Source organism: Vipera berus (genome assembly GCF_964194415.1).
Source record: "Vipera berus genome assembly, chromosome: 2".
Taxonomy (NCBI): Eukaryota; Metazoa; Chordata; class Lepidosauria; order Squamata; family Viperidae; genus Vipera; species Vipera berus.
Window position 1 is genome coordinate 63,270,208 of NC_138203.1, and position 72,089 is coordinate 63,342,296.

At 39.9% G+C, this 72,089-nt stretch overlaps 1 protein-coding gene across 1 annotated transcript; it reads left to right on the forward strand.

Moving 5' to 3' along the window:
• Positions 1–5,003: 5,003 nt before the first annotated feature.
• Positions 5,004–58,185, forward strand: PTCH1 (patched 1; the record flags this gene model as incomplete). Its single annotated transcript, XM_081318871.1, has 21 exons — positions 5,004–5,149; positions 6,986–7,055; positions 7,335–7,426; positions 11,133–11,331; positions 13,171–13,295; positions 15,144–15,291; positions 17,433–17,564; positions 18,115–18,270; positions 19,864–19,962; positions 21,366–21,491; positions 33,728–33,846; positions 34,652–35,054; positions 36,347–36,656; positions 39,472–39,620; positions 42,507–42,681; positions 44,750–45,030; positions 46,436–46,573; positions 49,978–50,120; positions 53,736–53,835; positions 55,720–55,974; positions 57,655–58,185. Exons 1-21 carry the CDS (start codon positions 5,019–5,021, stop codon positions 58,183–58,185), a joined length of 3,882 nt encoding a protein of 1,293 aa, XP_081174997.1. The 5' UTR covers positions 5,004–5,018.
• Between the last annotated feature and the right edge of the window lie 13,904 nt (positions 58,186–72,089).

Sequence of the window (72,089 nt, forward strand, 5' to 3'; positions counted from 1 at the left end):
CGAAGTAGAAGAAAAAGGAAAAAAATGGTAAAATAAGTTTTAGGGTGGTTGGGTTTTTGTTTTTGTATGTTCTACACAGAAAATTACCTAAATGAGTTTGACATACCATCTTATGGCATTATTTTGTATTTGATACAACATGGAGCATAGTTGCACAAAAGTGCAACTTTTGCTTCAAAGAATTCATTTGCCATGGAAATTTGAGAGGGGAAAACACATTGTTATGCTATATCCAGGAAGACTGATAAATTTATAGCACTAAGCTAAATATGGGTTGTTTTACAACAGAGATGGGACGTCTCTATCGTAGATAAATAAAAATATGAGTAGAATTAGATACTAATCTATAGACTAGTTCCTTTCATTTTCAGAAACCAGTTTGACATTCCTTTAGTACTGAGGCAAACCTGCACAACATGTAAGCTCACAGGCTACCAGTGTTTTGGAAAAATAATCATTTCACTGCCACCAAACAATGCCATCCCTAGGAAAGATCTGCCGTTGTCATCTTGATTTTTACTGTCACTTCCACCCCAAAAGACACACTGAAGAGCACCTCCAAGCCTCACTAACACTGCCAACTCCATTGCTGCCACTGCTCTGCTAGCCGCCAAACAACTGATTGGCACACCAGCTATTCCTTGTGACCTGCAATTATTTTTAAAGTATTAATCTGGCCCTTTCTCTACAAGTGGTGGTGTCCCAGGGGTAGGCAACCTTGGCTCTTTTATGACTCGTGGACTTCAACTCCCAGAATTCCTGAGCCAGCTGTGCTGAGGGGAAGGGAGATGTTTCCAAGCTGAGCCATACTGGCTCAGGAACTCTGGGAGTTGAAGTCCACGAGTCATAAAAGAGCCAAGGTTGCCTACCCCTGTAAAAGGTATGATGTTGGTTTGGTACTTGAATAAGACATTTACAAAAGTAGTATTACGACTGCGACATTTTTCCTTCTTAATGATAAGGTTTGGGAACCTGTCTAAATTTTGGAGATGATGTCTGTGGAATGAATTTCTCCTGTGCCTCTTTCCCCCCCCCCCCCCCCACTTCTTACAACTTAGTGAAATGTTACTTTTCAACTGCTATCTGAATATACTGTTTTTGAAATACATTGAAGCTGTTAATGTATCTCAAAATAAGTTGCCAGATTTAATTTTATTCATAACTGATCAGTACTAAAAGATCTGCTGTCAACATAATTTCTTTAGACTTCTAAAAACTTTATTCCCATCTATTGATTTATTACTATCATTTTCTCTTTGGCTTTATGCAAGGTTGGAAAAGTCCACTTTTCTTCTTATAATGCTGCTGCTTTGAATTTGCCTTGTTAAGTGAGATTAATAGAGTTTGACAGCATCCTGAGTCAGGCAATCAGGTCCATTGATATTAAACAGTTGGCCACTTATAATGCTGTCCTTTGGCATGCATAGATTAGTCTTCTTAGTTGAAATAAGTTAGAAATTCTGATGAGTCCAGAAATAAAATAGTATATAAACTTGAGTATGGATGGCAGAGCATGTATTTTACATACAAAATGGTAACAAGTGTAATCTGAATCTACAGGTTGTTTATTCTACACATTGTAAAATAAAATCGGACATGATTTGCTGGGAAGTCCAATTTTTTTTGAAATGAGGTTTAAAATCAAACTTGACATTTCTGTAATATTTTGATTGATTTGCATAATGCAAATTTTGCATTCTGTCTTAATAAATGAAATTATGACACATTGACACATTACGTTTATCTATATGACCACATGTATACACATATAGTTTCTTTGTAATTTGGAATATTGTTTTCATTGAAAACAGTCATGAACTTCTACATTCATTTGAAATTCAATTAGAGCTTTTACAAGATTATAGTTTAACAATAATTTCACTAAATATTTCCTAATATCAAAATAATTAGTTGCAATTGCACAAATGAGAAGATTGAGTAATTCATGTTCTTATTTGCTGTGTCTAAAACATGAGCCCAGGCAGGGTATTTAGAGGCAGAAGTTGCAGTTGTTAGAAAAAAATACTTTTACAATTCATTGCATTGCAGTTTCTAATTCTTATCATTGCCTTTCGTTTTACAGGTAGTCCTTGACTTATAGCAATTCGTTTAGTGACCGTTCAAAGTTACAACAGCATTGAAAAAAGTGACTTATGACCATTTTTCATACTTACAACCGTTGCAGCATCCCCATGGTCCTGTGATTTACATTCAGATGCGTGACAACTAGCTTATATTTATGGCAGCTGCAGTGTCCTGGGGTCACTTCATTCCCTTTTGCAAACTTCTGACAAGCAAAGTCAATGGGGAAGCCAGATTCACTTAAGAACTGTGTTACTAAGTTGACAACTGCAGTGGTTCACTTAACAAATGTGAGAAGAAAAGTCCTAAAACGGGGCAAAACTCACTTATTTCTCACTTTGCAACATAAATATTGGGCTCAAATTGTGGTTGTAAGTTGAGGACTACCTGTATTTTTTTTTAACGGAAATTAATTCTGTAATTGTTCACAATTCTACATTTTTTATCTTGTTCTTTGGAAATAGCCTAAAAAGCTACTTCTTTCATACATTAACTTTTGGGGGGCCAGGATCATGCTGTTCACAATCATTTTTTCTTTGTCTTTCTCTTCCCCTCTTAATTTATATCATATGCCATAATACATCCCAAAAGGAGGTTCAATTCACCAGCTCCGCTCTAAGGCAGATGTGCTGCTGTGTCCCTCTGCCTAGTCTTGTATGTAGACTTTGAAAGTAGCTAGAATTCTAGAAGTAGTGCAAGGCTGAGTGCACTTCAGTCTGTGTAGCATGCAATCTACATGGCATACCAAAACTCTGGTCGCCCAGAATAAAGGAAAAAAATGCAATACTGAGAAAGATAACAGCAAGAGGATTGGTTGGGCTGAGGGCCTTGATAGTGTATCAGGAAACAAATTGAAAAGATAACTCACGTGTAAATTGATTCCTCATGAGCCCGGGGTGATTCCATGTTCCTCTCGGACAGGGGTAGGCAACCTCGGCTCTTTTATGACTCATGGACTTCAACTCCCAGAATTCCTGAGCCAGCATGGCTGGCTCAGGAATTCTGGGAGTTGAAGTCCATGAATCATAAAAGAGCCGAGGTTGCCTACCCCTGCTCTAGGAGATTGTGCATATGTGTTTGTACACGTTAGACAAATGTGCTTTAAATGTGTTGTAAGGATATAGCACTAAGAATCCTATCAAACACTATAGCATTAGCACTAGCAATAGCACTTAGACTTACAGTATATACCGCCCCATAGTGCTTTATAGCACTTTGGGTGGTTTACGATGTCAGCGTATTGCCCCCAGCAATCTGGGACCTTGGAAGAATGGAAGGCTGAGTCAACGTTCAGCTGGTCAGAATCAAAACTCTTAGCTGTGGGCAGAGTTTGCTTGCAATACTGCATTCTTACCACTGTGCCACCAGGCAGCCTTCAGCTGGTCAGAATCAAAACTCTTAGCTGCGGGCAGAGTTTGCTTGCAATACTGCATTCTTACCATTGTGCCACCGGGGCTCATCATTCCCACATTTGTTGGCAAATAAATTAAAACAGGAGACAGAATGTGAAACAAAATACATTCTAGCTCCTACATGGAACATTATACAGCAGTGTTTAAAGGAAAAACCATTTTAAAAATTCATGGTTAAAAATGCTCTTGAAATAATTAGTGTTCTGTCAGTTTGAACACATCTGTGAAAAACAGAGGTTTAATGAAGACTAATAGATGAAGTGCAGATAGTCCTTGACTTACCACCACAACTGGGACTGGAATTTTGATCACTAAGTGATGTGGTCATTTAGTGAGTCATTATGTGACCAGACCTGAATTTACTACTATTTTACTGCTGTTGTTAAGTGAATCATGCAGCCATTAAGTGAATCCAGTTTCCCCAATTGACTTTGTCAGAAAACAACTGGGAAGGTTGCAAACCACAATCAAGTGACTGCAAGATGCTGTAACTGTGTCTTGTAATCACATGACCACAGGGTTGGTGCAATAGTCATAAGGCACTTTTTCTCAGGCTGTCGTAACTTTGAACCATCATTAAATGAACAGTCATTAGTCGAGGACAATCTACAAGTCCCTACATGTTTACAAAAATATGAAAGAGAAGACCTATTTATATGTCTCCAAGACCTGAAATGTTATTTTGACAATGATCATGAAGCTGCAAGGCTTCAAAGCGCACTTAGTATGGCCATTGCTGAGAATTCTGGATATTGAAATCCATGCATTTGGAGGGCACCCAGGTTGGGAAGCTGTCTTCCTGAGTTTATTGCCATTTAATTTGTCATGAAATCCATATTCCGATATGCTAAAGTTCACCACGGAAACTCTAGACTCTCCTGGTAGTTTACTAAATGTAAGTTGACTGTCCTCTGAATCCGCACTTTTAAGTGACCTTCACTTAACAGTATTTTTACATTTTAAGTAGCAGCAGCAGGATATACTAATGTTCATTTACTCTTTTCCTCCTAGCTGCGTTTATTTCCTTTCTGCTTTTGCCAAATTATTTAGGAGAAGAGTGTAAATTGAAGCCATTTATCCTGAAATGTGCCATTGCAGCAGACTGTTTATACAAGTGTAAGAAATTGTAACGTAGAAATATTTTGGTCTGGTCTGAAAGGAAAAAAGGATTTATTTATTTATTTATTTATTTATTTAACAAACTGTGTACGTGTGGGATTTTTGATATGATACTGAAAATGCATGTGTTTAGCGGGAACTTTATTTTTTAAGTAAGGAAAATGTCTGTGGCTTTTTTTGCACTGTACACAAAATTAGCTCTCTTAAAGTTGCTTCAGCTCTTAATAGACAATAAACTATTCCATGCATATGGGAAAATTTATTGGTGAGCCTGCGAGCTTTTAGAATGTGTATAAAGAGTCCATTCTTGCTGGCTAATCCCAAGTTGTAAATATTTGTCTGTCAGTTGGTGGGCGAGTGAGTCGGGAGTTAAGTTACACACGGCAAAAGATTGGAGAAGAGGCCATGTTTAATCCTCAACTGATGATTCAGACACCACAAGAAGAGACTGCTAATGTACTAACAACAGAAGCGCTCAGACAGCACCTTGATTCTGCACTACAAGCCAGCAAGATACATGTATATATGTACAACAGGTAAGATGGAAAGAACAAAGCTCCTTCAAATCTCAGAGCAGTTGTGAGAATGGTTTGCTCCAACCTGGTCATTTTCTGCAGTAACGTTTGAATCAGAACTCATTCAGAAGAAATTCAGAGGCTCCCTAGAAATTTATTTTATTGTAAGAACAGCGTTTCCTTGAACATTTGCTTTTCAACATTTGCAAAGTTACTAGTTTTCCTGGAGAGCTAGTCCTCAACTCATGACCCCAGTTGAGCCCCAAATTTTTGTTGCTAAGCGAGACATTTGTTAAGTGACTTTGGCCCTGCTTTACAACCTTTTTTTTTATTCCCATTTATATCCCGTCCTTCTCCGAAAACTCAGGGCGGCTTACAAGCTTAGCAGTAGCCTTCATTCTATGTATATGCCTGCTTATTAGGGCTTTCACACACACCCCAAGCGGCATTATTACAAAGTCAGCTTAATTGCCCCCAACAATCTGGGTCCTCATTTTACCTACCTCAGAAGGATGGAAGGCTGAGTCAACCTTGAGCCTGGTGGGATGCGAACCTGCACTAATTGCAGGCAGCTGGTGTTACTTAAGGAGGCATTAGCCCACTGCTCCACCAAGGCTCTTTATTGCCACAGTTGTTAAAGTCAATTACTGCAGTTGTTAAGTTAGTAACACTGTTGTTAAATGAATCTGGAAAAGGTCGCAAAAGCTGATCACGTGACCCTGGGATACTGCAACCCTCATAAATACGAGTTGGTTGCCAAGTGTCTGCATTTTGATCACGTGATCATGGAGATACTGCAGCGGTCATAAGTGTGAAAAACAGTCATAAGTCACTTTTTCCAATGCCGATGTAACTTCGAACAGACAGTAAATGAACAGTTGTAAATCAAGAACTACTTGCAATATTTGCATGGTTCAGCCTTAATTTTTCAGTTCAGGACCAGTTAAAAAAACATCAACATGGTAACTTTCATATGGTTTCAGCTACCCTCTCGATTTTGTTGAGCCCCACTGCCTCTGACCCTGTTTCTTTTGGCAACTGGGACCTGGGGAAAATCTTGATTTAGCCACATCTCTAGATGTTCATCATAGTTTACAATGTTTGAAACCATTGTGCTTTCAGCTATTAAGTTAAAAAAATAATCTTTTCCTTTTGCCATAAAACATTCAAAATATGACTTCGGACTGTGTTGGGTTGCTGACATATCTAGTACAAACAGGTCCCAGTTGTGGGAGTCAGTAATATTAAACAATGGTTTAAGCTAGTATTAAAGCACAAATTTCAAGTTATCTTGAAGGGATCTTACAGTGAGTTTGTTTTGCAAAGTTCAAAACTGTTTTTGATCCAATGTAGATGAGCGTTCAGCATAAATTTACCCTGACATACGGGAAGGGTTCAACGCAGCAGGGAGTCCTTTGCATTCACCAAGTGGTAAAGAGAATGGGCATTTTCTCTATAGCACCGTTCTGCGGCCTAATACCCTCCAGATGTGCCAAAGTTCTGATGCTCTTTAGCAGACATGAGATGTAGCTCACATCTGGAGTTGTACCAGTTTGGCAAAGTCTGACCTACAATATTGCAAATTCAATTTCCATTAATCTTGCCTGGTGGTTTCTGAGAAATTTGAATTGCATGGTTAAAATCAGGAAGGATCCTCAATACAAGAGGCTAAAAGGACTAGCAGGCCATCAAAATCTAACTATTATTACTGTCATAAGGTGATTATACCCATAAAGGTGAACTAATTTAATTCGAACAGCAGCATCTCCTAAGAGTGACAAAAAAAACCCTTTGAAAATACAGGTAGTTCTCAACTTATGACCATTTGTTAATGTAATTTGCTCTTCATTTTTGCAGACAATGGAAATTGGAACATTTATGTCACAAATCAGGGGAACCCATCACAGAAACAGGTTACATGGACAAGGTAGAGACAATGTATTTATTACATTTTTACTTATTTATAACCTGCCTTTATTATTTTTACAAATAACTCAAAGGCAGTGAACTTTCTTCGTTATATTTTCTCCACAACAATCCTGTGAGGTGATTTGGGCTGAGAGAGAAGAACTGGCCCCTAGTCACCCTGCTGGCTTTCATGACTAAGACGGAATTTGAATTCATGGTCTCCTGCTTTCTAGTCTGGTGCCTTAACCACTAGATGTATAACAATAGTTTGAAGGGTTTTTTTCTGTTTCTTTTACAGATTATAGAACACCTTTATCCTTGTTTAATTATCACACCACTGGACTGCTTCTGGGAGGGTGCAAAGTTACAGTCTGGGACTGCATATCTACCGTGAGTAATGTGTGTTGATTTCTAATTTTTTTACCAGTTTAATGGGACTTCACTTAGCTAGTTTTTATTCTGATGTTGGACTGAACACAAAATGTGCTCAGACTCTCAATGATTTAATATGGATTGAGGTAGGGGCACGCATTGGAAGTTGGAGGTTGTAAGGCAAAAAAACCAAAAAAAACCACCTAAGATGGCAGCCACAATCATATAGCTGAAGTTACATTACTTTTTTACATGCATCTCACAATATATGTAAAAGGACAGGACATTGATTACACTTCTGCAGCTGCCATCTTGGTTTTTTGACAATTCCCCTCAACCCAGATCTGGTCCCTTGGATATCCTTGGCTTTAGGTATTTGAACTAGATTCATATTTCATTTGCAGTTAGAATTGATACTGACATAATCATTTCAGTATCAGCTTTCACTGAGAGTAAAACATTTTAAACAATGTGTTTTGAGGACCTTCAGTGAACTCGGTCATCGGAGTGTGTACTGAACATCTGAGAAATTACTATAACAGGTCCTGAGTTTTGCATGAGTTGAAGTGTATGTGACAGTGGTGTCCAACATTGGTATATGATCTTTTCTTTCGTGCACTCACTAAATAATGACAAAAAAATGGTCTTTGCCCTGTTACAAGAGAACCCCCAAATCAATTACTGTGTCTTCTGGCAACTTCCATCATATTTTCAAATGCTTCTGTTATGACAACAAGGACATTTGCTATAATTTGATACCTCTGATTTCTCTCTATGATGGAAAAAGATCTATAAGGAGAGCATTTGAGTGAACTTGGTTACAGCTCTTCACAGGAAAGCAAATCCTCCTTGCATAATGCAAAGATCCTGCAGAAGCCATGATTACATCAAAGTGTATTATAAAGTTATCATAACATAGTAGTGGTACAAATATGCAATTTGGGTATTTTTCATTATGCATGGAATGTTGCTCCCTTTTCCCATTCCCAGTGGGTACCTTTGCCAAAAGGGTCTAGGACAACTCGGTACAGCTAATTCACTGCTGCCAGCTTGCCACCACAAGTTGCCTCTGCCAACATGCCACCACTACCAGGTCACCACAGGACAACTCCACATAGTCAACTCATTGCAGTGACAACTCATGGCTAGAGAGAGAGCTGGGTGGTTGAGTGAATGGGTGGGTGGGCTAAGTGCAGAGTGGCAGCAGCGGCCAGGGGCTTACCATTTTCACACCCACCCACTGCCGCCACCACTACCACACTGAGCTCTGGGCTGAAGAGGCCAGAGATGATGGCAGTGGCTGGGGTGGGCAGCGGGGAGGTAGAGGTAGCCGGGGGACATCCCATTTTCACACACCCCGCCACTACCACACCAAGCTTCAGACCGAGGCTGATGACAGTGGTGGTGATGGTGGGTGTCTGTGAAAATGGGACGCCCCCGGCACCGCCATTGCTCTGCGTTCTGCCCACGTACTTGCTTACCACCTGACTTTCCCTCCAGCTGCCCATGGCAAGTTGTCCCCATGGCAAATTGGCCATGTGTAGTTGTCCTGCAACCCCTTGGCGGCAGTGAATTTGCAGAGGCGACTTGTCAGTGGCAAGCTGGAGGCAGTGAGCTGGTTGCATTGAGTTGCCATGGTGAGTAGTCCTGTTCCATTGCCAAAATAGGTTGCCTTTTGTTGATGAATTGCTATAAGCCAGGGATGCCCAACCTTGGCAGCTTTGACTTGTAGACTTCAATACTCGGAATTCATGGCTGGCTAGAAAATTCTGTGACTTGAAGTCCACAAGGTACGAAACCCCTGCTTTTAAGCTGTGGGGGAATATGGTAATGATTGCTGTGACATTTTCAGGGGATTGATTGAATGATTGATTCTTCCTCCAATTTTGTGGCTTCAATACCTTTATTTAAGAAGAACTGGAATATTAGTCTTATCAGAACATTTTCATTGCTTAAAACAACAGCAGAAATCCTATCGGTTAGTCACTGGTTTGTCACCAAATTTTGGGCAGAATCTCAGGACCACAGAAAGAGTCAGTAATTTGAATATTTATTTATTTTTGCTTTGGTTCTTTCAATGTTTATAAAAAAGGTAAAGGTAAAGGTTCCCCCGCACATGCGTGCTAGTCGTTTCCGACTCTAGGGGCCGGTGCTCATCTCCGTTTCAAAGCCGAAGAGCCAGCGCTTGTCCGAGGACGTCTCCGTGGTCATGTGGCCGGCATGACTGGACGCCAAAGGCGCACGGAACGCTGTTACCTTCCCACCGTAGTGGTCCCTAGTTTTCTACTTGCATTTTTACGTGCTTTCGAACTGCTAGGTTGGCAGAAGCTGGGACGAGTAACAGGCGCTCACTCTGTTACGCGGCACTCGGGATTCGACCCGCCAAACTGCCGACCTTCTGATCGACAAGCTCAGCGTCCTAACCCACTGAGCCACCGCGTCCCTTTTTCAATGTTTATACTATGCTGTAAACATGCTTATGAGAGAAAAGGCAAGGGTCCCAATTCATAGTTTTTTCCATTTCCCAAAGGCAACATTGTCACTGTTATATGATGGTTATTGGTGAATATATTTGAGGAAATAAAAGTACAATGAAAAGTATAATGGCAGCAGTTGGACTAACAATACTTGTAAAATAAAAACATGAGAATTGCTTCTTTCAATTAACCCTGTAATAGAAAACTTGAGCAAAAGCCAAGTTTTCTTTATTGGGCCTTTAAGTGGCATGAAGTCTCTCTTTTGGATATTGTTACTTTCAACATGTTCTATATTTTAAAAAGTTTAAATTCATTTAGGTTAATTGCATAGCTTATTTATATGGTACAGTTTTTGCCCTAGTTTGTCTGTCTCTGTAAAGGCAACATGCAATGGCTATTGCTTAACTTTCAGTGTGGACTTTTAAAAACGGGACAATGAAGGCACTTGCGTTTTCTGGTTGGGAGAGTCTGAATAATATCTTAAGCCTGGTTAAGCAGATACAGTGGTCTGAACCAGAGAAAAGTCAGGCAAAAGCCTTTATGGTCTGGCAACATCACAAAATCAAAAGTGGAAATGAAAAAAAAATAGCAGCAGAGGCTCAGGAGTTTATAAAAAAGCTTACCATGTCTGAAGGAGCACAATGCTTATAATTTTCTTTCTGTGTGTTTTTGATTAATATATGGCAAATATTTTAAAGAAAGACAGTTTTTAATATCACATGAACTTCTCTCTGATACTTGAACATTTCCTTTATTTATGACTGCTGAATTTCTTATTTTTTCTGAGTCATCAATTAGTTACTAAATTATTCATTTAAAATTTGTACTTAAAATACTAGTTTAGATACGAATTTTCTTGCTTATTTGATTATCTCAATTCAATAAATGAATAAACAGAGGCACAATGTAATAGTTGAGGTAAGAATAAAGATTTAACTGCAACCTCTAAAACCCCTCAAACTATTAGATTCAAGGGTCTCTGTTTACTAGCATTTACTTAGGCATGGATGTGATGCTCATGTGAAGAAGAAATTTTGTCGGTTAAAAACCAGCTTTAAGATAAGAATTTTCAGCAACTTTTTCTGTGACAAATCTTGTGGCAATGTTTTAAATATCATTATGCACATGTCAGTGAACTTTGTTTCCAAAAAATATGAATGTGAGTCGGGAGTGAGGAAGCAGTAAATAAATATTTACAAAAGTCTGGCAACTCTTGATATCTTTTCATTTCTCTCTTCACGGGACAGAGGAAAACCCCATTTGCAGTGGACCAACTTTGACCCCTTAGAATTCTTGGAAGAGCTGAAGAAGATAAACTCCCAAGTAGATACTTGGGAGGAGATGCTGAATAAGGCAGAAGTTGGCCATGGATATATGGATCGACCTTGCCTAAACCCTGATGATCCCGACTGTCCTATAACCGCCCCCAACAAAAATTCAACCAAAGTAAGTTAATTCTTCTTTTTTTCAGGCAAAGGAGAAAAATGTGTTGACAAAGCAGATTGTAATTTCATATCATAAAATGATTGTCAACAATGTGATGCAGTTTCAGGATAGCAGTATTTGATCCTCTTATACAGCGTTAAGTTCAAAATTCTGGAGTTGATAAAATGATGGTTGGTCACACCGACTTGAATTGTTCTGCTAACAGAAGAAAATAAGGCAATAATAAGGAAACTATGACCATTTGTATGGCTTACTTAGCAGGAGTTACAGACCAAGACACCTACTTATTCCTACTTTAACAAACAAGCTTCAAGGACTTAAGAACAAACAATAGCTTTGAAATGATATATATATATAATGTATTATATTATATTCTAAATTTTGTACTGCAGAGAAAGGGATATTGGAATATTAATGCACTTAGATTTGCAAAGCCACTAAATACTCATCAGTGTTAAATGATAGATGTGACTGAACAAATTGCTACCAATCAAGTTCTATATACAAATGCTGTAGTATCAAATAATGGAAACTTTTGTAGTTAACAAGTTTCCAAAAGAGCATCTTTTTTATTACAGAATACAAATACAAATATCTGTAATTGGTATATTTGCATTTTATTCCAGGTCATCTCAAGAAATTTATTCTAGTTTTTGAAATTCCCCCAAACATTGAGATTGAGGGAGTCTGAAGTATTGAGGGGTGTTGCTTTAGGATACCAAGCACTGTTTTTTTAATTCATTTTCTAAAACTCTTTCTGACATGATTCCATTGTTGTTGCTTTAAGCCACCCAGCATTATGGTATACAGTATAATATGAGTAGCTATGTTTTCTTCATAAAACAAATATTTTTTCTACCATTTAGATTTATATTAAAGAAATTAAACACTCAAACTGAAGTAGGGCCTTTTTTGTTTGTTGAGATATTTAATGGACTATGCTATACTTGTTTTTAAAACTGAATGTATTATTTTTGTGCAAACTTTATATTTAAAGCAAAATAGAAAAAGTCAAAATGTCCATAGTTTGGAGCTCCTTCAGTGGTAGAGAGGAAGTAGACAGGATTAGAGTGACTTCTCTATAAAGATTTTACTGTGATGCTGGAGTGAAGTTTCCTTTTTTCCTCTCTTGATTCTCTGCTTTTATTATTGTTGTTGTTGTCGCTTAATAAATTTTCCAGGGACAACTCAAGGCAGCTGAAGTTTATTTGCTGCCTAAGAAAAATAAATGGCTTCCTTTCATACAGACTTCAGGTACCCCAAATAATCATGTTGTTGTGCCACATGAATAAAAAAAATCCCTCAAATGCTGCAATAAAAGTACAAAACGGACTAAATCAACCTTTGCTAGCTTTTCATGACAACCAAAATCTACTCCCTAAGGCAAGGGTCTTCAAATTTGGCCCTTTTATGACTTGTGGACTTCAACTCCCAGAATTCCTCAGCCAGGCACGCTGTCTGAGGAATTCTGGGAGTTGAAGTCCTCAAGTCATAAAAGGGCCAAGTTTGAAGACCCCTGACCTAAGGCAACTAACTTCTTCTCTCTACTTAGAGGTGAAACCATCCTGAAAAAGATAAAAATATACAGCTACCAACCTGAGAGAAAATGCAAAGCTACATCTGCCAGAATCAATCCTGGAAGCATGAAAATACTTCCATAAGAACATTCTTAGTCTCTCCCCGCCCCTTTCAGAGTTTGCAACCAGAGCAGGATATTTGCAGGATTTATGCATATTAGAAAACTTACCTTCAGGGGTATCCAAAGTGGCATCAGTGATCCTCCAGAATTGTGAACTTTCCTGTCTTTGATTCTGTAACACTTTTTTTTTATATTTCCAGCCTCTTGATGTTGCCCTTGCTTTAAGCGGTGGATGCTATGGGCTGTCAAAAAAATACATGCATTGGCAAGAAGAACTGATTATTGGTGGCACTGTTAAAAATGGTACTGGGGGAAAACTTGTCAGGTAAGCACTCCTAATCCAGTAATTCCTGCCTGGGACATCCTGGTTTGGGTCTACACAGCTCTAGAGTGCACTATGGTTTGGGTGGTCTTGGCTTAAATTCTTGTGACAACTTAGCTGTTTTGTTCTATATGTCAGGGTTTACAGCCAGCTGTTCTTAGTCAACGGATCTTGCTTTAAACAAACCATGGCTTAATGTGAAGTGTCAATCCAACTATTGTTTTCTTTTGAGTGAAAAATTTACTGTCGGTAATGTGAGAATTCTTTTTTCTTCCATTCAGTCATATCCAGTTCTTGGAGATTGCCTGGAAAAATCCCTGCAGTATTCTTGGCAAGGTTTTTCAGACATAGTTTGCCATTGCGTTCTTTTCCTGACTGGCCAAAGGTCACCTAGCTGGCTTTGTGCCTAAGACAGGATTAGAACTCACCGTCACCTAGTTTTTTAGCCTGACACCTTAGTTAGATAAGATGAACTTTATTGTAATTTTTCTGTATACACAATGGCACACATTAAAATGAAATTCCGATGCCCATTCTTGAAAGGAAAAAAAAACACCACTCATCAAACAGTGTCATCAACCCAAGGATAACAATACTAATACACCAAACTGACTCTCAGTGAGAGTACTACTATTTATTATACCAATAAAATGCATTTTTGTTTATGAGATAGTGGGGATAAAGTTTAGTAAAAATATTAAAATTGAAGTCCTTCTTAGTGCATATAATGCAAAGGAAAAAAAACCCATGCAGCATATGATTTAAATTAGAGAGCAACAGTTTTCAGCAAAGTGTATCCCCCATTTGAGCTCTCGTAGTTTTACTCCTTTTCCACTTGTACGTGAAGAGTTCATGATACCTATGTAGCCCACGGTTATCTTTTGGTGACTAATGTTTGTATGATCCATTGGAGATTTTGGTCTCTGGAATAGGGTGGAGATGACTTTGTTACTTCTCCCCCGTGTCACATCACGTGCTATTACGAAGGATCCCCCCTCCCCCCTCCCCTTTTCTGGACCGAAGATGAGAATCCTTTTCAGTGATAGAAACTTCTGTTGGATCCTACTGCATATGGAAGGATCCCATTTGCTGCAACTGTGTTAATTTGTGTACTTTTTATGCTTCTTGGGGAAAAAAACTTCACTTTTAAGACTTCAATTTTCTTCAGATTGTTTGCCATCCAAACCATCTCCTTAATAGGTGTGAGTCCCCTATAGGTCCCGCTGCTTTGTGAATGGTGCCTTATTTAAATTATACAGAGAGATTAGACATAAGAAGACTGAATCAGATCAGCCCTTTAATAGAGAAACTGGACGGTAGCTCATAGGCTTTTTATATTCCAATGTCTCTGCATCCGCTTTACATCTATGATAGGATCAGCTTTTTATATCAAGATATAAGAAGATAAAGAGGTTTTACAACAGGAATGTCTGACCGTGACAACTTTAAAACCGGTGGACTTCAACTTCTAGAATTCCTCAGCCAGCAATGCTGGCTGGTTAAATTCTGGTAGTTAAAGTCCACAAGTTGCCAAGCTTGGACACCCCCAGTTTATAACTTAGATTTCTCCCTCCATTTTAAACAACACCAAAAATGATTCTCAGTTAAATAAAATGTGTAGAGCAATTATAAAAAGAAAATATTGAAGAAATGGCTTTCTGCTGGCCAGTTTCTGGCTTTCTGCTGCCCATAAGAACAGTCCTCCAAACCCAGCAAAGATCATTTCCATCCCGTAAGCAAAGATTGTGCATTTGGTGACACCTCGCAGTAAAACCAGTTTCCCCCCCCCCTTTTTGGAGGGGGAGACTGGTTGCCCCTTTCTCCTTCTAAGTCCCCCATTCTTTCTTGCAGTGCTCAGGCTTTACAGACCATGTTTCAGCTAATGACTCCAAAGCAAATGTATGAACACTTCAAGGGTTACGACTACGTTTCGCACATCAACTGGAATGAGGACAAGGCAGCTGCGATCCTGGAAGCATGGCAGAGGATGTATGTTGAGGTAAAATGGACATTTGCTTGGAGAATGGTTTCTTTCTAACTTTCATTGTAAACCATGCTAGCTCTTGTCATCGCAGTCCTTCAGGGATCTTCCGTGAGATAGTGCATCTTGTTAGGAGATAGCTAGAGGATGGAGATTCAACCCCTGTCATTCCCAGCCAGTATGCTGGCTAGAAAGAGGAAAGAGAGAGGCATGCTTAGGTCTGGCTGAGTAAGAACCTTTTTTTTTTTAAGAAGAAACAAATACATGAAAAAACCTGCCACCCACAGCAAGAATTGAGTGAAATATTGCTGGTTCTTCTGTGGTAAAATGAAAGAGAAATGTGTGTTTCTTAGAATGCATGGCTTTTAAAATTCATTGTCTTGAGCTGCTTTGGGCTGCCGAAGCTTAAGGAGAAAAAGTGAGCATTTGGTTAGGATGATTCTTACATGCGAACACACACACACACACACACACACACACACACACACACACACACACGCTCCCAGCAAAGGTGTCTGGAAAACATTAGCCCGCCACAGAATCTGTTCACAGCTGCAGTCCCCTTGGTGAGGTCATGTGACATTATCTGGCCTTTGTTTCCCAGGCATTGACCTCTGCTGAGCTGCTTGTGACCTCTTTGAAGTGTCCAGCCAATGAAAAAAGAGAGGGCTACTCTTAAGAATTTGTTGTTTTTAGATTGGGTATAACAACAAATCAGTTGTAGACTTCTGGATGGAATGCAGAAAAGGGTGCAGGAGGGGCCCGAGTGAGCTATGAACCTTCTTCAGTTTCACTATTTTAAATAAATTGACATTTCCCTCTTTTTCAAGGTATACGTTCCTATTTGATCTGTAAGCAGCCTGCTGTGGCTCTGCATTGGGTATGGCAATTATATTGACAAAGGGTCAAGGATGCAGCGGTAGTGTTAGTAGATGAGAACGCCTGTGGGTGATGTGGGTGAGTGAGAAGAGAGAGCAACAGATAAAGTGAGAGCAACAACTAAAAAGTTAGTGTCAATAGAAGTCTGCTTCAGAAATACAGGTTGTCCTTGAGTTACAGCCACAATTGAGCCCAAATTTATGTTGCTAAGTGAGACATTGGTTAAGTGAGTTTTGCCCCATTTTGCAACTTTTCTTGCCACATTGGTTAAGTGAATAATTGCATTTGCTAAGTTAGTAATATGGTTGTTAAGTGAATCTGTATTCCCCATTGACTTTGCTTGCCAGAAGGTTGCAAAAGCTAATCACGTGACCCCAGTGACACCGCAACCGTCGTAAATATTTATTTATTTATTAAATTTGTATACCACCCTTCTCCCGAAGGACTCAGGGCAGTGAACAGGGCAATACATATCAAAAACAAGATACAAAAATTAAAAACGATTAAATAAAATGCCCACGAATAAGTTAAAACACATTAAAAGTAGGTTAAAACACATTAATAAAACCCAACCCCATCCCATCAGGCCAGGCCAGCTTGTTCGAAAAGGTAGGTTTTGAGATCGCGCCGGAAGGAGCGGAGGTCAGGTGCCATCCGGAGCTTGACCGGAAGATGGTTCCATAAATCCGGCGCGCCCACAGAGAACGCCCTCCCCCTGGGGGCCACCAGTCGGCATTCTTTGACCGGTGGCACCCTGAGGAGGCCCTCTCTGTGGGAGCGTACCGGGCGGAGGGAAGTTGACGCCGGCCGCAGGTGCTCCCCAAGGTATTCCGGACCCATGCCATGTAGGGCTTTGTAGGTCATTACCAACACCTTGAATCTCACCCGGAAGACAACTGGAAGCCAATGCAGCTCACGGAGCAGAGGTGTAACATGGGAGTGTCGGGAAACTCCCAACACAACTCTCGCGGCTGCATTCTGTACCAGCTGGAGCCTCCGAGTGGTCTTCAAGGGTAGCCCCATGTAGAGAGCGTTGCAGTAGTCCAGACGAGAGGTCACGAGCGCATGAGTGAATATGAACCAGTTTCCAAACATCTGAATTTTGATCCTGTGGCTGTGGGGATGCTACAATGGTCATGCGAAAAACGTTTATAAGTCATTTTTTTTCAGTGCCATTGTAACTTTGAACGGTCACTAAATGAACTGTTGTAAGTTGAGGACTACCTGTATATCATAGTGACTTCCTTTCTGTAATTACAGCTCCCATCTTCTTTTCATAGGTTGCTCATCAAAGTCTTGCACAAAACTCTACTCAGAAGGTGCTTTCCTTTACGACGACAACTCTGGAGGACATCCTAAAGTCATTTTCTGACGTCAGCGTCATCAGAGTTGCTAGTGGCTATCTATTAATGGTAAAATAGATTTAATATTAATTTTATTCTTCCTTAGTCTTCTTCAAGCTCATGCCATCCAGATACGGAAAGGACCAGGCTGGAGAAATCTGTAATTCATGATGTACCACTACATGAGTTTTTTTTATGCTAAGCTGTCATACAAATCATCCTTACAATGTTTTTAACAGCCTTAAAATCTGCATTTTTATGCCACTTGCTCACGTATGTCTCCGATCCATGGAAGATCTGTGGCTCATTAGCGTGAGCACAAAGTTGGCTTGGGATGGGGCCACGGGGTTGTTCTTTGTGGTTTCCTCTTAAATGGTTACAGAGCTGAGGAGACGTCTGCTTGAGATGTGTGGAGGTGGGATTCAGACCTAATGACAGGATCAGACAAGCAAAGCCATTGCTCTATCTCACTGCTGAGCAGTGCCTTCCAGTATCTGTATTCTATTAAAAGTGTATTTTGTTGTTGAAAGTTTTGGTCAGGAAAAGGAAACATAAAACTGGCTTTCTCTGATGTCAGGCCTGGTTTGGGAAAAAAAATGCTCTTTTGTTCTGCTTACAGCTTGCCTACGCCTGCTTAACCATGCTGAGGTGGGACTGTGCTAAATCCCAGGGTGCTGTGGGTCTGGCAGGAGTCTTGTTGGTTGCTCTCTCAGTAGCTGCCGGATTGGGACTGTGTTCCTTGATTGGGATTTCCTTTAACGCTGCCACAACTCAGGTATTAAAACAAACAGTTTGCAAGACGATGCACTGCAATGTCTCATACTAAGGGTGGTGCATGCATGGGGGAGTAGGACGGACTTTTAAGAGAACAATCCTCAGAAGTTTGAATTAATATGTTTACCTAAAACTAGTCATAGCTGTGGTTATTTAAGCCCAGAAGACTTCTGAACATGGCATATGGTTTTATGGGATGTATATTTACATGTCACACACACACACACAACAAAATTGCAGGTTTTGGCATGTCATGTCAGAGGAAATGAGGGACAAAAAGGGCTTTATAATTTGCACTGAAATTTTTGAAAGGAACTTGTTGTTAACCGTAAAGTAGAGAGGGAAAGGCTGAATATTCAAGACTTGTGCTGAAAATTTCAATGACCCGGGAAATTCAAATTGTGCTTGAATAAACCCTGTTTCCAAAGGCAGGGTGTGCAGACATATGTGCTGTGAAAATGCATACTGTGATACAATTGGCTAAAATCTTCTCTCCAGGAAATTATTATAATGTGTGGATAATTGACAGTTGGATTCATAGTCTAAGACTAAGGAAGTTTAATAATTAAAGTCCTAACCAAGGACCTACGAATTATTAAGGTAATGTCTAAGAATATAGGTGGGTGGAGGGTTTAAAAAAAACACAGGGTGTTTGGGAGTGACAAATTGAATATTTCCAGATATTGAGAAAGTGCATTAGATATAGCCTGGAGGGCTCCAATCACAATGGATTTCTTTTTCCATAAGGTTCAGCTGCAATCTGCAGGTCCTGGTATTTTGAATTTTTTTCCAGTTGTTTTTCCTCAATCTTAGCATCGTCTGGAATCGCAACATCAATGAACCAGATTGTATTCTTTTCAATAACTCCTATTACGTCAGGCATATTATGAACAAGATGCCTGTCTGTTTGGATCTTAAAACTTCAATAATATTTTAATCCTGCACTTTTTCCAAAACCTCCTCGATGTGAGGGTCCCAGTATTTTTTACTACATTCAAATCCAAACCTCTGACAAAGTTTCCAGGAATAATTCTGGCAACTTGGGCATAACACTGCTTGTAGTCAATTTGCGGAATTTTGCAGCAGCCATTGATCAAATGGTCAATTGTTTCATCCTTTTAACTACAAAGGGGACATTTGCTGTTATTTGGTACATGTTGAATTTTTCCCTTTATGCAATTAGATGGCAAAGCTTGTACTTGAGCTGCTAAAATAAAGCTCTTGCTTTCTGAAATCAGCAAGCTAAAATGAGGAAAAAAGAGATCCTGCAATACATATCCTCTAATATTAGTTGCTCAAAGCAAGTGGCTCGTTTAACTGGATTGTAAAAATAGCCTTTGGTTCTTACGAATCCACATGAAGACCTGTTAATTTCTACTGGGCCTGACAATATGATGGAGATCAGTAATTGAAGAGAAACACCCAATGGTGTAAAAAAATTATGTGCATAAAGAATTGTGCCCTCCTAACTACAATGGCTCAAGATTTCTGCTTATGCCTAAAGTGAAATGTAAGATTGCACTTCTTTGTCCTACTTTATTAACTTGTTCTTTGGTTGGTTATAAAATAGTTGTTGCTGTCTCTTTTTATGCAGGTTTTACCCTTTCTTGCTCTTGGAGTTGGGGTAGATGATGTCTTTCTTTTGGCACATGCATTTAGTGAAACTGGGCAGAATAAGAGAATTCCATTTGAGGTAAATTCTGATATTTCTTACATTACATATGCTGACTCTGTAAACCACTTAGAGAGGGCTGTAAAGCACTGTTAAGCGATATATAAGTCTAAGTGCAATTGTTATTTACCATTCAGCAAGCTCATTAAACATACACTTTAGTTTTTCAGTTAGCAGCTGACAACATAAATCATTTCTTAGGTTGCCCCAGGTTATTTATCTTAGAACTATGCAGAGTAAACTAATAGCAGTATAAATGACCAAAGACCCTTAAATGGTTTCACTTTTGACAAAAATGAGTAACTCTGTTGGCATTATCAGCAGAGATGTATATATGATTACCCCTTCAGAAGAATCTGGAAATCTTATGATTAATATGTTATTTTAGAGGAATGAAATGCTGATTATGGATTATATTTGTTGTCAGTTTGTGATTATTTGTCAAAGTAGTTATTATTCTTCAAAAAGTTATTTGGATAAATTGAATTGAAATTTCAATTATTCTCCCAAATTTTTTGAGAACTGATAGTCTTATTTTGCATTCTGATATCAGGCTATTTCTGCTACGGTCTACTTTAGAAATTTTTTAAAAAAGTTGTTTGTATTAACTTTCCATTGTAGTTTTCCATTTCTGTTGTACAGTAGAATCAGATGAAATAGTATCTATATATAATACTATTAAGATTCTCATTTCCATAACCTTTAACTGGACAAAACGGTGTAATTTTGGGGCCAGCCACACACTCTCAACCCAACCCACCTCGCACGATTGTTGTTGTGAGGAAAATAGGAGGAGGAAGAAGTATTATGTATGTTCCTTGCCTTGAGTTACTTATAAAGTAATAAGGGTGGGATAAAAATTTAATAATAAAATTTTAAACCAAGGTAACTCAAATGGACCAACTTACAGAATGTGTCCAAAATCTTAGACCAGGGCTAGGCAACCTTGGCTCTTTTATGACTCATAGACTTCAACTCCCAGAATTCCTGAGCCAGCTGGCTCAGGAATTCTGGGAGTCGAAGTCCATGAGTCATAAAAGAGCCAAGGTTGCCTACCCCTGTCTTAGACCCATGGCTCCTGTGGGATTGAAATTTGGCAAATTTTATAAAACATCAACTCCCTCTCCCCCCCCCCCATAGAATGCCCCCCTGGTACTCATTAAAAATGGCTAGTTCTCTTCTGTCAAACTTCTGGGACGTAAGAGTTTAAAAGATTGCTGCCAAATGGCTAATTTTGGCCTTAATATGTGATGTTCTTATGATTATTTGTGCTATATTTGTTTTTATTTGCTTTGAACCACCCAGCATCTTTGATTAGAGCAGCCTGTAAATAAATAACTATTTCTCTATTGCACTGTAATTTTATATAGCTTATGCGCTGTTTAATTAGTAATTAATTCCACGTATTTGTCTATTTGTTTCAGGATAGAACAGGGGAATGTCTGAAACGCACGGGTGCAAGTGTGGCCCTTACATCTATTAGCAATGTTACTGCATTTTTCATGGCTGCCTTAATTCCCATTCCAGCTCTACGGGCATTTTCACTACAAGTAAGTTCATAAAGTAAAACTAAATAACTTTTAATTTATTATTTCTCAATACAGTCCAGAGATGAAGCACTTCTCATTCAACACAACTGGGGAGGACTGGTGGAGAAAGTTAGCCAAGGGCATAGCGTTTGGATTGGGCGAGGGGCACAAATTCCCAATTAAAGAATGATTCTGAAGGGAGCAAACTGACAATGGGGTCTGCACTGACCTTCCTATCAGAAGCATATAAGTAAGAGCAGTTTCCTCTAGGCCAGGGGTGTCAAACTCAATTTCATTGAGGGCCACATCAGCATTACAGTTGCCCTCAGGGGGCCGGGTGGGTATGGCCTGGGTGGGCGTGGCCTACTGGGTGGGCGTGGCTACAGTGCGTATGGCCAGCTCTACATCGTTCCCATCAAGGGTGCCTATGGGGGCCTGGGCAGTAGTGGGACAGATCTGAGGGTCTCTGGCAGGAGGAGAGTCTCTGGGCCAGGGCCAAGGCAGTGGGGGCCGGTCCCTCACTGTTTCCAGGATGGCTTCGCGGGCCGCATGAAACCACTTCACGGGCCAGATCTGGCCCCCGGGCCTTGTGTTTGACATGTCTGCTCTAGGCTAACTGGAGACAATAATGTCTCTAATACACAATTCGAGAGGGCATCAGTTTGGGAAGAGCAATTATAGAGCACTCTTAATTTTAGACGTGCTTCTTTTCATGAATATGATTGACTTGAAACTGCAGTTATCTTCTCATGTAATTTTTGAGTCTATGTTTTAAAATGTGAAAGATTTACTAGTTCTCAAAAAACCTGATACACAGAATAGAAACTGAGTTGAACTTGAGTATGCTAGCAACCTTTTGGAAATGTACTTTAAAAGTTCTGAAAATAGCACTTACTCCATAGCAAGTACATTTATTTTTTTAGAGGAGAAGAAATATACTTTTTTAAGATGAACAATGGATTTTAAAGATGAGCCTATGAACAGTGCGGTAGCTTTGTGGCTGCGAGTTCCTAGCCACAATATTTAGAATTCTGTGTTGGGCTAAAAAAAAAGGAAAGTAGCATTCATTTGATGGAATGAACTAGAACTTATAGAATTATTGTTATAATGCAGAAGCCAGGCAAAGAAGGGCAAAAAGACACTACATTTTGATAAACTCTCTAAATGTGTTACTATTCTATATGTAGCCTGCATGACAAATTCAGATGCACAATCCACATCTCTATACTGAAAGGTTTTTGTGCATCATGTATGTTCTTATATTAAAATTAGTCTGATCCTTTTTTCCTCTGTTTATTGAAGAGGTTTGATTTTATTAAAATAAAGAACTTGATGGCAGAGTTCCATAGACATAGATTAATAGAAAGTGGGGGTTTCTTTCTCCCCAGCATCTTCTAATTAATTAATTGGAATCTCCAAGAAGCTGGAGAAATGCAAAGGATTTCTTTCAGGAATCTGTGGATTTTGTAGAAATAGCTACAGCATTTATTTGTTTATTTTATTCAATTTCTATAGCCACCCATCTCCATCAGTGACTCTTGGCGTCCAGCCAAAAATTTGTGCAAGATGGTTTATTTCTGTATGCTGAGTTGTGCTAAATCTCAGATTTTCTATGTCTGTACCAATGCAAAATGGAATGTTTAATCAGTTCTCAATCAAATCTCAGGCTGTGTTCATAAAGATAGAAATTATCTTTAGGATTTCTTGTGGTCTCTAATAATAATTTGAAAACTCTACTATCTTTTCAGAGATTTTGGTAGAGAATATTACACTTGTGGCAGATTGCCATCAGTGTGGTCTTTAAAAAGCGTTATATTTTCTTTTTAAATCCTGCTCCTTTTTTTTCTGCTTTTACTGATTGATAAACCATTGTGTGACCAGTTCCCTTCACACCGAATGTTTGCATTTTAAAATTAAAAATAAAATAAAAGAGGGTTGTTTTTTTTACACTTTGTATTTTGTTTTTTAAAATAAAATTTTAGTTTGTTTACCTGGTGAGATTGCTCTGTCTCCCAAAGGATGGAAAGTAGGGCCAGATCCTCTAGTCACCAAGCCAGAAGGTGGCAGAATAGAGGTTATTTTTGTATTTTGAGATTTTAATCATCAGCAGAGCAACACAGGATGTGAGAGGATTAGGGGGAGGCATCAGATGAGGGCACCTGAAAAGATAAGTAGTGGCAACAACAAATGCTAAGCTGATTCCTCAATTCAGGCCAAGGAACAATGTGTAATGATCCAGAGGATTTCTGGGAGAGGAGTTTCAACCCTGAGGGCCTCAGCAATATTTTACAATTTTTTAAAAAAAATAATAACATTACTTACATATTAAAGACATGAAGAATATGTGTAAATATGTTTCAATATTTTTATTTATGTCAAAGATTCCCACTTAAATATTTGAAAGGGTAGAAAACGATGATGGAGCTTGTGTGTAATAAAGCCCATTTCTTCCCTTTGATCTAGTGGATAGGATACAAATCAGTAGTTAGAAATCCAAATTCCTCAAATAAGGAAACAAGATTTTGACCTAACCTTTGAAATGACTTTCTGCTTATTCAAGCTGTCTAACAGAAAATAGACTGCCTCAGAAGGAAATAAATTTTTCTACAGTACAGTATATAGACAGACTCGTTAGGAAACTCTTGGAAATGTGGTAGCAGTGGATTTCCTAAATTGGCAAAGGATCTGTCTAAAGATCTTTGAAAGCCATTTAATTATATGATTTAATCAGCTGAATTAAATGGCCTATTAAACGCACATAATGTTTTCCCAGGATTTTTAGCTGTGGTTTCTTGAACAAGCCGTAAAAACCTGGCTCATGTGGACACAAAATTGGGAGTAGACAAGCTGACTTTAATGAACCCAAAATAAATAAACCACATAGGTTCTAGTAATGTCTCTATCACTGTCACAAATCGTCTAAAGACATAGGGAAATGTAGGGTACATTCTGTTCTTCCTCCGTAAATTATAATGTTAAAGTTAACATGTTAAAATATGGTTGTCCATCTGTATGATAATCTTGTGTCTATATCAACTTTTTGTGTTGTCTGACATTCTGTGATCAAATAAGAGAAAGGTGGATCACTTGGCTTTGCTTTGGATAGGTTTTCAAACATGTACCTTTGTCTTGAAGTAAACCCCAGTTTCAGAGACGAGGGCCTTTCCTGACAACCGGCTAATGTTTTCACAGTATCCTCAAAGCTAATTTTGGATTTATTCTTAAATTGTCATAGTAACATACCCAAGAAGAGATCTATGTAAGTTTGTATCATCTGTTTGTAGAAAATACATCTTAACATACATGTCAATTCCAAATCTAGAAACAGAATTTTAGCAGCTATATTTAGAAGGATGGATTATATAGGTAATACCTATTCCTTCTTTCAAAATAATAAAGCTTTTAAAAAAAAAAACTATAGAAGCAGCAGAATAGCAGAATTTAGAGATAGCCTGTACAAATGAACTAACTGAAACATTTGTGTGCCTATATTCAGCCCCCCACACTCAAGCTTCTGGCCTTGTAGGGTTTTAATACTGATTCTACTAGGTGATTTTTTGATGAAGTTCTCCATTAGGCTTTTAATGGGATCTAAGCACCAGAAATAAATCTGTATTTGTGTTACATGCTTTATGTATGAGGATTTATTTATAGATGCCATGTATAGCAATGTCCTTGTTTTTCCTTTTTTTAAAAAATCCTACCTTTTTAATATATAAGTCAATGCATTGAATATACCTGATATTCCTTCCTCCTATTTTTCCCACAAGAACCCACCCTGTAAGGTGGATTGGGCTGAGAGCGAGTGACTGGCCCTCTTAACCAAACTTCATTTTTACCTTTACCTTACTAAAATTCTCCTGTTTAGTTGTCTCTCTGTCATCTTCAGTTGGGCAAAATGGGGTATCATAGAGCAACAATATTTGATTCAATGTACCTCAAACAGGTACAAACCTCAAAATAATGCATCCAAGATCCTGGATCCAGACTCCCATGGGATTGAAATTTGGCAATGTGGCAGCTTTAGCTGCCACGCTGCCACATTGCCAGGGACAGCTGTAGTCACAGGATCATTATTTTCAATTCTAACTCTTAACAGCTTCCCCCAAATAAAGTCAATGGGGAAGCCAGCTGGAAGTCACTCCCATTCATAGTGTGGGGTTTTAAAAAAATTGTCATTCTGTTTCTCTGTTTAGGTAAGGAAATACGTAGATAGTATGCTGATGATATCTAATTGCACATCTGAGCCCCCAGTGAATTAAGTGATATACTGTGTACATCTTATCCCAGTGTCTAAAGGCTGTGGGAGTCTGGATGGGGTACAACAGGATTCAACTGAAACCTGCCAAGAATGAATAGCTTTGGGTTTTGAAGCTTTTTGGTTCTAGAACTATACAATCTTTGGTATTAGATGGGGTCTTGCAGCCCCAGACAGATCCTGCGTGCAATGTGGGGGTCCTCCTGGACTCAGGACTTATCAAATGAGCAAGTTGCAGGTGTGGCTGGGGAGGGGTTGTTCTGTGTCAGGTGGCAAGGTTGCAGACGCTCACATGCAGACATAGTTGCTGTGAGTTAAGCAGATAAAGTAGATACGATTGTAAGTCAGGATCTGTGCAAAGAATGTTTGGCTGAATGAGTCCATTTGAAATTTAAGCAGCAATAGAGTGGTCCAAATTCATTCCAGGAATTAAAGTGCTGAGCTAAAGTGCTGAGTGCTAGTCAGTCACTTCAATAATCAGGGGTTTAAGAGTAAGTAAGCACAGGAACAAAAGTCATAAACTAGGATTCCAAACAGTTGTTTCCAACAAAGACTGAAGGCCAGAGCAGCTATATAAATCTGTCTGCAGGCAGCTGGCTATAATTACTCAGGCCTGGCCCTTTGCCTAGTGAGAAGTCTCATTGACTAGCATTGCTCTGCTCATCACTGCATGCATTGAAACTTGGAGTTTGTGGGTTGTGCCTCATCATCTGACTCTTCCAGCTGATCAGGAGTTGACTTGCTCACCCTTCTTAGATGAATTATGGTTTAAGATTCCGGAGGATGACAATCCACAAACTCAGCTGGAGCAATACTGTCAGAATCAGAATCTGAACCCTGGCCCATGACAACCTTTGTACAATTTCATATTGTGTGCCATTTGCCCCCTTTCCTAGATTGAGGGGCCCTGCTCACAATAACTCACAACCAGTTGGCTACTGCAATGAACATTGCATGGGACTACTGTTGAAGAATATTTGGTAACTTCACCTGGTGCAAAATGCAGTGGTGAGAGCAGTTACGTGTTTTTCTTGAAGAACATACTTCAGATTTCTGCTTCACAAGTTGCATTGGTTATCAGCTTGTTTCCAGGTCCAATTCAAAGTGGTGGTGTTAACCTAGTCCCATGCCGTAAAGGCTTTAAATGTTATTTTTGGGATCACTGCTCCCTGATTTAATCTGCTCATTCTATTAGATCCAGCAGATGTTATAGATTCTGTCATCTAGGAAGCTTTAGCAGCCCCTTGGTAGTCGGCCTTCTCTGTGGTGGCACCCTCATTATGGAATCTTCTGCTCCCCCTTTGAGGTCAAGTTATCCTCATCTCTTCTGAGCTTCTGAAGGTCCCTCAAGACTTGATTGTGTCAGCAGGCCTGGGGACTCCAGGGGACAGGTGAGCTAGTGAGGTGGCTCTGCTATTGTTAACATCTCTTCATCTTTTACATTAACTCAGATTTTTCATAGTTTTTGATATTTAAATTAATCACTTAATGATTTGGGGTATTTATCAATTGTTTTAACCTGTAAGCAGCTGAGAGTTGTTTATTCTGTCAGATGGGCAGCTATATAAATTAGATAAATACAATAATAAATAAATAAATAAAACATCTCTGAAATGATGACCCAAGGGTCACAGGTTGTTTAGTTAGTTACTATAAATGGAAGCTCATATTTTACTCTGCTTTTGTCAGAGGGATATTGCTCACCCAGCCTACTCTCTTCTCTTCTGGTTCTCCTCATATTTGTATAAGTAGGATAGGCTGGAAAAACAAATTTGTGCTCTCATAACTTTCTATGCATACTTTTCTTCCATAGTTTTCTACTGCATATAAGTGTCAGTTGACACAAGACTTAATTATAATCAGATGAACAGGCTCTGATTTGGCATTTATGACATAAAAGGAAAAAAAAGACCTTCCATTGGGGCTTTCTCCTTCCTAGGATTAGATTAATTCCATGGTGCTGTGGATAGCCTTGTAAGCCTTGATTAAAAATGCATTTAGTTTCATAACCCATATCTGTTTTCTGTGACTTATATAGACAGATATCCATGAGCTAACAAAATTGTTTTTCTTATATGAACTGATAATATAGAGCCCGGCTTATGTGGATTTGACATTCTGGATCACAACCAATATCCTTGCAAAATGCTATCACGTGCACCCTGCTCTCATTTTCTCTCTCTTTCTGTGTGTGTGTGTGTGTGTGTGTGTATATATATATATATATATATATATATATATATATATATATATATATATATATATATATATATATATATATATATATATATATATATATATATATATATATATATATATATATATATATATATATATATATATATATATATGCACATACATATATATATACAGTATATATATATATATATATATATATATATATATATATATATATATATATATATATATATATATATATATATATATATATATATATATATATATATATATATATATATATATATATATATATATATATATATGTGCACATACATCAGTTTTTCTATTTTATAGTTAAAATTGTGATTTCCACCCCAAATTAATGCTCCAGCAGAAAGACAGTTGAAGGTAGATTCTAACCTTAGTAAAGATCTGGCACTTGCATTTTCTCAAGAGTCAATTTTCTCTTGCTTGGTTCATCAATCATTGAAAATATTCTTATTGCAATTATTATTGTGGGGTTTTCAGGTGTGTGGGGGAATTTGAATAGAGCCATTTTTTCTTATGATCTCTTCTGAGCCAGATTTATTCACTTAATGTTTTGTCTTCCAATAGTGCAGTTTTCATACTGTATGATCTGAAGAGAAACCCGTTTCAATGCTGTTCACTAAATATATATTTTGCCATGCACAAGGAAAGGAGAGGAAAGCTATTTTTTTTTCTTGTTACCAGTTGCTATTTATTTTACTTCATGCTTTACCAGCTATGGTGAAATTCAAATGGTGCATACTGTGGTATTTAAAATCAAAGGGCAATGCAAGTTACTTTTGGGTGGTCTGTTTGAAAATGTGGAATTTTCTACTCTTATAGGTCTCCACCCTTCCTTTGCTCATTTAAAAATGAAAATTTATTTTATGAAGAATTCCTCTGTCCAGTAAATCCTCCACAGCCATGTTAAGAAAGCATAGCAATGTAACGCCGTTGCTTTTCTTTTCAATAATGTTTATAGCTGTTTCTCTATATAGACGTTCTATATCAGATAGGCCTAAACAGAAAGTTGCTTTAACCTTCTATCTTTTTTCATTCTCCCTGAGACACTAAAAGATAACAATCAAAGCCCTATTGGTTTTTGAAGTTTAATATTGGTAAAATAATCCAACTGCTGAGAAAGGACCAAATGACTTCCTGATAGGATAAGAACATAAATAAATCAAACCTCCAGATTAATTCTCTCTGTAGTTATATCTTTATTTTGCTCAGATTTATCTGTCATCCATGGAGGGGTGTTTGTGTGTGTGTGGTATGAGGCAACACACATTAAAAGAGAGAGGGCTTCAAACACAATTGTGGCCATAATCTTGACCTTTTTTTTTAATCTTCCCAGTGGACATTCCTGATCCCAAGCACCCACAACTGAAGTTCATTCAGAAATTCTGTTAATTGAATATTTTTGTCAGATTGAATACCTTTGGAGTTATATGATATTATATCCCTTAAATCAGGGTTGGGCAACTATGGCAACTTGGCCTTCAGTTCCCAGAATTCCTGAGTCTATAGTACTGCTACTTGGGACTTTGCTAATACTATACCATTGGCCCCCCATTCATCCCATTGCAGAACGGCAACATAAGCAACTTCAAAAATATGTCTCTTTATACTGAGACTCCATTGCATAAAGAATTTAATGTCTAAATAGGTAGTCCTTGACTTTCAATCATTTTTAGTGACCAAAGTTATAACGGCACTGCAAGAAGTGACTTATGACTATTTTACACACTTACAACCATTACAACATCCCCTGGTCATGTGATCAAACTTCAGACACTTGGCAGCTGGTTTAAATTTTTGACAGGGGTCCTGGGGCCCTGTGATCACCTTTTGCAATCTTCTGACAAGCAAAGTCAATGGGGAATCCACGTTCACTTAACAACCGTGTTACTACCTTAACAACTGCAGTGATTCACTTAGCAACTGTGGCAATTAAGATCATAAAATGGAGCAAAATTCACTTAACAACTTTCTTGCTTAGTAATGGAAATTTTGGTCTCAACTGTGGCCATAAGTCAAGGACTACCTGTACCTCACTGATCTGTATATGAATAGGGGACCTCCCTGATCATGGAGATCAATTGACCATAGCATAGTAATGAAAACATGAGTAGTGACTTTATTTTATTTTTGTTTTCGAAGCAGCGCAGTGGATGAGATGATGCAAGATGGCTTGGATCTGTGTATCTATTTTTTATGCAGGGGATTAGTTTAGTGAAATGGTTAAAACATCAGGCTTGAAACTAGGAGAATGTGAATTCTAGCCCCCCCCACCCCCAGCCCGCCCAGGCACAAAGCCAGCTAGGTGACCTTGGGTGAGTCACTTTCTCTAAGCTTTAGGAAGGAGGCAGTGGCAAACTACTTCTGAAAAACTGCCAAAAAAATAAATCCCTGCAGGGACTTATCCAGGCTGCCTCTAAGAATTGGACATGATTGTACAGAAGGGGGAAAAAATGAAGGTCTACAAGTTCAGTTTCTGTTTGCTTTTGCTTCCAAATCGTAGGAAACCACACCATCAATTTCTAAAACTTGTGAATTGGGAGTAGCTCTGGAAGCCATAAAAGGAGGTTTGGCTTACAGAAGGCTCTTGGTTCTGAAACTGTCAATTGCTGCTCAACTTTTTTATTTTATTACTACACTCATCATTTATGGCAAGTCTTAAAGACTTAATTAAAGTTTCAGTGACCTACCCTAGTGTTTCACCTCAATTATTCTTAAGTTCCACCTGTGATAGGGATACCACCAATTAAGAACCCTTGATTTACACCATCCAGTTTCTTCCGTCATAAGCTATTCGCAAAACCCCCGGTGGCATGGTCTTTTTCCTGTCGCAAGAAGCCTTTGTGAGAAGCAAAAAGATATTCTTTTCACTTGCTTAATGATGCACAGTGCCCTGTTAAGTACATGTACATAGTGGGAGTAAAAGTGCCAGCTGCACTGACTCATTTATCATTTTACTCCCAACTTAGGCTGGATGGAATAGCTACATCTGTCTACATCTAGTTCCCTAAGTTCTTTTGTCCCAGTCATAATACCTTTAATTTTGGTTGCAAATGCTGGGCAGGAAGATAGAGGAAGAAAATATAACATTGTGATTTTCATTAGGAAGGAGATGCATATGATTAGCAATTAAGTGCAAAGCTGATCTCTTCATTTGTAATATCTCTTATCAAACAATACACCCACTAACTCTGGCTGGCCTGCAAAGAATGGTAGAGTATATTGCGGTATATAAGTCAGGGCCTTGTTTTACTTTATCTCTCAATAATTCCAGCTCAGAACTTATTTCAGCAAGTACATGGGACAGCAGCTACCATATTGTAAAGCAGAAGATTATTGGGAAAAAAAATTAATCAACCTGATTTGTAGATGGTGTGTCAACGTGGAACCTATACATAAAATATTCTAAATATTACTTACATATTTACTATACTTGGTGCTGCCCAGTTCCTGAAGAGTCTGGGCAATTCGTCTCGAAAACAGCAACAAAAACAACATGGGAATGGTAATTGGATTAGATGGCTCCATTGTTTGTAATCTTATGCCTTCTTTTAGCTGTTTCTAATAATATTAAATTTTTATACTCTTAGAAAGTTCTTGAAATTCTTTTTATAGTTGTTTGTACAGCACCTAGAATCGTGCTGCATGAGGAGAGCAGTCATATAAATACGATCAAACAATCAGTAAAAACATCCCCAAAGACCCAATATGTGCAAAAATAAAAAGTCAAGAAAACATAAAACTAGGAAATACCAAAAAGTCATATGCCTGTGAACCCCATCTTCAATCATAACATAACACTGCGAGATGGAACAGATGGGCCTTCACAGCTTTCCTAAAGCCAAAAAGGAATGAATATTCTATGCATATTAAAGCTGTCAAGTACAACTAAGCCTTTCTTTCTCTGTGAGCAATGAAGCCAGAAGTTTTGTACATTTTAGGATTAAGAAATATAGCTGCCCTCTAGGTCTGTGGAACTCCAAAGGGAAAAGTATGAGACTTTCAGATTTCCCTTCTTACTGATGGGTGACTTGAAGAAACTTTGCTATTCCAGTTACACAGGGGTGAAGTAGTTTTCAGGCAACTCTGTAAAAAACTCTTCGTAAACTGCTGGTAACTACCCATGGGGATAATTTGAGCAAATCATGAGATAATGGAACAATTTCTTTTGAGTCTTAGGGATCTCTTTTATGAGAATCAGTCCTGGTAGTGCTTCAGTCTGGTGTAAGCTACCTTTTTATCTTCCCCACAGCATCCCTGATAAATTCTAAGGACCTCATTCTTACAGGAATGTATTTGTCTTTGTGGCTTTCAGTGTTGACTGAAACTAGCTACATATTCTAAATCTTTGCAAGTCATGATTTTTAGCTAACTTGATTGTAAATGTAACCAAATGTTGTGTATATAATAAACTGTTTAAGCAAATGATGACTTAATGAGGTTGGTGAAGGTAGACGAAATTAGTGTGGGTTACTGAAATATAGTCTTAGCCAATATCTTGTTATTAGACACCAAGACATGAACTGAACAATGCAATGCCTTTCCTAAAATCAAAAGTATTTAATGCTGGTCAATGCTGGGATAGGAGACTTCCTAGAAACTACATACATATACATACATACATGTAACAAATAAATGAAAAGAGCCATCTTTTTTCTATCTACTATGCATATCATCCTAAGCAAGCCTGTCTTTTCTTTATTTTCTTGAGTAAATTCTAGTTAGTGAAGGAATTCTGTAGGGAAAAATGTACATATTGGATAGCGATCGAGTTATGAGTTAACTTTCAGGATGTCCAAGGATATATATTTTACAATATATTTTGGTCTGAAGTTGAACTGATATTCATAACTAGTGAATCTTCATTAATTGTTAAGAATTTGTTTGAATGCTGTACAAAAATAGGCTGTGATGTAATGTTTTCCTTGGTCATTTGGAATCAGTTTGGAGAGATGAAAAATATAGTGCAAAGTATCTACACAAGTGTTTAAAAACTTCAGGGAAGGAATGTGGTGAGATACAAAAAACACTAATGTGATGAGGTCCTAACTAACCTTTGCAAAGTCTTTCTTTCTCTATTTTAAATCCAAAAAAGAGGCCTCTGTCAATATCAATAATAGCCATTTGTTTCTTTGACAGTTCTTCCTAGTAAGAGGATACTGAAGTCCTGACTCATGTACCTTGTGTGGTGATACAAATCAAGGATTGTTTAAATGAATGGATCACTGCTCTGAAACACTAAATAGTGGCATAAGTTTCATAAGCATAAGAACACTTCTGTGGTTAAGTTGTAGAGTTGAAGGTCTTGACTTGGAGCTTAGTTTCTCTCCTACTCTCCTCTTCTTTGACACAGAAATTATACTAAAGTTAAATTAATATGCACATCAGAGCTTTTCACATTTTGGGAGGGTAAATTGTTCTTTATTTGTTCTAATTCTTCCCATGAGAAATGGATTTGAGATCTGGTAACACAGCCAAGGATGCTTATTAGGACAATATCTAATTCTTAATATTTCATTACTATATGTACATTTACAATATGGAAACCTAATTATAACTTTCAGTGTTGGAATAACAATAGTTACATACAACTTTTTTATTAAAAAATTCCTTCCTTCCTTCCTTCCTTCCTTCCTTCCTTCCTTCCTTCCTTCCTTCCTTCCTTCCTTCCTTCCTTCCTTCCTTCCTTCCTTCCTTCCTTCCTTCCTTCCTTCCTGTAGCCTTAGTACTGGTATTGTTGATGTTCTTCTTTCTCTCTTTGACTATACAGGCTGCTGTGGTTGTGGTATTTAACTTTGCCATGGTTCTGTTAATTTTTCCTGCTATTTTGAGTATGGACCTATACCGCCGGGAAGATCGGAGGCTGGATATATTCTGCTGTTTTACAAGGTGAGATGGAAGGAATATTACAAATATTACAACATTTTAAATGGACATTTTACCACGGACTACTGTAGCCAGAGATACTTATTCCTACAGTTCTGTGGTGGAATTTGAGGTCACTTTCAAACTTCTTATATTCCAACTGAATGGAAAGCAAGAGCTATAATGTCTGGAGCAGCAAACTGAGCATTATTGCACCCTGGTGGCCATGAACTGCTCTATGGTTGGAAGAGTTTGGTTGACTTGTTTCTTATGGTTAAATCAGTGTCATTAGGGAAGTTCTAATAGCAGTCACAAAATACACTTCACACATCACTAAACAATAATGTGTTTTGGCTTTGAGAGGGTCTAGTATGTTTTCTTTATTCTGCTGGTGAACTGGTATAATTGGATACTAACCAGTAATACCAGTAACTCTCCTCTCTAATCATTTTGTGTGGCTTCAAAACAGAACAGTGATGGTTTTGCTAATTCAGTACTATTTTCAGAAACACAGTGAGTGTTAAGGAACTTAAACACTGGACTGTGTTTCTTGCACGTTATATAACTCCATATATGCAGGCGTACTCTGTAGAGCAGAGGTGTCAAACTGCCAGCCCGCGGGCCGGATGCGTCATGCTGAAACCGTGCCCACCCCATTGCCGGCAATGGAGAAAAAGTCACGATACGTCGTGACACGTCACATGACGTTGCGAGTTTGACACCCCTGCTGTAGAGAAACACTTTATTAAATGTTAACAGGGAATACGTCGTAGAACAATTCCGGCCACAAACACAGTGCATATATCTTCTTTCCCTGTTTTTCTTTCAGCCCCTGTGTCACCAGAGTCATTCAGATTGAACCTCAAGCATATGCAGAGGCTGGCGATAACTTCCGCTACAGCCCTCCACCGCCCTACAGCAGCCCCAGTTTTGCCCACGAAACTCAAATCACGATGCAGTCTACAGTCCAGCTGCGCACTGAGTACGACCCACACACTCAGGTTTATTACACCACAGCAGAACCTCGGTCAGAAATATCGGTCCAACCAGTCACCGTGCCCCAGGAGGACCTCAATTGCCAGAGCCCGGAAAGCACCAGTTCAACCAGGGATCTTCTTTCTCAGTTCTCCGAAACTACATTGCATTGTCTTGAGCCACCCTGTACCAAATGGACACTCTCCTCTTTTGCTGAAAAGCAGTATGCGCCACTCCTGTTAAAACCAAAAGCAAAGGTAAAGTTGCTTGGTTGGTTACTCTCTCTTTTGGGGTCACAGTTAAAATACATTGGCCGTCCTTGAAAAACTAGAGATTTACTCTAAGTCTCTAAAGTTCATGATGGATTCTGCCTCCATATATAGATACTTCAGGTTTAAAAAATGACACTGGATTATCCCTGGAAATAGCTCTTAAATAAGTTTACTTCCTTCTCTTTCAGATACAGGTAGTCCTTGACTTATGACCATAACTGAGCCCAAAATTTCTGTTGCTAAGCAAGGTAAAGTGAGTTTTGCCCCATTTTATGACCTTTCTTGCCACAGTTGTTAAGTGAATCACTGCAGTTGTCAAGTTAGTAATATGATTGGTAAGTGAATCTGGCTTCCCCATTGACTTTGTTTGTGAGAAAAATGGTCATAAGTCACTTTTTTCAGTGCCGTTGTAACATCGAATAGTCACTAAATGAATTGTTGTAAGTCAAGGACTACCTGTATGTGTGGAGGTCAGACACATGGCGTGGACATTTGTGGTTCTAGATCCTTCCTTTATAGGAAGTTGTTTCTCAAGCTTTTGCATTATTCTTGTTATTTCAATTTCTCCTGTCCATTTTCTTCTGCCAAACCATTAAGATTCTTGGCTCTGGGTTGAAAATGAGCAACTACAGAGAGCATGAGCATCTGAAGGAATCAAAATCAAAACGGAGATCATGATCATGTTATGGAAGCTTGTCCCCTTTTTATATGTACACACAATGCAAGTAAAGGAAGCAGGGCTTTGAATGTGCAGTTGCAGCTGTCCTTCTGATGTCTCTGGTATGGATATGGTACTGTATCGATAGGGACTTGGGGATATAAATTCTTCAATGAAGCATTTGTCCCAGTTAGCTCAGTTTGAATACTTTTACATACAACATGGCACAGAGACTATTATTAGGTCAGCCACATGTGGGTGGCACCAGGTTGGGAGGGCTAGGCTAAACATTGGCAGAATCACTGTTCTAACTATGGTTTGTTAAATAACCCACTATTGCTGGGTTCACAAAATGCTAAACCAAAACTCAGCAAGCTATAGTATACTTGGTACAATTTTGTCAGCTGAGTCAGTGAATATATTGGCTCTGCTGAAAAAAGTTTACGGAACATGAGAAACACCCCCCCCCCAAGTCCTTATAGAAGTCATAGGTTATAAATTTAAATACCGTAGTTCCATATGCGTTATCCTTTTGTAACTTTTGTAGCCCGTGACTTTTTTTTTAATGTTAAAATCCATTTACTTATGCGTGCTTTTTTCCTGTGGTTTTGTTTTTCAGATTATGGTCATTTTTCTTTTTCTGGGTTTACTTGGCCTTAGTCTTTACGGAACGACTCGTGTGAAAGATGGATTGGATCTCACAGACATTGTGCCACGGGAAACTCGGGAGTACGAGTTCATTGCAGCCCAGTTCAAATACTTCTCATTCTACCATATGTATATTGTTACCCAGAAAGCGGATTATCCTAACATCCAACATTTACTTTATGAACTTCACAGAAGCTTCAGCAATGTGACCTATGTTTTATTGGAAGAAAACAAGCAACTCCCTAAAATGTGGTTGCATTATTTTAGAGACTGGCTGCAAGGTAAAACCAAACAGCAATAATACATCTTTCTCGCAAATGCACTTCTTGCCTTTTAAATGCATTGTACCTGTGACTGATGCTTTTCTCCTGTGGAATATCTCTGAAAGTCAAGATATTTACAAATGATACAGATAGTCCTGTATGATTTATTTGCCCACAAATCCTCACATTTATTACCCTGAGGTCTGTAAAGCAAAGGAAAGCTGAAGTAAGATCATATGCAAAGATGGGGTTTCACTTAGTGACCGCTTTGCTTAATAACTGAGTTGCAGGTCCCAGTTATGGTCACTAAACAAGGACCACCCATATCATTTTGAGACACATACTCTTAATTTCATGCAGATTAATCAGTTGTCTCTTTCTTTGGTTACTTTTATATATTTTTCCTGCCCAACAGTTCAGAGAATGCCAGATGCTAATTAGATAAATTCATATTATGCATTTGATTTTTTTTTAAAAAACCCTCAATATATAAATAAGGATTTTTTTTTTATTTCTAATGCTTTTCTCACTTTATCTTATTCCAATCATTCTTTAAAAACCAGCTTTGTGTTTTTTTCCCCCTAGGGGCTTTGCAGCTTTGTCAATTGATTTTGAACAACTAGGGCAGGGGTCGGCAACCTTGGCTCTTTTATGACTCGCGGACTTCAACTCCCAGAATTCCTGAGCCAGCTATGCTGGCTCAGGAATTCTGGGAGTTGAAGTCCGCGAGTCATAAAAGAGCCAAGGTTGCCTACCCCTGAACTAGGGTCACTAGCTGCTCTCTCTTTTCTATAGCCAAGTTGTACATGTTATGTCTGGTAGGTTGCACTTTCTCAGTGTTTTTATTCTGGATGTCAAAGAGGAGCTTTTATTATAAATTTCTGCATGTGGAAAACTCTAAAGCGGGGGGGGGGGTGTCCAACCTTGACAACTTTTAAGACTTGTCGTCTTCAAGTCTCAGTACTCCCCAGCCAGCTTGACTGGCTCCAGAATTCTGAGAGCTGAAGTCCACAAGTCTTAAAGTTGCCGAGGTTGGACTCCCCTTCTCTATCGGAAACAGAGAAAGGGTTTGCAAACAAGAATGAGTGCCCGTGGTTGTGTCATTCAGGTCCCGTTCTTCCTTCCAAGGTTCTTCCCTCTTTATAGCTGTGGCTAACCTGTCAGCTCTGTAAGGATGGTTTTGATTACAGCGTCCCAGTGCAGCTGTGAGGTGGGTTGGTGTATCCCTCCCACCCTTCCCTTCTCTGCTTTAGACCTGCGGTTGGTTCATCTATTCTCACACAGCCTCCTTGCACTGGGCTGCGGCTTCCTATTCTAAATCTAATCCAAATTTGCTCTGTGAGGTATTCTCTCCACCCCCCCCCAGCCTCTCCCTTGGAAGGGATGGCAAAGAGGAAAAGAACAGTTGAGAGTGAATAGGTGTTGGCTGTGATCTTTACACGTGCTGGCAGCAGATCCCACAACTTGTATTAGCTCCACAAGTTGAACAGATGGAACAAATTGACAAAATCATGTTCGCTCATGCTGTGCTCAAGCAGGAGCTGGGTTGCTGTTTGAAGTTTGAATGGTGCGGTGTGTGTTTCTTTTTCCTCCAGCTTTGGGGTGGAATTTCTGGTCATGTTGTTGTGTAACCTATGGCTTCAGCACCTAGTGGTAGCCGAAACAACTAAAGTCCTATGTGTCTCCTCCCCGTTGTGTAATTCCTTTTAGGGTTGTGAGTGGATAAAACCTTTTTTTAAGATAATGGCTCCATTTCTGATTTTGTTATTACGGGGTGTGTTTTTTTTTGGCTTAGTCCCTGGATTGTATTTGAATGAAGCAATGTAATTTTCCCTCCAAGTGTTTGTTTGCAAATTACCTGCTGCTTATTTCTCTCATTATAGATTTCCAGTCAGGTTCTTTACTGTGGTGTATTCTCGTTTCCTTATTAGCACACCGCACATATAATAACCCTGCTCATCTGATTTCTGTCACAGAATATGGAGGTTTTTTTTTAAGTTTAAAAGAAATGTTTTACCAAACCTGTACGAGTTGCGTACGTTCTCTTCCTGTATGCATAAGCATTAAGACTGGGCAGTCCTTCATATCTGATCTCCAAGAAATATTTTGGAACAGATAGGTACATGAACATAACACCTATTGCAACACATTAAAGGATCTGGCTGTTTTAGGGGCTGCTGTGTTTTTGCACTTCCATATGCTCTGAAGTACCTTTTAGAGATCAAATTTGAAACGCTACATAGCTGAAGTAAACTCAAGTGCCAGAGTAAATTTTGCACGCATGAAGTGCCTGCAAAGGCTTGTTTTGTTATATACAAGCCATGTGTTCAGCCGCACACACAGTAGTGTTATGATGTCAATGTTTTCACGTGTGGAGAAGTTTAGCTAAGTGGGTGTGGGAGAATTGGGCTAGTTTGGAGACAGCAGGAGGTCTGTCTGGAACTCTGGCCTGGCAGCCTTCCACAGACAAGTTGGAAGATGGGGAAGGCAAACTATGCAAGGCCTGCACTTCTGGGAGGCCAATGTCTCAAGTTTAGGGCTGCCTCCCAAACATCTGCTTGGGAGGCAGGTGACAGTTCTCTAGCCAGACTCTTCTTGTTTCAGGGCTATGGGGAGAGACTGGAAAAGACAGAACTAAGAGTCAAAAAAGAACACAAGGAAAGTAATGGCAACGTCTCACCAGCCTTGTCAGCACTTAAGAGCTGAAAAACTTGGAGTTCCTGAAACACCTTCTTTATTAGTTGAAAAAAAAAGTGTTGTTGTCTGTCTCTCTTTCATTATGAGCTGGGTGGATGATGATTTATTAACATGTGGGAGTTTTGCCTCCCAACAGGTCTTCAGGAGGCTTTTGACAAAGACTGGAAATCTGGGAAGATCACCCTTCACAGTTACAAAAATGGATCTGAAGATGCTGTTTTGGCTTACAAACTTCTAGTTCAGACTATTTCAAACATCCGAGAGAAACCCCTGAACGTGAGCCAGGTATGTTCAAAAATACGGTTCTATTCATTAACTCATTTACTGTTAAAACTTCAACGAACTTGGGAAACAATAGCTCTGAGCTGCCCCCTTGTTTATGATAAAACCCCTTTATTTGCTCGGTAATTTAAGACACTAAAAACAAAAGAAGTAATGAGTTGAACAATGGTAGAAATAAGCTCAGGATAAATTGTTTGTTTTAACCAATGTAGATATCCATGAGCTCACAGCAAGAAGTTGCTAGAATGAGTTCCAATTGATTTCAGTTGACTACACTGAGCTGAAAATGTGCTTAGAATTGTTGAAAACATCCGGCTGATGACTAGTATGCTTGCTTTTTGACCTTTGGGATTGGTTATATTCAGCTGCAGCTCTGGGCAGCCTCCCAGGAACCACAGTGGAGCAATAAATACTATTGTCCCTCATGGATGTTATGTTATATTGGCAATGAACCACATTGCCTTCTCCCGCGTTTTCTTCCTTTCACCATATAAAACACTATTCTATTCTTTGCCTAAGTGGTATGCAGCTACCTTGAGCTGGCTGTTTTGATGATGAATTAATAGCATTTGTGCTATTTGTTATTGCCTTCTTGAAGGAAAGCAAATTTGAAATTTCTGAAAAAAAACCACAGGAATCCTCTCACCCTTAAAAATGACTGCACAGGTTTTGGATATATTTCTCTAGAAAATAGATTGTAGCTGTGGAGCTCTAGAGACTTTCGGTTATCAGCGACAGCATGGCTCCTAGCCTGTTCATCATTCAACAGGAATCATAATATGATTCCAAGGTTTATCTATATTTCTTAGTTATCTTTGGTGCTGTGGTAGCCTTTTTTGAGGCCTTCATTAGACCAAGGGCCGTAGCTACCGTGTTATGGTGACTTTGCTCCTAGCTACTGGGAAAAAATCAAAAAAGTGCTTCTCTGTCTTAAAGGACTTGATTCTAGAGTTTTTTATAGTGTGATATAGCGTGCTTGTAATAATATTCATGAAGACGTTGGGTATTATTGTCTAACGTTCTCTGATTATGAGTACGCAGAAGATACAGCTCTATTTCTTCTTTATAGCAGAATCATGTAAAGCTGTGAAAGTTCTGAATAGATGTTTGGAAACAGTGGGTGGTCTTGTGGCTGGCTGGGGACTTCTGGCAGTTGATGTCCACAAGTCTTAAAGTTGCCAAGGTTGGACACCCCTGTTTTAATGACAGGAAACCAACCAAAAGGTATACTTCTTTTGTTGATGACGAGTCACATTCTCCAAGAATCGGAGCACAGCTGCCGTGGAAGTTTTATTATGGGATTCAGGATAGTTGCCATAGCCAGAACTGCTTATTGGCAGCTTAGGCAGATTTACTGGCTGGAGCTTTTCTTAGAGGAGTAGCTTTTAAAGTAGATTACCGGGATGCATTTTATGTTTGCTTTCCTTTGCAAAACTGTTCAGAAATTCCAGTTAGTTCAGAATGTAGCTGCCCAATTAATTATTGGAATGGTTCCATGGCTACATTTTATATCAAACCCAAAAGTACTTTTTCTGTTTGCTTTCTGGGCAGGAGTTGTATTTTTCAACCTTGAAAGGCTGGGGCCAGATTATCCAAAGTATATCTTTCTCTTGTCAGTCTTCCCGTGTATCATAATAGGATATTTCTCATTATCCTTTTCTCTCTCCTCTTGAGTTCCCAGCAGACAGTGACAAGCAGAATTTTGTCACCATATTTTACTGCATAGGATAAATTAAACCTGTCCTGCCCCAAGTTAAATGATGATGGTTGGCATTTGAGGCTTTAAAAAAAAGACAGTTTCTATATTTATGTTATTAGTGTGACAGCCTTCATTAAGAAATTCAGCAGGAATAGACGGAAGAAAGGGGAGATAAAATGAAATTTAAGAATTTCAGATGACTTAAAACTTAAAATACCAAATGCACAATGGTTCCTGATATAATTTACTCAGCCTGAGAGAGAGAAAATTGTGCTATGGGAACCCCCAGGGCCCATTAATTATATTCTGTAACTCTAGAAACAATTTGAAGACATACAATTGTTGCATGTCCTGAGGATTAATTAATTCCAGATTCCAGCTTTTTTTTAAAAAAAAAGATTGTTTGCCACTGTTCTTTCAAATAACTAGAAAACCTTAAAAATGAATTTTATGGCAGAATGCAAAACAACTCCCCAAACCTACTGTTTTTCTTTTTCAGCACCTTCTGAGTATCACCATTTTTGTAGTTTTGACAAAGCAGATTTTGCTCTAGAATTTTAAGATTATCTTATTCAAAGCCATCCAATTCATTTGCCCATTTGTCCCCCATGAAGAGAACATTCAGGATACATTCATCTGTTTTTTGATGTTGGGTATCTTTTAAATATGTAGGTCATAGGAGACAAGCGTTAGCAAAATTTATACAGATGTTGTTTTATTTTTATAGCTCTCCTCCATTTACTGGGTGGCATTTCCTTCAGTGTTAACAACAGAGGTTAACTGCACACAGACATCTACAGGACTCTTGCCAGATTCTTCCCCCCCTCCCCCCCCCTTCCCTCAAAACCACCTTTAAATATGTTTCTCAGCAGTTTGGTCATTTGCCACTCTTGGCTGCAGATTGTGTTTGAGAATTCAGGCTTAATTGGCTCAGTATTCATCGGGAACCTTCTTTTGATTTAATGTTTCTGACGAATTGCACACAAAGTGTTTTACACCATTCCAAGCACTTTCAAAAATCTGGATATAAAAATATCTCCCATGCTGGGAATAATATGCTTGTGGTCTCTCTATAAAAATATGTTTCTCACAAACATATGTTCTGTGTGCTCTCATCTACTGTGTGCCTCAGACATTTTGTGTTAAAAGATTTGAGCAAGAGTGATTCTGAAAGACTTTGCATTTTGCAGTTGGCTAAACAGCGCTTAGTGGATGCAGATGGAATCATTAACCCAAAGGCATTCTACATGTATCTAACAGCCTGGGTTAGCAACGATCCTGTGGCATACGCTGCCTCTCAAGCCAACATACGGCCCCATCGTCCAGAATGGGTTCATGATAAAGCAGACTATATGCCAGTAACCAGTAAGGAACATTTTATTATAATATCTTGCTATTTATTCAAATGTCTCTGCTTTTCCTTCCAGACTTAGCAGCTTTTAAGTCCATTGACATTTTCCAGGACTCTGACTGCAAATAGAATAATATATATTGCTTTACACTGTAAAAACTCAGAAGATAGATGTGGTTGTGTAATGTAGTAGAAGAACGCTATACCTTGGTAGCATTTTGAGGGGGAAAAGAATTCTGTAATACTTTACATTAAAGTTTAAACCTCGCATTCATTTCAGTAAGGGAAAGCTTTTAGTTCCATGATGTTGCCTTTGCAAATGCAGAGTTTTTGCCGTTGGGAATTATTGCATGTTTGTTAGGAATCTGTCAGCATGAAAAGAATTTCTGGAAAACTAGGTCATTCTCTAACACCTGCCTTGTGTCTGTGAGCTGTGTTGAGATGAGAAGACATCTAAAAGTCTGATAGCTCTCTTCTTGCATTTTCCCTCAACTCTCTGCTGCAGTCTAAATAGCAATACCAAGTTAATGTTGCTTTGACACTTGATTTATTGGTTGGGCTGCTGGCTAGTTATTGGTGGCAGGCGTGAAGGAAGAAGAGGAGTGGTATTTAGGGCGATACAACTGGATAACAAGGAAATTGTCCTTCCTTCTATCTCAATCCTAAAGCTCTTGGGCATCCAGCCAAATCTTGTCTTAATGAAAATTTATAGTTGAGATTATAATAGGGCAAATCATGTTTAGCAAGTCAAGGGAATGACCCTGCAGAGTCTGGAACACACAGCTAGTGTGCCCCAAAGCTAGTTATAAAAAGCTTCCTTTAGTCAGGGAAAGAATGGGTTGTATGATGGACTTAGCATTGCTTTCAAAAAGAGCATGAAAAATGTGGATATGCTATGTCATTAAAGGATAAAAATTATGTATTTCCTGAATTAAACACTTGAAGTATTTAATCTTGCTTTGACTGACTGGAACATGCTCTCAAGCTTAATTTTCAATAGCCAGAGAAAATGTAACAAATGTACTGGCTAACTTTAGCATTCAAAATATTTAACTGATTACAAATCCTGGCCCTCTTCACTGCTTCATTGTAAATTGTTGGGATTATAGTGCTGTCAGCAACACAAGGATTCCAGAAGTATTACCCTTATATCAGAATAGTATAAAAGTACTTGAGATTTTGTAATCCTCCTCAGTCCAAATATTAAACGTATTTTAATCTCCAAATATTTGTGCGGTTGTCACTCAGGACTTAGTATTTGCTGATAGCAAATTGTGAAACGTAACAGATTAAGTTGAATAGATATTTTAAAATCTTTTCCATCCTAGTGGCTTGGCTTCCTATCTAAAATACTTTAAATGGAGGTATTTGATGTCTTGACAGTTTGTAAACAATGGAGGTATTTTTATGAGATAACTGGTTCCAAGTTTAACAGAGAGTACGTAGAATATGGGTGGAGAGGCAATTAGTGTACAACAATGACAGAGTATCTTGTAGAACCATAAAGGCCAAAAGGCATTAGGGCATCAGCTTTCATGGACTGATTCACATAAATTAATCCATAGAAAATATGTTTATCTTTGCTTTTATAGTAATGGACAAACTTAGCAACTTCTCTGAAATTCCCTACAATGTGCAGTAATGTTACAAAAAAATACTGTGTGATACAAAAAAAAAATAACTTTGAAGGATTATTTTTTTCTGTTCTGAGACAACAAAGACTTCAGCCACAAAAGATTAGTGGTTTTAGAATACCGTTGCTATTTTCCCTTTAAAAGAGTGTTCCTTTTGGGATTATTTTGCAGCATTCAAATATACACTGCATAGAAGCAGTGTATATGCATGGAGGCATGCATGAATGAAATCTGACATACCCAATACCTTTTTATGATTCAGTGAACTGTATGTGTGGTATTTCATGGTGTATCCAATGTCATATTCAAATGTAAATTAGTACACAGTCTTATGCTAAGACAGGAACATCTAAACAATCACACCCATCTTTTTCCTTCCGCATTAATGATTCTTTCTACGTAAATGTATAAAATATTTGTATTTATATTGTCTTTTTCCCCCCCTTAGTCCCAGAAGCTGAGCCTATTGAATATGCTCAGTTTCCTTTCTACCTCAATGGACTGCGTGATACCTCTGATTTTGTGGAAGCTATAGAGAAAGTGAGAGCAATCTGCAATAATTACACAAGCCTTGGGATTCCCAGTTATCCAAATGGGTATCCTTTTCTCTTTTGGGAACAATATATAAGCCTTCGTCATTGGCTCCTCTTATCCATTAGCGTGGTCCTGGCCTGCACATTTCTGGTGTGTGCCCTCATTCTTCTGAACCCCTGGACAGCTGGGATCATTGTAAGTTTGTTGAAGTCAAATTCCTTTTAGCGCAGCTCTAGCTACATTCAGGAAGGTTTTGTTTATGTCTGAGCTACTAGTGGAGTGTGCATATTGCACCATTCATGATATATTTATTCTACTTACTTGAGGGGGCAGGTTTTCCTGCTAAAGGTACATATGCTTTAATAACCTTAATATTTTGACCCAGTATTAAATTGAAGTTTTAAAAATAAAGATGGCTAAACTTTTGGCTTCCATCTAAATTCCTGGGGGGAAGGGGGGGGGGGAAATCAAAATTAGAACATGTTTTTTTATAAGCGTGTTCAGTATAGTATATATTTGTTATGGGCAGTTTTGGCTTAGGGAATCATTTTCTTGTTTGAAACATCTTAATTTAAACCTATACAGCTTTTGCTGTTAGTTCTCAGGTTTAAGGCATGCCGGATGAGAAAGGAAAGAGTATCACCAAAGCATGACTCTCCTTAAACTCGCAGGCTGTTTGGATTCCAGCATTTGACCACCCACTGACCTCTAGTGCTAGCATAATTTATGATTTATAAAATTTATAGGCCGCCCATTTTACCTCAGGGTAACTATAACCCTAGAGACTATAGTGGGTATTGTGCCACTCGTTTACAGTACTCTTGAGGAGTCTGGTTGTTGATAACAATGTTCAGCTTCAACAGAAGGGAAGAAAGTGGCACAGTGCGGCAGGGTGTTAAAAAATAAATAAAATGGTGAATATAAACTGTATAGACAGATGACTTTTTTATATGTTCTGCGAAGCACCAGACATCTGTCAGCACACTGTATTCTTTTCAAGCAGAATGTTTGATGTCATTCTGTTTAAACTTTATGAACTTCTCTGCAGCTTATAAAATGGTAGAGGTAAAAAAATGATTACTGGTTTTTGGCCCATAGATTTGTATAACAGGTATGTAAAAAGGTAAATGTTTAGTCTAGAAGAGCTGTCTAAGGGTTGACTGTGTATGTTATCAGTCATGAGTCATTAGCTTATAAAATAATTTATTGTGATTCCTACAGAAGTGGGTTTGGGTTACAGAAAGGAATTTTACCTTTTGTACAGAAGTTTTAGACCTCCTCCTCCTCCTCCTCCAGTTATCTGTTTAGTGGAAATCCTGTATCTTTTTATGTATCTATCTTTGCACTAGGACTGAATTTAGTAGAGGTGAAACATGCAAAAAAAAAAAAGCAGAAGGCTAACAAAGTTTTAGATTGCAGTGCCAAATTAAAGGCTTACCTTGAGAAGAAATTACTATAGTATATAATATTTCTAAGGATACAGACACTTACACTAAATAAGTTAAGGGTGTTTTTTTTTTAAAAAAGAAGTTATGCTTTCTGTCTGTGCTTTTGTTTCTGCAACATGATAAATAGTTAACCACCATCTGTAATCTTTTAGGTGGTTGTACTGGCTCTTATGACAGTGGAACTCTTTGGCATGATGGGTCTAATTGGAATAAAGCTAAGTGCAGTTCCTGTCGTCATCCTGATTGCCTCTGTTGGAATTGGAGTGGAATTCACAGTTCATATTGCTTTGGTAAGTGGCAATGTGCCTTCTAATTTCTGACCTTCCATGTATGTGTGGGGGAAATTGATTTGTGCAGCTTTTCCAAAATCCAAGTACAAATTTGTATGTCACAATATGAGTATGTGAATAAATTGCAAATACCGTACATGCTGTACTGTACATGCAAGTGTTAAAATGTTTAGATATTTCTTAGTTAATGCATATAAACTAGAAGTATAACAGTATGTCACGTGCATGTTTAAATATATGCATTTTCCTTTTTTTTGAGAAGATATCGAGAGGATACACATACACACACACACTGTACTCAATTATTTTTTCAGATTAATTCATATACTTTATCTCAGGCATTTGAGTTACTGTAATATATGACATTGTAATCAAATTGGTTTGTCTATCACCCCGTAATGCTGAAGATTTTTTTTGAAAATCTATTTAATGGGAAGAGGAACTTCTGCTGTGGAGTGTATGTGCTTTTACATGTTTGCACAGATGCTCACATATTTATATTGAGAAGAAAGCAAATACCAAGCCTTTAAATTAGGAGTAAATTCATGGCATAATCTATAATGCTTGTTGGGTTTAGGACGTTTAGGCACGGACAGTTGGCCATGCCTCCTTTCCCCCCCTGCCACCCACCTCAGCCCATTTACAGCCAGCTTTCCTCCTCCTCTTGCCCTCCCCCGGCCATTCTCCATGGCCAATGAGCCCCTGGCCCTCCGTTCCTCGCCATTTGGCATGGCCCATTCACCCAGGCACCATTTGACCCGGGCCTTTGGTTGCACAGGACAAATAGCTCCCAGCTAATGGGGTGGCAGGCAGAAGCCATGGTTTCGGGGGGGGGCAGCGTGTGATTGGTGATTTGCAATTGCAGGGGCTGTGGGGGGACAGCGTGAGACCTAAGATTTTTTTTTTAAAGTACTGCGGCTGCTCTACAAGTTTTGGGCCCTTGTAGATCTGTCACCAGGACCGGAGAGAGGGGGAGTGGTGATAGGAGTAGCAGTCACCGAAGCCACTGGGGGAGGGAGCAAGGAGGAGCAAGGCTGGCGCGGCTTCTGCAATTGCAGATGGCATGGGCGAGAGCGCAGGCGAATGGCAAGGACTGCGTGGCTTCTGCAATTGTGGGCAGTATGTATGTGGGGTCAGTGCAGGTGAACAGAGGTGGCGCACAAACTGCCCGTTCAGTGTCAGGCTGGATTCCAGGCGCAGAGGCAACGGGACGGAGGCGGGGGGGGGATGGAAGGGAAAAAAAAGAAGCTGCTACTCTGCAGGGTTTTTTTTTAAGCTGTCAGAAGCTCTGTGCAGAGCGGGCAACAGGCAAGCAGCAGTAGGGAGGGGCTTCCCATGTTGTCCGCCCTCCCCTCTGTTTAGCCAAGGGTCCATGCCTAAACGACCCATTCCGGTCCTGTTGCCTGAATCAGATGGTTCTATGTACTCATATTCATACTCATATGTACGCATATGTGGAAATTTTCTAGGTGCTAGTTTTCCCATCTGTGCCATTTGAGCGATGAAATTTTAAGCTACTATGTAAATTTCACTTATCTTCTTGGCACCTATAGGAGGGTGTTTTACATAGCACTAATTGTGGACTTTTGTTGCTGTTGGAATTACAGTTTAAGGTGTAACAAGTTAAATATCCTCTCCCACGCATTGCAGATTTCTGTGTCATTCCCTCTCTGTCTCTGTCTTTCTCTCGTACACTCCACCCCCAAAATACACCAGGTGCTATTTTTTAAAATGCTGACATACCTCAAGGTGATTAGTTTACATCTCATCTACTTTTGCCTTTTATCTCCATGCCTGTAGTCCTTTGGTACCAAAATACTTCAGGCAGCTGTCATGTAGGAATTAGAGTAAAGCTACCAGATTTCTTTTAGAGTGTTTTTCTTCCAGTTTGTGTCTTTATTTTTTTTTAACTTAGATTGCAGAATTGAGAATGGCCACTTGATTGCAAAAAAAACAACCCAAAAAGATACAGAAAGCCCTAACTATGCTACCATTTTTTTTGTAGTCCTGTTTGGTAGCCTTAAGTTAATGTTTTAGTCACCTGTCTTCTATCCCCTTTTTAAAATTAAAAATGCCTGCTGATCCAGCACTTAGATGTCAGCTTTCTAATATTGTGATAGAGCTTTACTTAAAATAGAAGACATATTTTAAAACCATTCTTCCTGAATCACAACTGCAAATGAAAAACTTCAGCCAAAGTTTAACAGGGAAACTATGAAAGAGTGAGGATAGCTGGCTGAACATAAAGAATAAAGTCATACAGAATGTGAAATATTCAGTGTTTAGCTATCAGTAAATTTCAGTATGTAGTACTTAAAAGGAATTTCTACAAATGAATAGTTCATTCATATCAATTCTCCCCTTCTGTTGTTTTTTTCACATCTCACACATGCATTCATTTTAGCGTGCTGAAACCTACACTGCATGTTTTTGTAACTCAGAGCTTATAAAATGCTCTGACTATTTATCCATCCATTATCGGCATGTACAACTCCCAAGCTCTGTCTCTTTAATTTTTTTCTATGAGCCCAACTACGATGTACATGTTTTCAGTGAATTCAATGCTGTCCAAATGTTCAGAACTACAGCTCCCACATGGGCCTGTCATTGTCCCTGCTTGCTAAGGTCAAGGGAAGTTGAAATCCAAACCATTAACGTACAAGTGCTCTATATTGCAATACAAAAATCAGAAAGATGTTGTCTTATCGGGACGATGTTTTCCTGTACTATATTGCTGTATAACAATATGTGGTGCAACACCTTTTCCAACCCCAGATGGTATGGTCAAAAAGTACAGTTAAGGGAGTATGGTTACACATTTTAAGAATATAGGGGTGAAAGATGCTCCAGCATAAATATTAATGCAAGGGAAAGTGAAATCATCATCAAGTTTTAAATGGAAGAAAGACAAGTAATGTTAAATATTGGGAAGAACAATATACAGCATCAGTGATACCCTAGTTCTCTTTGTTAGGTGAAATGGATGAAATTTTAGTGACACACAAAAGAGGAAGAAAGAACATCAATATAATGTAATCTGCAGTGTTTGGTTAAACTATTTTGTATTTAGTTGGTGCATTTAATATTTTAGAATAATTATAAACACCCTCTTCAAAGAATCCCTAGAAATGAGTCGTAATTCCTGTAAGTACACATTAAGAATTATCTCTACCCTGGAAGCAATTCCCCAAATGAGTAAAAGAATAATTATAGCTAACCTTTAAATATCTGAGATTGGGAATGATTTCTGGTTGGGGATGAATTATAATGCTCCTTAATTTATAAATTACATTTTATGACAGGTTGAAGAACTTTTCTATTCCTTAAATAATACATCTTTGATTTCTGTGAGGAAAGTCAAGTATCCTTAAACTGTGCTTACTAATTAATACATTTTTTTCTAGGCATTTCTAACAGCAATAGGAGACAAAAATCATAGGACTATCCTTGCATTAGAACACATGTTTGCACCCGTGTTGGATGGAGCTGTGTCCACACTACTTGGCGTATTAATGCTTGCAGGATCTGAATTTGACTTTATTGTCAGGTAGAGCTTACCCATTTTCGTCTTTCCCCTGTTTTATGAGAACATAATGAATGCAGTTGAACCTCATTTATCTGATTACTCAAATGTGCTTACAATTGACTAACTAATAAGACATGTGGATAAGAGTATCAATATTCTATTGGACTGTATGCCAATGTTACACCAATCAAAAGCAATTTTATCCATATCTGTCAATAAAATCAAATCCAAACTACATGGCTGGACACAAAAATTTGTGCAAATGTCAAGTATTCTAGAATTCTTCTACAAGCAAAAGCAAGGGGGACATAAGAAGCAAACCCCCCAACAATTAGCTGTAAAGTTTACAATACACTTTTTTCCCCTTCTCTATACTTTATAACATCTTGCTTGATAAAGAGTTCAGGACTGCCTGTCCCCTCTTTTTGTAAATTATTGGTTTATTATAATAAAGGCATCATCCAGTTATGGATTGTAGGCAAGACTGTTAGGAGAAGTTACTTGTTAACTGTTTTTCTCTCTTTTCTCTCTTGTCTTACCCAAGGTGGACCAATGATAATTCACTTCCTTTTTTCCCAGCAAGCTTTGGGGGGTCTCAATATGGGTGTTGGGATTTTAATATTGAACTGGATTAATGATACACACACAGAGAAGGGGAGAGATGCAGCCCCCCTAATGGCTGTGGCTTATCACAATTCCTAATTTCTTTTGCCTATTTCTGTTTTGGGAACTTGGACATTTCCATATACCTGCTGTTGTAATAATTGAACATGCCTGCAATCTTGTGCCTCTGTTTTTTACTGTACTGTGTTAGTGGTTACTTTAATCTCACTAAACTCAGAAAGACTCTTTGGAGCCAATACTCTTATTTAATAAAAACATTAAGTTGATATCTAAGACTAGGTATTGCAAGTGATTAACCAGAGATGACCTTTCACCAAAACATTGTTTAGAATAATTTATATAGAGGATAATTTTGAGTTGAGAGGCCTATAAAACTACAAGCACACTGGATCTTTATCTCCCCCCCCCTTTTTCCCCCCAAACTAAAGTTTATAAAAAACGTTTCCCGACCAAAATTAAAAAAGAAAATTAGAAATGAATGTTAAGTCAGCAGGACTACAGGATGTCCTGTAAATTCCATAAAACTGCTTATTGGCCTTTCTGTTGGAACCTAAAGGAAGTTGGTGGATTTAATTAGGGATATTCATTTCTCAGATGAAAAGAATCAAACTAATTCTTGCTTTAGGAGAACTCTGTGGAGGGATACTAGAAATGGGTCCTATCTGCTGTTTAGGCAGAGTTTTTGAGCAGAAAAGCAACACCAACTCTCTACAGTATAGCACTGCAGACAAAATACAGAATAAGGTGAATGGGTATTATGAGAACAACCTATTGTTGGTATTAGATTGCTAAATATAGTAAAAGTCAAAAGAACACCATAGAAATGTCATTTCTCAAAACATTTTGAAATCGTACCCCTCTTGGATCTTCAAACTTGAACTTAGTTTACATCTAGGTTCCCATCACTTTCCTCTTACTTCTCTTCCCTTCCTTCAGTTCTTCATTGCATTCCTGCATCACTTCTCTTTTCAGTGTTTACACAAGGTACTCCAGATGCGATTTCATCACGAAGCAATTAGGCATTTGGGTAGTCAGCCTCAGCAATTGGGCAATTCTGATTACTGTGTTTATACTGGGCAGAAGAAAATAGCAGAGCATAATAGTAAGTGGTAGAAAGATATTGAAGAGCAGTTGTCTGTACCACATGGTTTATCTGCTTCCCTTGACTGTGGTCAGAGACGCTTTTCCATCTTACCTCTTGGAGTAAATATTAATCACCTGTCTATAGCTTCTATCTGTGGAACTTAGGGAAGGGCATTGCCACCTTGTTCTTTACTTCAGGCAAGAGATTACTAGTGATGTGCATTTTTCATTTATACCAGTGGGGCTTCTGTTCACATTTTATTGTGAGAACAGAACATTGCACACCTAGTGGTCACTATTGCCCCTTAGGTCTCTACTCTTGAAAAATTACTTTTTCAAATAATTATTTGTAGTGTCTTTAAAACTGAGCTTGGCTTTCTTATTTTCTAGCACAATCTGGGTTTAGTTTATTTTTTTCTCTCTCTCTTTTGAAGAGGGATGGAAACTAAATAAAGCAAAGCTTGGGCATTGTTTCAAGACCTGAGAAAGACTACAATTTCCCCACAAGGAATAGATTTTAAGCTCAACAGCACATCTGGGTAGAGGTTTTATATACTCAGTGGTCAGATCTGTAATCAGCCTGTTTATTCTAGAGCAAGACTGATGAGATGCAATTGACTGCAGTAAGTCTTATATGAAGGTGTATTAACTCTAGTATAAAGTTGTGTTCATTTTACATCAGTGTAGGAAATTGGCTGTTTGTTTTCCCCTCCCCTTTCCACTAATGCAGACCAGAAACTTCTAGATGTAATGCTTCCATAACAGGAGGATAGCTGTAGTGTTTTTTCCTGTTGTAAGCCACATAGTGAGCAAAACTATTGACAAAAGACTCAACTCATCTCCTCCTCCTGCTCCTTTCACCTTCAAACAGTAGCCTAAAATCTGCACCATTAAATGCATCTTTGGGTTTAGCCTGTTTCTCCCTGCTCACTCCCTCTCTCCCTTTCTCTTGCTCCCTATTGCCATCCCCACTTTCCCCCATGCTGGATATTTGCTAGTCCAGCTTTCCTCTTGGCTGGCAGGTTTGCCGTGTTATTCACGAAGGATGCCAGACCTTAGCCCTCAATGGTGGGAAAGGACAAGCACTTGTGCACTCTCCTCTTCTTCCATAGTCCTCCAGCCTTTATGTTTGAATTGGGTGACACAAAACAAGAGCGTTCAGAGATGCTAAATTGTTCAACAAAAGATTAGCCTGCAATGTAGCTTGGCTATTGTAGAGGGCTCTTATGCAGTACAATACTCTGGCTTACCACAGAATGGCTTGCATTTTCTTTGCAAAAGCCGGGTTCCTGTGTTTAAAAAGGTTGCAACTTGAGCTATTTGGTAAAAGTGGAGCTCACAGAATTCAAGGCGGAAAGTTATGATTAATGAATGGCAAGGGAAAGCCTTACCTGATATACTAGAGATTTAATTAGAGATTTTGCTGTTAGATGCAGGAGCATTTCACACTGGATTAGTTGCTGGGAGAAGTGGACTTCTTTCTCCTTCTAGGCTAAATTGTTTAAATTCTACACCCTTCACTTCATTTGTTTGCTTCTGCTGGATTTTCACTAATGGAGGGCCTCTTTCATTGTATTTGTGCTTTCAATCCTTTCAGTCATTCAGTTTGCATTCCATATTTTTGTGTTTGTGTAACACATTCATAAATAACATTACATGCTGCAAGATTCTGGCAAATTAACAAACTTTTTTTTTCTTTCCTTTTTTGAACTAACACTTTGGTTGTGGAATGTAGAACTCTCTAATCCAAAAGGTAAAAAAAACAACACAAAATTGCATGCTGAGTTTATTCATTAAATAGGAAAAAATGAATGTTATATTAGCATGCTTGCTTGAATATTTAATGAAAGTATATTATCTGTCTTGTTTTCTGTTTTTAGTACTCAACACGCTTTCTGATTGTAACTGTTTATATCTTAAAATTTTCAGGTATTTCTTTGCTGTTTTGGCAATTTTAACTATCTTGGGCGCTTTGAATGGATTGGTACTGCTTCCTGTTCTCCTTTCCCTATTTGGACCATATCCTGAGGTCAGTATTACGGTTGTCAGAAATTGTTTTTCCCCTGAGGTTTTATTATAATGACACATATTTTGTACTTTTACCATTTTAAATTATATTGCTTTATAATATTTGGAACTTTGAGACATAATTCAAAATCCAAAACTTAATTCATTTTACAGATCTAACTTTTGTGATGTAGAAAAATTGATTCTGAAAGAGAACTTTTGTCAACAATTTGTGATTGGATATCAGAAATATTATTTTATGGCCCAGCTATTGCTATCTTCCATTTGTGTGCCCCTTTTTCAAAAACAGAACACTGGAAAGAGGGTGGAAAGACAATTAATACAAAATTTAACAAAGCATAAAAATACATCTATTAAAGTCCTCTATACATCATAGTTAGTGTCCCCAATTGATTGCTGTTAATCAGGGTCGACTTCATTCCAGCACTTGCAGCTACTTCTTAGGAGGTTTGTTGCTGCCATCTTCACATTTTTTTCCTTTCTTCTGAAACATTTTTTGGGGGCAAGAGAAGCACAGATGATGACATCAAGTTTGATCGGTTGCAGGCCCAGAAGACAGCTGCTGGGATACCAGCATGCCTGGTTGAAAAGTAATGTACTGCATGCAGTATCCATAGAGGTGTTTCAGGTAGCATTCTTCTAAACACAAATTATGTACTTAAACCAGGTACTTGAAACAGCAGACTTTTTAAAAAGCGTGTATGCATGGAAGAATCACCATTCTAATTAATTCTTAGGTTTTTTAAAGCTCTGATAACTATTTTTGAAACTATCGTGTCTCATTCCCATTCATCCTTTCATAACACCAACAGAACTTTTCCCCTCAAATCCTATTTTTTCAGAATTTTTCCATAAATTTTTACTGTTCATTATAATGTTATAGTGAAGATCCCAATCTCTGAATTCCTTTTTTCATACTTAACCAGAATTACTATATGGTAGAAATTCATATTTTTGACACATATTTTAGCCCTTTTTTCATAACTGAACCTACACCTTTACTGTCATACATGTATTCATTGGCTCCAGTCTAAAAATGAGACCACTTTCATTCAGATTATTTCCTCTTTGTTTCATAGACATCTTCCTTCCTTCTTTTCTTTCCCTCGCTCCCCCTCCCTCACTGTTTTTTTACATTCCAAAACACACATGCCAAATGGATCCATAGACACTCTTTAACTTCCTTTTATGGCTTTATTCAGTTGAGGCTTTTACATAGCGATTCATCCCCTATTAGTGGCAAAGACAGTTTGGGTCAATTCTGGTAAATGTTGACCAAATGCCACAAGTGCAATCAGTGGCCAAGCATACTTATACCACTCTATTAATTTAGGAACCTAAACTGCTGATTATTGTCCAGATTACCATATTGTTGGCATCTGACCAATTAGCAGGTTCATACGGTATAATGCTGAGAGACTATGAAAATTAGTGAATGATGGGAGAAAAGGAAATAAGGGAAAGCAACAAGAGTGAAGGTAGAAAAAATGTCGGGAGAGAACAAGTCCTGTATGAAAAAGTATTAGAAGACAGATCAGCTGATCTTTCAGTGGACTGAATAGGAGTTGAATGTAAAGATGTATGTTGTGGAAGATACTTCAGAATTATGCTACAGAATGTCACAGAAGCGTGTGGGGTTACAATAATTGGAACCCGTTTACTTCATAACAGCAACCCATGTATTGTGCAGTAACACAATTTAAATTACAGTGTGTCAAATCTGGCTCCTGCACTGTTCATCAAGGATTATTAAGTGGAAAATGACACTCGACACAATTTATCTGTAGTTCTTCAAAGACTGATCGTGGGTATTTCTCCAAGCTTAAGAATATGCCTGAGGCTTTTATTGATCTACTACTAAGAGCTTTAAAAATGTTACCTTCAGGTTTCTCCAGCTGATGGAAGGAGAAGACTACCTACCCCTTCTTCTGAACCTCCCCCAAGCATTGTGAGGTTTGCTGTTCCACCGACTCATGGTCAAAATGGCTCAGATACATCTGATTCTGAATACAGTTCTCAGACAACAGTATCAGGAATCAGTGAGGAACTACATCAATATGAGGGCCCTCAGAGAACTGGGGCCCCAGTCCATCAAGTCATTGTTGAAGCAACTGAAAGTCCAGTGTTTGCCAAATCCACGGTGAGTAACTGAAATCCCATTTTGGTATTTAATTTATTGTACCACTGATCCCATATATTTATTGTTAAAAATAATCCTGAAGTAGGGAATCAATTTATTTCAGGAAAGAATACTTATGATAGAGTAAAATAGAAAATGATCACAATTAAAAATACTAAATTATAAATCTTTAAACAAGGGACATTGTTAGGTAACACCTGTTTATAAATTTCATGTGACTATAAGTGGTACAAAAAACAGTAATTGATTGTAAGTGAAGGAGATGATTAATGACCAAAGCATGTGTTCGTAATCTCATCTCCAGAACACAAAAAATGGTAATAAATACAAAATCTACTTTCATCTGTCCTTTAGTTGTATTTTTACTGTACTTATCACAAAATTCAACTGAATAAAGGAAAGAAAGTGAAGTGTTAGAATAGTCCAGTGCTAAATGAATGGTTTAATTTGTATAATTTCTTCTGATACAGAGATTTGAGTACGCAAGTGGGTTGGCCTAGTTTGGTTGAGATAATTTCTAAGTAAAAAATCGACTTTTGCCAGGTTCTCTTAAGTAGCCTTTGCATGTAAGGGGGCAGGAACAAAAATAAAAAAAATCTAGCTGGATATAAGTTGACACAAGTGATGAATATTTATCAAAGTGTTTTTTCCAAACCGTGTCCAATTCATATTTATCTTTGAACAAGCTAAACTAGGAAGTAAAAAGGGATTCTTTTCTTCTGCTTTGCTTCCAGTGCTGCTTCTGAGATGAAGAATAGGTAATTAGAGCCATTACAATAAGAAGTAGAATCCGGGGCATCCATGGTGGTGAGGGAGAAATCAAAAGGATCAAAATAGCAGGCGTGACAGGGCAATTGAAGGCCCACCCGTTTACATGAGAACAACATACATTAAAAAGGAGTTGGGTTGTCTGGCTGTGCCATTTTGATATTACTGACCCCACCTGTGGATGCCCTGAGTAGAGATACCCTTTTAGATCAAATGTGTTTAATTTAAAAGGATTCTGTATTCTACATGCTTAAAAAAAATCACTCATCAGTTAAATGTGCCATCTCATTAAAGCTACTTGAACTCTATCACTTGCCAAAAAATCAAGTGTTTGCTTATGGAGCCACACGAGAAAATGTTTCCATTCCACTTTTTTTGCAAAAGGAGAAACTGTACTTAAGCGGATTAATGAGAACACACTTGAACACAGGTCTGCAACCTGCGGCTCCGGAGCTGCATGCGGCTCTTTCAGCTGTCTCCTGCGGCTCCCAGTCCTCTGCCATGTGCAGTCCAAAAAAAAAAAAAAAAGTGGGACTAAAAAAGTTCAACCAATCAATTCAAATATGCAGGGTAGGTGCATATCTTGCCTTGGCTCCACTCTTCAGTCAAACCCTGTTCTGCGCATGTGCTCATGTACGCACATGCGCACACTTGAATAAAGTTTTGGAAAGTAATTCCGTGGATGTATGCACGAACTTTTGTTTCACTGCGATGGTGCCCTTTATTGCTTGTTATGAAGTAAAAGGGCTACTATAGAGCAAGAATGCACCCAGGCTTCTAAGTAACTTTGTCAGATTTGCTGTGGCAAAGCACATTTAATTAATGCAACAATAACTATTTCATGAACCAGATAAAAGCGTTTGGTTCACAATATTGCTCAAAGGTTTCCCTGCCTTTTTTCCCCCCTCCCAGGTGATCCAACCAGAATCAAGCTATTATCCATCAAGCCCAAAGGTACACTCTAATCAAGACCCTGGAATCCAACAAACATGGCATAAGAGCAAGAAGTTGAAAAGAGAACCAAGGGAAAGACTTCAACCACCCCCTTACCGGCCACGTAGAGATGCCTTTGAAACTTTTACTAAAGGGCATTCCTGTTCTAGTAACAGGGATTGCTCTGGTCAGAGAACTCGTTCTCAGAACATCAGAAATCCAGCCTTCACTGCCACAGGCTCTTCTGTGCCATCATGTTGCCAGCCTATCACTACTGTGACTGCCTCAGCTTCAGTTACTGTAGCTGTACATCCTGCTGGGCACAGCCACAATCCTCATGGAGGAAGCTTTCCAGCCTATGAGAGACACCATGAAGCTGAGCATGGACAATTTGAGGATCCTCACGTGCCATTTAATGTCCGGTGTGAGAGGAGGAACTCTAAAATAGAAATCATAGAACTGCAAGATGTTGAATGTGAAGAAAGGACTCATGGCGAGGGCTCAAATTAAGGTAACACTTTCCATCCCCAGTGGGTAGCATTACTCACACCATCTGCCAGCATGCATGCACTTCTTACCCATCTCTTGGCATTGAGCCATGGTGGCGCAATGGTTAGAATGCAGTATTGCAGGCTAATTCAGCTCACCTGCCAGGAGTTCAGTCCTCACTGGCTCAAGGTTGACCCAGCCTTCCATCCTTCTAAGGTTGGTAAAATGAGGACCCAGATTATTAGGAGAGATATGCGGACACTGTAAAACATTTAGAAAGTGCTATAAAGCACTGTGAAGCAATTTATAAAGCTAAGTGCTATTGCTGTTGTTATAGCCTCCTGTAGCTTTAAGCAATTTCTTATTGTATTAAGGAATTTCTAAAATACAGGGGAACATGCAAATGAGAAGGGCAACTATATGAATTCAAAAAACCAAAAGGGGCTTGAGTCTAGACCAGGGGTGGTGAACCTATGGCACGCGTGCCACAGGTGGCACGCAGAGCTGTCTCTGTGGAGACGCACACTATAGCCGGGCTTCTCCCCCTCCCCCTCTCCATGCATGCGCAGTCCAGGAACAGCTGCAAGAGCTGGGCGGGGTCAGGGAACTTATAAAAGGAGCAGTTTGGGCGGGAGAGTGAGTGAACGGCCTTTGGAAGCAACCAGTGGTGGGTTTACAATCATTTTAACAACCAGTTTTCTGCTTTGCCTTTCCTCTGTCTTTGTTGGGCTGGGCTGCTCGGTGGGTTGACTGGGGAGGGGGCAGGAGGTGGGAGTCGTCAGGTCCCAGCTGGGGGAAGGTGGGGTCTGTGTGTGGGGGGGCGGGAGAGCCGGGACACCTCTGCGGAGAAAAGCCAAGCTGCCCCGCCCACCAGCTGAGCCTCTCATCCACACTGCATCACATAGGATTGCATAAAAGGGGCACCGGGAAGGGGGCTGGGGGAATCCGCAGGGGGGAATCAGAGCCACCATCTCCCTTCCGCAGTGCAGACCCATCGCCCTGGGCAGAGACGGCCCCGGGACGGCTGGAAAAGAGCCCTCATCTGGTGCGTGCCCTGTCTACACAGTGGCTCTGATGGGGGCGGTGGCTGTTGCTCCTCCTCCTGCTCTGAGCCTCTTGACCAGCCAACCACACAGGGAAGCAGGAGGTGGCGGTGGTGATGCCTGCATTGCCAAGCCCGGCTGGCCGCAGATGTGGAAGCGAAGCAGTGCCACCATCCTCGTGCTGGTGGGGGCAGCGGTGGGGGAAGGTGACTGTGGCACACGCCCTCCCCTCCCCGCTGGCACCCGACATCGTCCCGCATGCATGGCCTGGAAGCGCACATGGCACAATGTACGGCAACAGCAGCAAAGGATGGCCACATGCCAGATCCTGCCTTCCCCCGCCACTACCAGTGTGAGGATGGTCAGCAGAGCTTCGCTTCTGGATCTGCTCCTGACACTATCAGCCCCTGCACACAGAGGCCAGCGAGCAGCATGCTGGCTGTCCAGCATAGTGGCATACTAGCCACAGAGCCCCATCGGCGCGGGCAGAAACGGCTCCAGGACAGCCGGAAGAAAGCCCTTGCCTGGCCTGGGTGCATCCACTTGACGGATATGATGGGGGTGGCTTCTGCTGTTCCGACCAGTCAACCATGCAGGGAAGCAGGAGGAGTGAGGGGCAGCTGGGGGTCTGGAGCTGCCTCAGCTGCTCGCTAGCAGCCCGACGAGGCAGCAGATTCACGCACCCGCTGCCCCTCCTGCTTCCCTGCCTAGCTGACCGGTCAGAGCCGCAGCAGAAGCCACCCACGTCAGATCTTTCGAGTGGATGCACCCAGGCCAGGCAACTTTCCGCCTGCGTCTTTCTCATTCTCAGGTCTCTTACCTGTGTGTTGTCTGCACCCCACCCCCAATTGCTCTACGCTTCGCAGCCCAGGGAGTGAGATTCACACATACCCCACCTCGGGGCCCCGCTCTTCTGCCTGGCGCTGCTCACTGGCCTCTGTGTGCAGGGGCTGATAGTGTCAGGGGTTGATACTGTTAGGCAGCAGGTCCAGAAGCGAAGCTCTGCCAACCATCCTCGCACTGGTGGGGGCAGTGGTGGTGGGAAGGCAGGATCTGGCTTGCGGCCATCCTTTACCGCTGCTGCCGTACATTGTCCCATGTGCTCCTCCGGGCCATGCATGCGGGATGATGTGGGGTGGCAGCGGGGAGGGGAAGGGCGTGTGCCACAGTCACCTTCCCCCGCCGCTGCAAGGATGGCAGCACAGCTTCACTTCCAGATCTGCGGCCAACCGGGCTTGGCGATGCAGGCATTACCACCGGTGTGGTTGGCCGGTCAAGAGGCTCAGAGCAGGTTGAGGAGCAACAGCCACAGCCCCCGTCAGAGCCACCGTGTAGACGGGACCCCACCAGGTGAGGGCTCCTTTCCAGCCATCCCAGGACTGTCTCCGCCCACACCAATGGGGCTGCCATGATGCAGGAGGCTGTGGCTGCTGACGGACACCGTCGGCCCCCATGCACTCACTGGCCTCTGTGCATGGTGGGGGGCGATGGTGTCAGGCAACAGCTGCTCCAGCCCCTGCCTCGCCTCGCCTCACCTCACCCTGCAGGACAAGCCTCCAACCCACCGCCCCATCCGCCAGAGACCCCCTGGATCTCCCCCAGCCCTGTCTGGCCCCCACAGGCATCCCTCTCCACGAGCATCGAGGTGGCCACACCCACCATGGCCATGCCCACCCAGTCGGCCGTGACCACTGTGGCCACGCCCACCCAGTTGGCCACGCCCACCCGGCGATGAATAAATTGGTTTTGGGTTGCGATTTGGGCACTCGGTCTCTAAAAGATTTGCCACCACTGGTCTAGACTCAAATTTAAGGGCTCTATACTGGGACAATATCTTAGTTTTCTGGGTTCACTTGATGGCAGCCAGGGTGGATTAAGAAGGAAAAAGCTGCTTGCCTTTGCTGTGATTTAGCTAACCCAGTTTGAACGTGCTGATAAATTAGTTGAAAAGAAGAGAAACAAGCAAATATTTTCTATTTCCCCTTTAATGTTACACTGGAGGGGTGAGGGGAAATCTGTGAGTGAAGCCTGAAGCACATAGTCCTGGCTCAGCATACTGGGACTCCTGAAGGAAGTTATGGAATATAGGATGGCAGTACAATATGGGGAAAAAATACAATTTCATTATTTTAATAAGGGAATGACTAAACAACAGAGGTGGTTAAATTGCTTTTCTTGGAATTTTCTATGTCCATATTAAAGCACTCAGAAAAGTCCAGAGTCATATATATAACTTGTGTTTTACACACACATACGGAGTCTTGTGACTTTTAATTGCAGTCTTGCTGAATGGCTTTGGCTGAGATGATTTATTTATCTTTGCTGAACTTTAAGCGAAGAGGGGGGCTCCTTTTTTGTCTTTATTTGTACAGGGAAATAACTGAAGCAAAGAAAGAGGCCAAAGATGGGAGACCTCGTCTTTCCAGAAACGCTTGAAGAGAAACACGAGTTACGGGGGAAAAGGACAATGCTGCACCAGGACAAATATTCCCCTTTACTGTAATCTATTGTAAAATTTTGTGAATGATTTCTATAAATATTTAAAAGATGTACACATCTGTAATATACGAGAGAAACTGTAAAGTAGTATAATCTGGAGTTGTGTTAAACTCCTGTTTAACAGAGTGGGGACTGTTGTTTGTACTCTGTGCTTACTGTATTTTGAATTTCTATGCCACCATTAAGCTTACACTAGTCATAAATTTCAGCATGTTGCTGCTGCTTAAAAATTGTATGATTTACATGTATAATTCTATGCAAATATTGATAATGTATTAGGAGATTTTTCTGTAAAGTTTCATAAATATATATATATTTGTGTGTGTGTGAGAGAGAGGGTGTGTTAAACTATTTTAAAATTTTCATATCACAGCCCTGTGGTAGTATGGAATACTTCTGTTAACTTTCAAACACGCTATGCGTGATAATGTTTCTTTTCTGTTTTTTCCTTAATGAGCAGATATGAAGAGCAGTGTGTTTAACGCTAATGACTGAAGTAGGCATAGCTGTGTGGTTTGTGTACTGTAACTGTTGTGTGGAGAACAGATTATTGTGAACTTCTAACATATGCCCTGCTGAAATGAATGTAGCACTGAAAGTATGTGACTTACCTATAACTCTCATATCTAACTAATGGCTCACGTGTAAGAGCTTTGGCCAGAAAATTATCTGTTGTATAATCCCTTTTGCCTTTAATAACCTACCAATGCTGGCTAAGGCTACAGATTTCTACTTTTCAGTTCAATCGGCATTAGTGCAAGTTTCCATGTGTGAGCAAGTGTTTGTAAGATTGCAATCAGTCAATAATAATTGATAATAAAATTTCACATCCAATCTAAATAGCTGGCTGATTGTGTGACAAACCACCAATAATAATAATAATGGAGCTTAGCAATAATATCACCATCAAAAAAAGGAAGAGTGGAATGCTTGGGAGCCAGCATTTGTAGGTTCTAGTCTTCTGAAGTATTGTATTTGGGTGTGAGCAAACTACAGAAACTGCCTCTGTTGATCTGTACCATGGCTATATCTCCAGTGAGAATAAAATAGCCTCTTGTCCTCACTGCATCATCCCACCTACTCAAAGCAGAATTTAAGAAAGAGATGCTGGAAGCTAAATGGTGAAAGGTTTGGTGTGTTTTAGAACTGCACTTGATCATCATGATCACATATGGTCATGGCTACAATATGCAATATGTAACACAATTGACATAGTTGATCTTTTCTGTCCCTAGCATTTTATGAAACGTTCAACTTAGTCAAAGAATATTTCTATTCAGGTTATCAGATCTGAAAAGCATCCCTTTTAATATTGTCTTCTCCAAGCTGGCAACCTTGGTGTGTTGTACTATATAGGCCTTTTAATCAGGAAGATACCACGGTGAGAAACACTGTCTTAATAGATCTGAAGTATTGATAATTTAGATATTTAAATAATGAATAGTATTTTTCAAATTTGTTATACTGGGATGTGTAATAATGAAAAGTTGCCAAATTAGGCTTAGCCCAACAAGAAAAGTAAGATGGTTCATTTAACACTATTTTTTTTAATGGCTTTCATTTCTTAGAGTGAAAGAGTAACAAGTGTATAAAAGAAAATATGGTAAAATAGGAAGGAAGGTCAGCAATCAAGTAAGAAAGGCAAAGCCTTGAAATGGTACCAGAAGATGTAAGCTATACAAGTTATTAATACATGCCATGTGTTCCATATAAAGCTACGTGAACTTGAAGGTCTTCATCAAAATTTATTAAAAGTTTTATTCCTTCATTAAATGTTCTTAAAGTTTTCAATTTTAAACACTTTCTGCATTTCAAACAAAAATCTTTTTTTTTTAACTTATGTAACTTACATGAACAGCACAGAGTCAGCATGGCTTCCCTACTGTCTTTGTTAACATTTTCCATCTTAGTTTGACATAGTAACAGAGGCTGAAAATCTTTTTCACTGCTGTGTCCTGATCTCACAAAAAGAGAATTCCTGTGTTTCTTCCACATGTTGCATGAGCTGCCCTTACATCAGCGTATCCACCAGAGAATTCTCCTTTTCAACAAAACTCTTGAGAAGCACGAGAGATAACATGCAAACAGATCTCCTACATATAATTTGAGTTAAAGCAGGAATTATATATTTAAGCGATTTTACATCAATGTAATATCTAAATTCAGCTTGACTTAATTTTAGTAAGAAGCAGTGTTGTACAGACAAACCTTGGTGGCCCATATTGTGTGGGCCTGATATGACTATTTCAGTAATTAATCTCCCTATTTAATCACTGAATAGAATGATACCTGTCTTTTGCTCACAGCTTCTCATTTCTTCCTGTAGTACATTAACCAGTATGGTCCTTACAGCTCCAACATTAGTAATACATTGAGGCAAAGTGGTTGTGGACATCTGTCTAAACTTTCTCAAGAGCAGCTGGGTATTTCATTGTCTCAGTGGTACGAAAAGGCAGGAAATCTCACCCTATAGGTTTATTTCGCCACAGAAGCATCTAAATATGCAAATCTTGGTAAAATTAGATTATTAAAAAGAATGAAACAATCTTGCAAAGTTGGTACCAATTGTAAGCTGTATTTTCTGTCAGGTACTGGTGACTCAGAAGTTATGATGGTTAGTTGCTTCCTATTATTTTTTAAGAAAGGGAGAAAATGAACAAGAATGTAGTTTCCAGTAGTCCTCAGTGTGTGTGTGTGTGTGTGTCAGAGATATTTTTGCTTTTTTGTGGGATTGCCTACTCCTTGGCGCATAGTATAGACCTTTTTCTCTTGTCACATTGGCAAAAGGAGATTTCAGTGATCAGCTCTTCTATGTTTTTAAATGGTAAATTGTTGATATTTATATTTTTGTATCATAAGAATGTTTTCTTACAGTATTTGTCAAGCCAGTTTATAACAAACAAAATGCAGGGATTTTATTTCTATTGGAAACACTATTACAGTTATGTTTTTACTTTTTAATTGAAATTTTTATTTGTATAGAATGTTTACTAATGTTAAATAGCAAGAGAGTATATAACAGTTACATTAAGAGCTCATTCAGTAGTTTTTTTAGAGTGAGAAGTCGAAAGGAAAAAAATATTCAGACTGGTTCTCATTGCCTGTTTTTAGCAGGAATGGGCTTGTATTTCAGTTACAAAGATAAAAGTATGCCATATAATTTATTTATATGAAAATTTATTTTTGTAGTGTACATAGTAGTCCTCAATTTTTTTGACAGAATTATATTTTTAAAAGAGTTTATATGTGACATTTGATACCATTATGTTTTGGAACAATGCTGAGACATAAAATACAATGCACACTTTTCATGATACCCCATTTGCAAACAAAATCAAGGTCAACAGTATTAAGGAGAGTGGAATATTGCATGTCATTCTGAACTGTTTTAGGATTACCATTTTGTGATCTAGCGTGGTTCTCAAATTTTAAATCATAAATGAAAATTTGTACAAACTCTCTAAACCTTAATGTTCAAACACTGATAGAAATTCTAACATGAATAAAAATATTATAACTTATTGTTTACGTATTTGTTTGTGGAACATTTATTAAAAATGGTGGCTTGCATCTTCTTTGATTCATACAGGCTTAAGTGAAACAATATTCTGGACAACCTTTTTAAACATGGTAATGACCTTCATTGTTTAACATGAAATGTTTATGGTGGGATTTTAAAGACCTGCATAGAGGCCATCTCAAAGTTGCAACAAATCTTTGGTGTGCAGCCACAGTTCTATAATTCTGGCAGATTGTGGACTGAGACTCCTTTACTGCCCAGACAATAAAGGGAGTTCTTCATTGAATTCTCAAGAACCAGATCTAATGGATTAGCAGTGTTAATCGGCTACAACAAGCAATAGTCTTGTGGTATCTTGAAGCAGGGGTGGGCAGCCTTTCAGGACCAAGAACTGAGCCTAAGATATTGAAGAGGCTAAGGACCACATCTAATGTGTGAGTAGAACAGGATTTGGGATAACTCTGAAGGTCTTGTTTGCTTTTTAACTATGAAATACCTATATGATACCTTATTTTTTTCATTTGTTCCACATTTCAAAATGGGAAGCAATTATCTTGTCAGTTTTCAGATCATCAAAGGCTGCAAAAGGGGTTTCAACTTGCCCACCCCTATCTTAAAACAGATATATCCCATGATAATCCATCACTGGGAATTTCATTTGTTCAGGTTGATTTTATCCTATATCTATCAAAGCATAGTGCATAAAAATGTGTATTAGATGTAAACATTTTTGCCTTCAATATTAGGCAGGGTTGGGTCCTCAACAGAATGCCCATGGCAACCTCTCTTGGTGTTGTCTTGGCTCCCTGCCCCATCACCTGTGGGATTTGGACAACTTCAGTAAGCATTCTACAAATTGACATATTGAAAAAGCCCCCACAAAAATACAAAACGAGAAGGGACACAACAAATTAGGTTATCAACAAGGTTACAGGTAGTATGGAGGAAGTCATGGGAATGACCTGGTAAAAGCAAAGTAGACAGGAACACTAGACTTATGGTGATCTGTAACAGACATTTTTCCCCTCATGGATGTAGTTTCCCAGATTGGATTGTTCAAAGTTCACTCAGTATTTATCTGGAAACCACTTTTCCCATTTATGTTTCATATCTTTTACCCTATTCAATATTACTCTGGTCTCTGTTAAACCTACCTACGATTCTTATTTCCTTTAACTTTTTTTTTAAAAAAATCATATTTTTTATTCAGGGAACAACAACATTTGTGTAAGACTAAACTAAACAAGTAGCTAAGTTCTTTGACATAATGTAAGTGGCCACTCCAGAGTGTCCCTCATTGAGAATCTACAGTGCCCTAATCATACAAGGAGGTGTGCTTAGCTGCAATACAAGTAAGTGATACCTCAGAGGAGAATCTGAAACAGAGGCTGATTATAACTGAAGTATCACATTCACGCCATACTTTAATTGCTTTTAAGAACAAAAATAGGCCTATAATGCAAAGAATAAAGTCCTGGTCTAAATAAACTTAGTGGAACAATATGTGTGTCAGGAACTGTGGCATAAGGGCCTTTGAAATACTTTCCCCATTCTAAATTTTCACAGTTGAGTCCAGTCCACAAAAGTTCTGGGGAAAACCCTGTATACTCTGTTTATAAAAGTTGAAAGGTAAAAGGCAGATATAGTATTGCCAACAATGACAAAAATGAAGAAAAATGTTAATGTTTACAGCAATAGCAAGAAAAAAAAACTACAAGGAAAAACTACAAGGGAGACCTTGTGTCCGCGGGAGGCCACCGTTCCCCAGATAGTCGGGTGTGAGTCTCTCTTTTTGAGATGCGGCCCTGGTGCGCAGTTGGGCTTGCTGCTGGTGTACCTTTCGCCTAGTCACATAGCAGCAGCCCTGCCTTAGCTTCTCGATGTCCTCTCTGGGGTGGTGATTGAGTTCCCGAAACTTATAGTTTTGGGGGACTTCAATCTACCATCGCTGGGAGGATCATCTGAGTTGGCTCGGGAGTTCATGGCTTCCATGACGGCCATGGACCTGACGCAAGTAATTTCGGGACCGACTCATGAGGGAGGCCACACTCTTGACTTAGTTTTCTTATCTGGACGGTGGTTAGATGATCTTGGTGGGGGCTCCCCAATTGTTATGCCCCTGTCATGGACCGATCATCATCTCCTGCGGCTGGTCTTCCATTTTGCCACCCCCCGCCGTGGGTGTGTGGAACCAATCAAATGGTACGGCCCCAGATGCTTAATGGATCCCCAGAGGTTCCAGGCGGCGCTGGGGTCCCCACCTGCCTCCCTTGCTCACAGCTCGGCAGACGCCTTAGTGGAAGCCTGGGAAAGGGCAGCCACTGAGGCTCTTGACCGAGTTGTACCCCTGCGGCCCCTGACCCGGTGCAGATCCCGTCGAGCTCCATGGTTCTCCGCGGAGCTCCGGGAGATGAAGCGTCGGAGACAGGGCCTAGAGAGCGGTTGGAGATCCAGCCGATCCGAATCCGACCGATTGCGACTAAGAACCTATACTAGGTCTTATCTCGCTGCGATAAGGGAGGCGAGGTCTAACCACTTCGCCACCCTTATCGCGTCCGCAGATAATCGCCCGGCCGCCCTGTTTAGGGTGACTCGCTCCCTCCTGAATCAGGAGGTGAGGGAGGAACCCTTGCAGGGTCGTGCCGAGGAGTTTAACCAGCATCTGTCGGACAAAATCGCTCGGATTCGGACCGGTCTGGACTCTGACTGGGCAGAGTCTGTCGAGCAGGACACGGGCGGTCTTGTCAATATCACCTGGGAGGAGTTTGATTCTGTGACTCCGGAGGAAGTGGACAGGATCATGGGGAGGCTGAGCACCACCACATGTTTATTGGACCCGTGCCCTTCCTGGCTGGTCTATGCAGCCCGGGAGAGGACACGCAGCTGGTTCCAGGCAGTTATATCGGCTTCTCTGAGCGAGGGTAGCTTCCCCGCCGTCTTGAAAGAGGCGGTGGTGAGGCCTCTCCTCAAGAAGCCTGCCTTGGACCCAGCTGTATTGAACAACTTTCGTCCTGTCTCCAACCTTCGCTTCCTTGCGAAGGTTGTTGAGAGTGTGGTGGCGCATCAGCTCCCTCTGGTCCTGGATGAAGCGGATTATCTAGACCCGTACCAATCGGGTTTCAGGCCCGGGTACAGCACGGAGACAGCATTGGTCGCGCTGGTGAATGATCTCTGGAGGGCTCGGGACAGGGGGCATTCCTCTGTTCTGGTCCTATTAGACCTCTCAGCGGCTTTCGATACCATCGACCATGTTATCTTGCTGCGGCGTCTCAGGGGATTGGGAGTGGGAGGCATGGTTTTACAGTGGTTCTCCTCCTATCTCCAGGGACGCTCGCAGTCGGTGTTGGCAGGAGGGCAGAGGTCGACCGCGAGGTCTCTCATTTGTGGAGTTCCTCAGGGGTCGGTCCTCTCGCCTCTCCTGTTCAACATCTATATGAAACCGCTGGGTGAGATCATTCGTGGTTTTGGAGTTGGGTATCATCAGTATGCTGATGATACCCAGCTTTTCCTTTCGACCCCAAACCACCCCAGTGATGCCCTCAACGCGATGTCCCGTTGCCTGGAGGCGGTTCGGGTCTGGATGGGGAGGAACAGACTTCAACTCAACCCCGACAAGACCGAGTGGCTTTGCATACCTTCATCCCGGGTTTATTCGGACATTCCACCTCTCGCTATGGGGGGCGAACTATTACCCCCCGTAGATAGGGCTCGCAACTTGGGAGTCCTCCTAGATTCACGGCTTACCCTGGAAGACCACATAGGAGCTGTGACTAGGGGGGCTTTCGCCCAGGTTCGCCTGGTGCGCCAGTTGCGGCCCTATCTAAGCCGGGATGATCTATGCACGGTCACTCATGCGCTCGTGACCTCTCGACTAGACTACTGCAACGCTCTCTACATGGGGCTGCCCTTGAGGACCACCCGGAAGCTCCAGCTGGTACAGAATGCAGCCGCGAGAGTTGTGTTGGGAGTCTCCCGATACTCCCACGTTACACCTCTGCTCCGCGAGCTGCATTGGTTACCGGTTGCCTTCCGGGTGAGATTCAAGGTACTAGTAATGGTATTCAAAGCCCTACATGGCAGGGGTCCGGAGTACCTGAGGGAACACCTGCTGCCGGCATCGACTTCCCTCCGCCCTGTGCGTTCCCACAGAGAGGGCCTCCTCAGGGTGCCACCGGTCAGAGAATGTTGACTGGTGGCCCCCAGGGGGAGATCCTTCTCTGTGGGCGCCCCGGAGCTATGGAATCAGCTACCGGTTGAGCTCCGGACGGCGCCCGACCTTCACTCCTTTCGCCGCGAGCTAAAAACATACTTTTTTGAACAAGCTGGCCTGGCCGGATGAAGGGATTGGGGGGGGGTTTGTTATGGTTATTTTATTGGGTTTTAAAGATGTATTTTAGTATGTGGGCATTTATTTAATCTTGTTTTAACTTTTATAATCTGTATTTTTATTCTTGCCCTGTTCACCGCCCTGAGTCCTTCGGGAGAAGGGCGGTATAGAAATAGTATCAAATAAATAAATAAATAAATAAATAATTTTATAGACTTCAACAGACTTTCTGAACAGCAGTTTCACCATCTGAGGTAATTCATTTCAATCTGTAATGATATAATTATATCAATGACATGAATGGTGCCATTGCATCATTTGTATGACATCACAAATATGATATAAAATGCCATAATGATCAACTCTTATATTCAACATAGCGTTTGTAAAGAATAAACCCTCGACTGATGCATCAAAATGAGATTATGCTATAATTAACTACCGGTAATTTTTTTCTTCTGGTCTACTTTTTGGGGGCCTTTTTGCTAAATTAAGGTAATTAATTACATATACGTATAAGTACACGTTTTCTCTGCAAAAAAGTTATCTGAATTAATATCACCAACTAGAATTAAGAATTGAACCATTTTTTCTTAAGAGACAATAGGAAGCAAATATATATTAAGCTATGTTGATGAGTGTAGTTGTAGTTAAGGGGTTGTACTTTGTTTTAAGCTTTTACTTGTTTTACTTTCATTTTTTTACTTATATCCTTAATCTTTTCCTAATTTAAGGCCTCTCTCCTATTCTCTAGTTTGGCCAAAGATACAATCAATCTGGAATGACCAAGAATTTATGTAGTTTCTTAATATAAAGAGGGATAAAATGACAATATCCTTTCTTAAGCGCTAGATTCATTGATTTATCATCAGTATTTCTTTTCCTGTCATGAGAATTTTTACCCAGTATTTGAAATATTATAGCCTAAAAAAATGGGAACGAGCCATTTGGAGCTAGCCAGTTTTAAACTAGTAGAGTTTTGTCAAGGCAAAATGCACTGAAGTAAAATAACTCTCTCCAGAAAACCAATGAGACAAATTTGTTGCCTGTGTAAAAATGTCCATTAGTTTCTGCTCTGTTCCACGTATAATATTAAATAGATATTGAAAGGCACCATAAATATCTATTGTTTTGTAATGCAGCTGATGGGCTTCTCACTGCTTTGTTAAGTGGAGAACATTTAAGACTGATAATTTAATTTAATTTAATTTAATAACATTTATATACCGCCCTTCTCCCTGAGGACTCAGGGCGGTTCACAGGGCAGAATAAAATAGCGAATACAAACATTAAAATAAGATTAAACAAATTGCCCTAGTTAAAAACAATATAAATACAACACTAAAAACCCCCAGAAAAGTTAAAAAACGAAAAATAAAATAACCCCAACACTCCCCCTCAGGCTAGGCCGGCTTGTACAAACAGAAATGTCTTGAGATCGCGACGAAAGGAGCGAAGATCGGGCGCCATCCGGAGCTCAACCGGTAGCTGATTCCACAGCTCCGGAGCGCCCACAGAGAAGGATCTCCCCCTGGGGGCCACCAATCGGCATTCTCTGATCGGTGGCACCCTGAGGAGGCCCTCTCTGTGGGAACGCACAGGGCGCAGGGAGCTTGATGCCGGCAGCAGATGTTCCCTGAGGTACTCCGGCCCCATGCCATGGAGTGCTTTAAATACCGTTACCAGTACCTTGAATCTCACCCGGAAGACAACTGGCAACCAATGCAGCTCACGGAGCAGAGGCGTAACGTGGGAGTATCGGGAGGCTCCCAACACCACTCTCGCGGCTGCATTCTGTACCAGTTGGAGCTTCCGAGTAGTCCTCAAGGGCAGCCCCATGTAGAGAGCGTTGCAGTAGTCCAGACGAGAGGACACGAGCGCATGAGTGACCGTGCATAAATCGTCCCGGCTAAGATAGGGCCGCAACTGACGCACCAGGCGAACCTGTGCGAAGGCCCCCCTAGTCACGGCTCCTATATGGTCTTCCAAAGTGAGCCGTGAATCTAGGAGGACCCCCAAGTTGCGAGCCCTATCTACGGGGGGTAATAGTTCACCCCCCATAACTAGAGGTGGAATGTCCGAATAAACCCGGGACGAAGGTATGCAAAGCCACTCAGTCTTGTCGGGGTTGAGTTGGAGTCTGTTCCTCCCCATCCAGACCCGAACCGCCTCCAGGCAACGGGACATCACGTTGAGGGCATCACTGGGGTGGTTTGGGGTCGAAAAGAAAAGTTGGGTATCATCAGCGTACTGATGATACCCAACTCCAAAGCCACGAATGATCTCACCCAGCGGCTTCATGTAGATGTTGAACAGGAGAGGCGAGAGGACCGACCCCTGAGGAACTCCACAAATGAGAGACCTCGCGGTCGACCTCTGCCCCCCTGCCAACACCGACTGCGAACGTCCCAAGAGATAGGAGGAGAACCACTGTAAAACTGTGCCTCCCACTCCCAATCCCCTGAGACGCCGCAGCAAGATACCATGGTCGATGGTATCGAAAGCCGCCGAGAGGTCTAATAGGACTAGGACAGAG